Source organism: Xenia sp. Carnegie-2017, unplaced genomic scaffold (assembly GCF_021976095.1).
Source record: "Xenia sp. Carnegie-2017 unplaced genomic scaffold, XeniaSp_v1 HiC_scaffold_2, whole genome shotgun sequence".
In the NCBI taxonomy this organism is placed as follows: Eukaryota; Metazoa; Cnidaria; class Anthozoa; order Malacalcyonacea; family Xeniidae; genus Xenia; species Xenia sp. Carnegie-2017.
The window spans coordinates 3,473,901-3,544,569 of record NW_025813482.1 but is presented as its reverse complement, the minus strand read 5'-3'; the positions used below and the strand labels follow the sequence as shown (position 1 = coordinate 3,544,569).

Below are 70,669 nucleotides of genomic sequence, written 5' to 3'. Positions count from 1 at the left end.
CTTTGCCATCTATTTTTGCTTCTTCTACATTCAACTTCATTGTAACCAATGCATCTGATGTGAATTTGTGGATCACCTGGAATCATACCAAGTATGGATTTGATGAGATGAGACAATAATATGTTTAATTATTTATGCATATTAATGATATAATCATAAGCTACTGTTGAACAAAAATTTCAAGGTAGAAACAAATCTTAGCACATTGTTCAACACACTGCTTTTATCTTGGTTTTGAAGTAGTAACCGGTTTACTATAACAATAAATACTTCATTCACAGAAACGCTAAGTAGTACTTTAAAATTGTTTGCATAAATCCAACTTTCCAATCCCATTATAATTGTCTACACTATATAGTCAGTCAAATTGAGCAGGCAAACAGTTTAATAGTTATTTTTATTATACAACATATATCATAGTTCTCATTAATTTTGCATGGCACTGCATTCAATTTCAACACAACTCTGTTGTAAACTTTCCCTTCATCTTTTCAAAAAAAAAAACATGAACAAATTATGCCCCATTTTTGGGAGGTAAACTCAATTCAAATCAGGAGAGTTTAGCTTGATCATGATACAAGATGGATGCAAAACTCGATAAAATTGACAGCTTCGGCGTCTGGCGAGCGATTAAGTGAAGAACAAACAAGACTGGACCAAAATAACTTTAAATTAAAACTTAGTAGTAGAAACACTCTTCAAGTATCGTGTTAAAACAAAATAGTAAAACTAATACTGTGCTACTTACCGGAGTCAAGAAATGTTCCCTTTTTTGTCGCTATTTCAGCATCCGCAAACCACAAAAGTTGGCAGTTTAATAAATAAAGTTTTAAAAAAGTGTTTATGTTAGGACAATAAATAGTTTTGATATTTTCTATACTCGCAATCGTGGTGGTCAAATCAGGGTGGGCGACAAAAATTTTATTTCATGAGCCCGCGTCTCTCCGCTGACTTTGACCACCAAAATCCGCCATGTTTTTGACAACGCGGCCGCGCGCTAATAATTTATACTAATTTTGTTGACGTTTCCCCTCCAGTTATTATAGAACTCAATGGTAATGGCCCTTGTATTTCGTGCACAAGTTTAACAAAATACACTTGTTTAAAGTGCAAAAAATTTATATGTACAAGGAAAGTTTCCTCGAGATACACGAAATGTTTTTTTGAATCAGAATAAATACTCCAAACTTTCTTCCACCAGCCGGAATTTCTATCTTGTCTTCGACATGATCGATAAGGAGGGCTACGTATGAAGGCTTTTTTTGACCAATTAACGGTAGAAAAACATGGGAAATTTGCAGAAGCTGCCGTCTCGTTTCTAATAGTTTATTTGCTGTAACATGCATCAATATTCGTCTTTTCCTATTAACACGAATCATATTTGAAATGCATAAACTCAACATTTTTCTGTTCGCCATTTTAGGAAATTAGTACAAGAAAATGAATAAACTATGAAAAAGTGGAAGCATAACTATAATAAATGCGACTATTAAATTCGACGTCTGAATCAAACCACGCATAAAACTATTTTAGTCGACTAAAACTCAGATTTGATTCGGCGCATGTAAAATGCGACGTTTGAACCGGGCCTTAGTAAATTGGCGCAAGACGTTGTGACGTATGACATGCAAGTGACGGAAATAACACATTGTGTTTATGCTAAATTGCTAATCTTCTATTGCCATATATGGTCACAAAAAGTTCCAACAGAAAGTTTCTGTTACAATCATTTCTTAAATAGTGAGAAAACAGGTAGTTATGTTGCTAGCGAGAATAAGCCTAGTTCTCGCTAGCAACATAAGCACAAGCAAAAACACAAAGCAAAGAATATTCTCCAGAGACTGGAGGAAATAAAAGAAAAAAGATTTTCTTTTCATTTTGTTTTCTTTAGTGTTAAATGAAAAATAATGCTAACATCACGTCCAACATTCTTATATTCATTGATCAAAGTAAAGCAAAGCTTGAAAAATGCAACATTAACATTTGGTTAGGACAGGAAAAGGCAGGTGATTTTATGTTAAGAAGCTGTTTTAGCCTTTCTGAAGAAACACTACACGCTGTACTCCCTCTTATAACGCTGTATCTTATTGGTATTATTAAAAGCTATTATCACGTTATTACCATGTGGCGGCCAGTTAAAAGTATTATCTGACCAGCAAAAAAAATGTGTTAGCTAACCGTTGCCAGTAGTTTGATTTGATATACATCACCGAGCGGAAAGTCCTACCTTTCGTTTTTCATACTGTGCCTGAGTGTCAATGACTCTCATTCGTACATACTTAGTATCAAATATATCGCTATTTCAGGCAGCAAAAGATGAAAATTGAAAATTTTGAAATATTCGCATGGTCCTATTGAGCAAAAGAAGATCAATTTTAGTATCAAAGCCTCATAAAAAATCAAGAGCTATAGATTCGTGAAATTTATGTATTGAATAGTGCTATTCTATACAATTTTAGTGTAACTATTTAAAGGACTTCAGTCTATAGTTCATATCTTCACACGGTCGACGAAAGGCTTATCCACTGGCCATGATTCTGTTACGTAAAAACAAGCGATGTTTTATCAATTAGCTACAAAACAGAACAAAACATTAATTCATATGTTTTACTTTTTGTCAAAAAGATCAATCATTGTATCAAACTAAAAGTCATGATGATTTAAAAATTAAGAAAGAGGTTTTCACCTTCACACCAAATTTTACACACATATCTAGAGCGAAAGTTATTTCTGTTTCCACCACAGCCACCATAAATGAACTTCTCGCATTTATTAGAAACTGAATTGTAGAAATATCTTTTGAAATATCCTTTGCATTTTCCGGTAGAAGGAGGAAGCGAGCAAAGTACTAAAATAAGACGTAAAGCTACTGAGGTGATAACATGGGAAAACAAATTTGTCAAATTCAACTTAATTGATTGCAAATGAACTGTATTTTTCGTTCAACTCCCTTTTTATGTGCTGGGAGTCTTATTGGAACGCCAACTTCAAATAAGCATGCACAAGTACGTATAAATTGAAAACCTGGTCGACAATATGTCTGTTCTTCTCTAGCGATACATTGAAAACCTTTCTTGCATGTCACTGACGCACATGGATCTGTTTTAATGAGACATGGCAGAAAATTAGACCTCGTTTATTTTAAGAAATATGCTTGTTTTAATCTTTAAAAGAGTATCCTGGTTGATAATTCTAAAATAATTAAATCAAAATTATAAGAAGTTGAATTTTTCAGACCTTTTTTGCATGTACCAGTTTTGATTGTTTTCTTACTTTCACAAGCCGCTATATTCAATAGACAAATATTCCCATACTCTCGGCCATCGTCGCCACAAACTGGCATGAAGTAGAGTGGACAAATTCGTGGACAAACACAAACTCCCAGAACTACAGATGGATCCTTGCTGATTGCATTCACTGCTTGTGTTACATATTTTTTTACACACAGCCCCTTTATCTTCTTCAACGCATTTAAAACCAACTAGACATGACACGGCTGCACAAGAAGTGGGCCGAGCATCTAAAATATAAGCTCGCTTATAATTAACCGATGCCTTCTGTCCTAGGTGGCGCAATGCCAACTTGTACTCGTATGGTACAAGTTGGCATTGCGCCACCTAGGTACTTATTTCAATTCGATGCAGTCAATTATTATGTACAGTTAATTTCCATTCAGATGAAACTAACCCTAAATAAGTGATTTTATGACGCAAATATTTGTAGAAATATAATGTGTACTTTTTGGCTTGATAAAAATGCACAAATTGGATGTGACAAAGCACATCAACATATTTAGGACATACCTGGTATCAACGCGGACGAACTTTTACCAAATGTCTTTTAAATAGAAATACAAATAGAATTCTGTGATCATTAGCTAAAAGAACGTACGCCATAAAATGCCAAAACTAACAACTAATGAGGAATTAAACTGAACTATATAATTATTATATAATTATTTAATAAAGGATTAAAGAAATATGGCGACGGTTTATATAGATCGGTAATAAATAAACTTACAAAAAGAAGGCAAACAGTGCTGAGAATCAATGCCTTCATAATTTAACCGTGATCTTTAGCGAACGTTAACAAATAAGAGAATGATCATTACCATATTTGTGCAATATATATAGACAAGATGATGTGTGCCATTCACGTGTGAGAAATATCGGAACAGGATGCTTTGAGCACCATCGAACGCGTTTCATTAAGTATGTCTTATGTAAATCATTATTCTCACTGTCAAGCAATTAATTGACAAAAAGAATTCAAAAATTTTATGTATGTAAACGTTTTGGAGCGTATATTGAATACCTCACGGGAGTAAGTCAAGAAATGACAACAAAGGAGTGTATTAATTTATTTCATTGTCCTGTCTTACGGAAATTGTTGTTATGGAAAGTTTAGAGAAAAAAATGGAACACTTTACAAAAGTGCTCTTTCTCCATGAATCAGCACATAAAGATTTGTGCTATAACACCAAATTAACATGTCCTGTATTTTCAAATGCGAATGCTTGATGTCATGTATTAAACTTTTTATTAAACTCGCTCTTGTTTTGTCTCGACCTTCGGTCTCGGGCTTGCACTGATCTGCTCTCGAGTTCTCCCAAAGGTCTCCTCGGTTTTCATAAGATCGTGCAAACACAGTAAACATTTTTATTTCTTAAAGTGCAACTCCCGCGAAATTTGACCCCTCTTTTTGAGCTAATCTAATAGAAGTCGCGGCGCTGAATACGAAACTGAAAACAGAATTTTCAAACCGATTTTACATCTCTCCAAAGTTGCGATTTTTGGCACTTCCTGTGCGAATTTTTACATGGCCTTGTGACGTCATAAGATGTACACATACTCATCATGGCCTATAATTTTAATAGGGAAAAAGCGTTTGTGGAGGTAAACATTGTGTTGTTGATGGTCCTAACTTTGTTAGCTGCACCAAGGATACTCATGCAGAAGCAACATCTATGAATAAGTTACCTAAAGAGGAAACAGCAAGAGGGACAGAGCTGTTAGCTCTAATGTGCTGGAGGCTTTAGGTGAATTTTGACTCATCTTACCAAAAGACGTACGTTCGTACAACGGAGAAATCAATTGAAAGACACAAACTGCGCTTCCAGTTACGACTTTACAAATGGCATAAAATCCACAAAGCTGTTAAGCGCAAAGATTGTTAAGTTTTGTAACTAGAAAAACGTTACACAAATACAGAATATCTCTTCAATGATGTCTTTAAGGGTGTGTTCCATGTGCAATAGAGAGTGGTTATGTTACTGCGGGTCATTTTCCTGTCAATGCACGCCATTCTCCTTCATAGTTTTGTAAAACAAATAAGTTGAAACTTGTAAAACAAATTTCTACCATTTATCTGTTTAGTTCTACAGACAGTGGCGTAACTGCTATTTGCTTAGTTTAGGCAAGCCCACGGGACCCCTGGCCTAAGGGTAAGATTGGAAGATTAATATTATACCATAGATTAAGAAAAAAAATTGCACAGCATAAACTTTCGAACTTACGAACAATCTAAAACTGCGAATTCGGACATTCTGTATTAATTTCTATTTAAAGTAACGTTTAAGCGTCGCAACTGATGCGTTCTTTCTTTACAGCTGATGCTATGATACAGAAATTATTATTTGTTCTGCTGGTTTAAGGCTTGTAGACTTGTTTTCGCGAAGCACTCACTGGAGACACTGGAAACCACTGAGTATTTAGTGCTTTCATTTTTCATAATTAAACTTCTCACTTTTGGTCATTTTTGGTGATAAAACTTCTCTAAATTCCTTAGTTGGGGAGCTTATTTTCCTTGAAATTTTCTTGAAATGTCATTGAATGATTTCGTAGAAACACATTTATTAATTCATTCAAAAGACACAAAATTGAAAAAAAAACAAAGAACCACTATTTTAATATCTAACCCTACCTCAACATGAAATATAATTAACCCCCAAAAGCCGAAAATGAAAGTTTTTTAGTGGAACAAAGTTAATTGCTCCGTGACATTTCACAAGAACCATACACGGCCCAGAAATCTGTGGTGTGAACAGTTTTATATTTTGACAAGGGTGGCAACTCTCAACTCTCACACTTCTTAACTTTGCGATTAACGTAACAATATGAAGGAAGATAACAACAAGTTGTATAATATAATGACTTATTGACTATTGACTTTAATGACTATTTAAATAAACATTTTGTTACAATAGTTTCGATGTTGCAAATATACAAAAATAATTTACATTTACCACGGCTAAATTTATTGATGTTGGATGTGCATATATTCATGATCATAGTCACGTTTTAGTTCATTTATCTTGCTCGATATCTGAAAAAAAAAACAGAAAAAAACAGTGTAAATTAAATTCAAGCAAATAATTTGCAGATGTTGCCACTATGCACTTTTTCTACAGCAGAGAAATCAGCATTTAATGTACACATACAACATCTCGAGCTTTTTATTCTTAACTATTGTCAGCGAAACAAAACGCCATGATTATACGCGCCAAAGGATTCCAAGTATAACATAATGGTTAGCCTACATACAGGCTGTAGCTACACTATAAAGAAGAAATTCTACCTTTCTAGCTGCCAAGACGTCATCACAACGGACAAGTGGACTTTCTCCGGGATTACGTGATGGTATTGACAACGTTTTTATTCCTTTCATTTTGCTGACAAGTTGAACATAATGTGTTTTATCTAAATACAAAATTCATCCATTTAATTCAACCGAATGAAAAACACTGTAATGGACAAAATAGGCTATAACACAAGTTTACATTCGTTGCCACACAATTCACGTGTTTATCCATGTACTAATGTGGTTTCAATCAAATGTAATCTGATTTTCTCAATCACAAGACCTCGTTATAAACCATATGTGTAGTTTTTCTATACGTAGACAATACTTCCATTTTCCAAACAGCGATTCCAGCCTCTGGGTACATCAATATATCGTTCATGATTTACTATTGCCTCACTTTTCGATATTTCTTCAATATTTGTAGTAGTCATTACCGTGAAATATGAAAGCTAAGTTATTGATATTCTGTCCTTGCACAAGATTGGCATGTATCTAAAACCTCATTGTTTCATAAATCATACGTTTAACAGTTTATATGATCTTCGTGTATCAGCAAGTTACTATTTCTCTCATAAGTCACCATCTAGGACATAATTTTACCATAATATAGCGGCCATATCATTGAAACTGCACAAAAACTGAACTTCATTTTGAAATAAATGACCAGCAAACAAAATATATCCAGTTTGAATCAAAACGCGTTAATAATATGGAGTCGCCCGAAATAAACCCAATCAGTGAATGTATGAATGCTGCCAATTTATCAACGAATTTCGTTCTTTCGATAATCCAAATTTGTCGAGGAAATCAAGATTCAAGTCTTATTATATCGCGCAGTAACTGTTATGTCCCGGGACGGAGTATTCATATAAACTTGTCATGTGACATCATCTATGACTTGCAAGCATATCGAATTTTCGCTAAGTCGCTTTTAATTTTGTTGTTAAATTCAAATGAGTTGCCTAAAATACTTCTTTTATTTGATTAATGCCATTTAATTGGCAAATTTGAGAGTGCTTTACTGTACCGAATGCTTGTGAAGTTTAACTCCTTTATTTGGCATGAATTAAAACATGAAATCACTGCATGAATTAGTAAAAACTAATTAATCAGAATTATATGTAAATTAAAGATGTGTTAGTAACATTTATTAATAATGCTTAATGTTTATGAAGAACAGTTTAGAAACCGAAACAGCTAACAAAAATGAAATAACTTAGTTTGGTTCACCTTTACATCCTGTTGCAAGCTGGAATATTAAATTGATCATTTTTCCTTACGGGCAAGGGCGGAAATCCAGGGCGACGGAGGGGACATGTCCCCCCAATTTCATGAAAATTGAAGATTTTATCCCCTCCAAGCATGTATTGTACTGTAAAACATTATGAACACTATTACTACATCCCCAGGGTGGATATCCAGTCCACCCCCCCCCTCCTTACCACACACACGCTTTTCAAAACTGACATGCGCCCTCGTTTAGTGGACATCTAGAACGTTTTTACACTGAATGAATCTGAGTTTTTTAAAGTTATAAACGTGCATTAACATAAAAATCGTTTTTCATAAATGATTGTTGTTGGATCATGCAAATGATGCAATCTTGATGTTTCCCTCTTGCTTCTATTGCGCAAAATGTCAAGCTAATTTCATTTGATCTGTTTTTCTAAAAATTGTTTTCATGTATCCAACGTGTGGTAAAAAAACAATTTTGCATGCTTAACTCTGCTTCGTGTATCATGTTGATATAACAAATGAAGAAAGCCTCTATCTTACTTTGTGTTGAAATAGAAAACTGTAAGTGCAACTGAATACCATGCATCTGAAATTTCACCCTTCCCCAGACGGAAATAAAACTCTACGCCTAGTATTAATTAAAGAAATTGAGAGTTATCGTTTTTGATGGCAGAAAGAGACAAAATTAGAAACAATGCAAAAGAGTCAATTATCATTTAAAGATTTACCTGCACACCTAATCAAGCATGAGAGAGATCGATAACATGGATTTTAGCTGTCCAGGTTTTTACTTTACAAAAAGGCGAATCATCAACAAATGTCTTCATAAAGACACGGTTCCCAAGATTGACGTCTCATGGGGATTACGTGAACAACACATAGATTCTCTCCTGTTTTGAGGACGTTTAAAAACATAAATTGATAAGGTTTGGGCTATCAGGTGGAATAGTTACTTTGACGACAGTGAAATGACTGTGAAGTTAGTACAGAAGATGCTGTGATATGCCCCCAATAATTTCTGAATCCAGGTAATCTGTAAGTATGATGTCTTGTATTTGCAAACTATAGTTTTTACTATCGTTGATGCCATTAAAAGCCAATTTTGAACAAAAAGTCATATAATAGAGGTTTGGCACAAATTCTAAAAACAATGTGCAACAGATTTCGAACAAAAAGGATGCCCAGCTGAGCTTCACTTCGGAAGAAAACATTGACCTCGGTCTGAATAATTCTTGATATCATGCTCAACCTCATCCAATAATTGTTAAATAATAGGCTCCTTTTCCTTTTGTAATCGTAATCGACATAATTACACGAGATTTAACAATTTCTCCGTAACTTGTACTAGTTTTATACTGTTATTACCACGTTTACATGCACGTCAGAACTTTTCCCAGTGTATTCTATGAGTATATTCTATTTCAGTGATTATAGGACATTATTATGATCTATAAAAATTCGACATTTACAGCTATGTCTTCAGTTGTATAAATGAAAAATTGAAATTAAACATTGTCATGAAAAACTCCTTCCTGTTAGAGTAAAAATGTACAAATTAATCACCTGAAAAAATTTTCAGACGACCTGTTTTAAAACTTATCTATCATTTGTTTCTAGTTACATGCAAATCATTTAGAAAAAAACAGTTTAATCAATTTCCATGTCTTCCAATTCAGTTTTTTCCCTTTTAACATAAGGGTGGCTGATTTCATCGCACCTGGGAAACATTTTTTTGATAAAATTTTTACCTCCTTCGAAGGACTTAAGTCGTTCAATGATTGCTCCAAACGTATATCCATACTCCATTTTATACGAGCCGTCTATAGGGAAACCTCCAGTATGTATACCAATTACATGACAATTCATATCAAATATGGGTGAGCCACTGGATCCATGAAACATGTTACCAACATCATACGACAAAGTTTCATCATTCTCGGCATGCTTTAGGAGATCATTCACGTTTACCACACCATTGGAATAATGTAAGCCACACTCCTGCCACGATTTTGAAGGTCGTCACGAGATATAATAGAACACAATTCCTCTTGCTTTCTTTGACCATGAGGATGACCAACAATGGAGACTATACCGTTGGACGGCACGTTACATCTAACATACTCACCAAGAGGTTTAACTTCACCTTCCACAGGTCGTTTGAGTTGAAGAAAAGCAAAATCGAACCTTTCGTCCATGTGTACGTTAAATAATGGAAATGGTGTTTCTAACTCATAAGAATTATCATCATCAAGGACGACGACCGTCTTTTTCATAATTAAAGATGACGGAAATCTTGGAATTTGGATCATTTTGAGCAATCTGTATATCTTTAACCACATGATAATTTGTGGCAACAATTCTTCGGCTAACAAGAAAGCAAGTTGCTTGGACAGGAATTTCGACAGAGTTACCATATTTCAAATAACCCACAGAATCATATAATTTACAAATATTCTTAGAGAAATCTACTGGTCGAGCAATAACACTTTTATTGGCAAACTTATCTTGAACAGCCTTTAATTTTGCTTTTGGAATCTTCTTCTGGCGAAAAAGATCAAGAAGTTTATACCTTACCAGAGCTCTTTGACATTTTGACATTTGTGTATACCTTTCTTCTGGGGTTAATTTTTTAGATCTTTTGAAAATTCATAGCATTTCCCATCTTTAAGCATCTTTTCCAAACATCCCACATCCTTAAGCATCTTTTCCACACATGTCACATCCTTTGATGAGTAACTTTTTGTACTGTTGGAATTCATCGATGATTTGGGTGTTACAGAATCTTCAAATTAAAAACTTGATGACTGAGGTTGCTGACTTGTATTGTTATCTGACGAGCCACGTTTCTTTCTGGGCTTGCTTGTAACTCTTATCTTAAGCAACTCATATTTTGATTTGAAGCGGTCTGCGGGCTTCTGATTCATATCTACATTGGAACAGTTTCCAGTTGTCTCAGATAGTTCAAAATAATCAACACCCTTAAAACGACCATCTTCAGTAAATACCTGAACAAATGTCTGATCAGGGTTTGCAACAACACACATGTTAATGTCGCGTCCAACATTCTTATAATCATTCATCACAGTAAACCTGGTCTGACCTTTCTCATGGGCTGAGACTAAAAATAGTGTACATTCCATTGTTTTTGGGATACCTTGAGATCGACTCTGAGCACTTTTACTGATGTCTTCCCACTCAACATTACTGTCAGTCTGGATAAAACCACAGGGTAGAAAAAATGGAATCCAACATTTCTTTTTGTCGTGGCTATCTTTTAATTCTGCCAAGAAGATTGTGTTTGTTTTGTTGGCACCTCTTCCTAATTTTTCCTTTACAGCTTCGAAAATTGGTATATGCTTGTCTACCACCACAGAATCAAATTCAGTGCTTGATCTTTTACTTAAATCAAACCGTACTTTATCAGCTGCCATTGTGATCTTAAGTAAATAGTGAGTTTCATTTATTTTTGTTTAAGCATTCACCAAAAGTTATCAAAACGTTCATAGTTACAAAGTAGCCATTACAAAATAGCATTCCTCACACAATAAATAAACATTTTTAAGACAAAAATTGCATATTGTAATCCTAACCAAGATGTAGAAAGTTAACAGCATATTGCAATGATCAATAAGGAAGAGCATAATCGTCTGACTGTAATTTTGGAATTTGGCAGCCACCTTCGTAAATGCTTGCATATGCCTAATTTAAATTGGCTGTGTTGCTTTGGTATTCCAGCAAATATGAGCAATGCAACTTACCCATGTCAATTTTAAATATTCCAAATGCAATTTGCTCAAGCAAGCCTTACAATCATTTCATACTGTAAGTTTGCCAAAAGTTGATGATAAAAGCGAACAAATTGAATATGGTAGTATCATATATATATTTAGAGTACGCATTTTGTTTTTAGCTAACTTACACTTGTGAAAACCATAAGCAAGGCTCAATTGCTAAAATATTTGATCCGATACAGGCAGCATGATTTTATGTCATAACGTTGACAGTCAAATTTTGATAAATCATAAACATTACACTGATTACACAATTTTAAACTTATTACGAACAAAATAAATAAATGTACGGTACCGGGAATTTCCAATTTGGAATGAAAGGGTTTGGACCTTCAAATGTTCAATGCACAGCTTCGATGCCAGGCACACAAATTAGTGCACAGAAAGTGATGACAAAACACAATTTAAAATATTTGAAAGTGAAACAAGGTTTTGGACCTTTGCTTTCCCTGTTTGTTTTTGGCGCGCTTGAGTCAAGCATGAGTCACGTGACTTTTAATTTGGAAATCGGTGTTTCCACAAATGAATTTCAATATATCTTTTAGTGAACAACATTCTGATTTTTCAAGAAAAATTATGTACATTACCATATTTTAACAATTAGAGGCCTTCCCTTTTCCACTCTCGGGGGCTCTGAAAACTACTCCGGCAAAATTTTGAAATTTTTATACTTCAGCATCTAAAACACCTTTCTCGCATGAAGATTTAAGATTTTATCGTTTCTGGCTCTGCGGTGCGCGGAAACATTGTTGCGAGAGCTACTTTTTCATATGAATTTTATTTTGTTTCTCGTTGCGAATTTGCGATTACTATTGTGCACAGTGCGCAGAAAAATGTTCAACAAAAATACGTTTCAGAATAAGTTCAGGTCTTAAGAATTCTTGCCAACTGAGCTCAGAGGAATAAAAAAGAGAAGATGCTCCATTTCCGATGACTTTGACGCTGGTCACATGGTCACTTTTAAACTTCTATGCCTGTTTTCCTAAATTGAGACTCATATTTCACCATCACGTATGATATTCTATAGATATGTGTACAGTAGTAAAGCCTTGTTCTCGCCAGCAACATAAGCACAAGCAAGAAAACAAAGCAAAGAATATTCTCCAGAGACTGGAAGAAATAAAAGAAAAAAGATTTTCTTTTCATTTTGCTTTCTTTAGTGTTAAATGAAAAATAATGTTAACATCACTTCCAACATTCTTATATTCATTGATCACAGTAAAGCAAAGTTTGAAAAATGCAACATTAACATTTGGTTAGGACACAGCAAAAGGCAGCTGATTTTATGTTAACTTTTCAAAGAAGCTGTTTTAGCCTTTCTGAAGAAGCACTACACGCTGTACTCCCTCTTATAACGCTGTATCTTATTGGTATTATTAAAAGCTATTATCACGTTATTACCATGTGGTGGCCAGTTAAAAGTATTATCTGACAAGAAGGAAAAATGTGTTAGCTAACCGTTGCCAGTAGTTTGATTTGATATACATCACCAAGCGGAAAGTCCTACTTTTCGTTTTTCATACTGTGCCTGAGTGTCAATGACTTTCATTCGTACATACTTTGTATCAAACATATCGCTATTTCAGGCAGCAAAAGATAAAATATTTTGTTAAAAATTTAACTTTTAGAACTTTAGAGCAGTCTCATTCTTCCTGTAAAGAGATTTTAAGAAAAATAAGATGTCCTTCAATTGCATTAAAGTTAAAAGATGTGCAGCAAATTGAAAATTTTGAAATATTCGCACGGTTCTATTGAGCAAAAAAAGATCAATTTTAGTGTCAAAGCCTCATAAAAAATCAAGAGCTATTGATTCGTGAAATTTATGTATTGAATAGTGCTATTCTACACAACTATTTAAAGGACTTCAGTCTATAGTTCATATCTTCACACGGTCGACGAAAGCAATAATGAAAAGGCTTATCCACTGGGCATGATTCTGTTACGTAAAAACAAGCGATGTTTTATCAATTAGCTACAAAACAGAAGAAAACATTAATTCATATGTTTTACTTTTTGTCTAAAAGATCAATCATTGTATCAATCTAAAAGTCATGATGATTTAAAAATTAAGAAAGAGGTTTTCACCTTCACACCAAATTTTACACACATATCTAGAGCGAAAGTTATTTCTGTTTCCACCACAGCCACCATAAATGAACTTCTCGCATTTATTAGAAACTGAATTTTAGAAATATCTTTTGAAATATCCTTTGCATTTTCCGGTAGAAGGAGGAAGCGAGCAAAGTACTAAAATAAGACGTAAAGCTACTGAGGTGATAACATAGGAAAACAAATTTGTCAAATTCAACTTAATTAATTGCAAATGAACTGTATTTTTCGTTCAACTCTCTTTGTATGTACTGGGAGTCTTATTGGAGCGCCAACTTCAAATAAGCATGCACAAGTACGTATAAATTGAAAACCTGGTCGACAATATGTCTGTTCTTCTCTAGCGATACATTGAAAACCTTTCTTGCACGTCACTGACGCACATGGATCTGTTTTAATGAGACATAGCAGAAAATTAGACCTCGTTTATTTTAAGAAATATGCTTGTTTTAACCTTTAAAAGAGTATCCTGATTGATAATTCTAAAATAATTAAATCAAATTATAAGAAGTTGAATTTTTCAGACCTTTTTTGCATGTACCAGTTTTGATTGTTTTCTTACTTTCACAAGCCGCTATATTCAATAGACAAATATTCCCATACTCTCGGCCATCGTCGCCACAAACTGGCATGAAGTAGAGTGGACAAATTCGTGGACAAACACAAACTCCAGAACTACAGATGGATCCTTGCTTGTGTTACATATTTTCTTACACAAAGCCCCTTTATCTTCTTCAACGCATTTAAAACCAACTAGACATGACACGGCTGCACAAGAAGTGGGCCGAACATCTAAAATATAAGCTCGCTTATAATTAACCGATGCTTTCTGTCCTGGGGCCGGTTGCCTGAATAGCGTTATCCATTGGATAGCAACAATTTTCAAACTTGTAAAAAAAGTGTTTTTATTTTTCTTATGACAAAGAAATTTTGTTATCTTCGAAATAATATTGCATTTCAATGATTGCACAGTTATAATCGCATATTTTTTCCTTATAAGAGATTTTTTAAGCGTTGAGAAAAAATTGCTATCCAGTGAATAGCACTATTCGGCCTTCGTGCAACTGGCTCCTGACGATTAACCAATCAAATGCGCATTAGCTAAGTGTATTTGATTCAAACGTCACGCTTCTTATGTGCAAATTACTCTAATGACTTCGGCTCGTGAGAAGTACGCCGTTTAAAACGGACCTACTATAATAACAACATCAGCAAGCAACTTTTAACTCAGAAGTCATAGAATAGTGACAACGCCCGTGCTTCCAACGATTATAAATAACATCTTAGAAAATTTAAAACCAACATTAGCTAACTTTAAAACTCTATACAACTCGTACTCGTATGGTACAAGTTGGCATTGCGACACCTAGGTACTTATTTCAATTCGATGCAGTCAATTATTATGTGCAGTCCATTCAGACGAAACTAACCCTAAATAAGTGATTTTATGACGCAAATATTTGTAGAAATATAATGTGTAGTTTTTGGCTTGATAAAAATGCACAAATTGAATGTGACAAAGCACATCAACATATTTAGGACATACCTGGTATCAACGCGGACGAACTTTTACCAAATGCCTTTTAAATAGAAATACAAATTGAATTCTGTGATCATTAGCTAAAAGAACGTACACCATAAAATGCCAAAACTAACAACTAATGAGGAATTAAACTGAACTATCTAATTATTATACAATTACTTATAAAAGGATTAAAGAAAAATGGCGACGGTTTGTATAGATCGGTAATAAATAAACTTACAAAAAGAAAGCAAACAGTGCTGAGAATCAATGCTTTCATAATTTAACCGTGATCTTTAGCGAACGTTAACAAATAAGAGAATGATCATTACCATATTTGTGCAATATATATAGACAAGATCATGTGTGCCATTCACGTGTGAGAAATATCGGAACAGGATGCTTTGAGCACCATCGAACGCGTTTCATTAAGTACGTCTTATGTAAATCATTAATCTCACTGTCAAGCAATTAATTGACAAAAAGAATTCAAAAATTTTATGTATGTATATGTTTTGGAGCGTATATTGAATACCTCACGGGAGTAAGTCAAGAAATGACAACAAAGGAGTGTATTAATTTATTTCATTGTCCTGTCTTACGGAAATTGTTGCTATGGAAAGTTTAGAGAAAAAAATGGAACACTTTACAAAAGTGCTCTTTCTTCATGAATCAGCTCACAAAGAAAGTCTTTTGCTATAACACCTAATTAACATGTCCTGTATGTATGTTCCTGTATTTTTTTGTCTTTACCGAGACATGGACGGCAGAAGATCGATGATTAGATAAGAGGGAGCTTATACTCGTATTATTCAAATGTTTTAATCTGTAATCCCATTTGATTTCAATAAAAACTTATAAGAGTAGAACATGTCTAATATGAATATTACTCACCCTGCAATGATCGACCACACGCCACACGATGACGTGGGGATTGGGATCCGCATTAAACTGATTGCTAAGTTATACAAAAGCTGAATCTTAGGAAGATTTTATCACGCATATTTAATTTCTGTATAGTTAATATTTTTTGTAACTATTGTGTCTATCTTAGATACAGGACCCTACTTGATGACAGTTTGCATTAATCACTGAGACTTCCTGTTCATTTATTAATTAATATTATAAAATAAATACAATAAAAGCGTGCGCTGATTGGTCTAGAGCTGAGTTTGCATTAGCCATTGCAAAGCACATCTGAGCTCAACCAATCAAATCAATCTAAACAATCAATATTCAAAGAGAATTTGCAAATCGATCATGAATACATTTTAGAGGAAAAATTAAAATGTCTGTCTTTTTTGCATTGTTGTTATTTTATAAAAGAAATAAATGATGTTTTCGTGTTCGCACTGGCTTATGCAAACCTTGGAGACGTTTGTGAGAACTCTCGAGCATATGCAACCCTCGACCTTCGGTCTCTGGCTTGCACTGATCTGCTCTCGAGTTCTCCCAAAGGTCTCCAAGGTTTGCATAAGATCGTGCAAACACAGTAAACATTCTAGTCCCATATAGAACTTGGATTGTGGTTTCAGGATTTCTCTGATCGAGCACCATTTTGACAGTAGAAATCAAGAAGAAAAAAAGATGAAAATTTTCCCGATACTCAGTTATTGCTCGCACCCACTGTATTTTTTGCACAGCGCTGATATACAAATGCTAGTTTCAATCTTTATCTTTCTGCATTTTAAAATGATATAACCGTTGATCATGTTGCTAACATTTTATATTAATACAGGTTTACAAATCAAAAAATGCAATGTACTTTTTACCTCTTTGGTTCATAACTGTTTGATCCGAAACCTATTCCTGTTAACACAATATCCACCATAAACTTTAAAGCCTGGTTCACACGAGTGAAATAAGGATAAGCACAAGCATAGACAAAAGATAAAACAAAGATAAGTAACGAATTATGAGACATAAGCATCGACATAAGCGCAAGCATAAGGAAAAAATTCAAGCATAAGCTAGGAGAAGAACAAAAGAAGAACAAAAAGAAGATTTAAAGAAAATCCCAATGTCTTTGTCTTTATAAACCTCTAGAGCAATAGAAACAAAAGTCTAGACGTTCGTGCTTATTTTACTCGTGTGAATCAGGCTTAAGGGTTTGTTCCATGTGCAATAGACAGTGGTCATGTTACTGCGGGTCATTTTCCTGTCAATGCACGCCATTCTCCTTCATAGTTTTGTAAAACAAATAAGTTGAAACTTGTAAAACAAATTTCTACCATTTATCTGTTTAGTTCAACAGACAGTGGCGTAACTGCTATGTGCTTAGTTTAGGCAAGCCCACGGGACCCCTGGCCTAAGGGGGGGTGGGGGGTGGGGTAAGATTGGAAGATTAATATTATACCATAGATTAAGAAAAGAAAAATTGCACAGCATAAACTTTCGAACTTACGAACAATCTAAAACTGCGAATTCGGACATTCTGTATTAATTTCTATTTAAAGTAACGTTTAAGCGTCGCAACTGATGCGTTCTTTCTTTACAGCTGATGCTATGATACAGAAATTATTATTTGTTCTGCTGGTTGAAGGCTTGTAGACTTGTTTTCGCGAAGCACTCACTGGAAACACTGGAAACCACTGGAAACCACCGAGTATTTAGTGCTTTCATTTTTCATAATTAAACTTCTTTTGGTCATTTTTGGTGATAAAACTTCTCTAAATTCCTTACTTGGGGAGCTTATTTTCCTTGAAATTTTCTTGAAATTTCATTGAATGATTTCGTAGAAACACATTTATTAATTCATTCAAAAGACACAAAATTGAAAAAAAAAACACAAAAAAATACTATTTTAATATCTAACCCTACCTCAGCATGAAATATAATTAACCCCCAAAAGCCGAAAATGAAAGTTTTTTTGTGGAACAAAGTTAATTGCTCCGTGACATTTCACAAGAACCATACACGGCCCAGAAATCTGTGGTGTGAACAGTTTTATATTTTGACAAGGGTGGCAACTCTCAACTCTCACACGTTTTAACTTTGCGAGTAATGTAACAATATGAAGGAAGATAAGAGCAAGTTGTATAATGTAATGACTTATTGACTATTGACTTTAATGACTATTTAAATAAACATTTTGTTACAATAGAATCGATGTTGCAAATATACAAAAATAATTTTACATTTACCACGGCTAAATTTATTGATGTTGGATGTGCATATATTCATGATCATAGTCACGTTTTAGTTCATTTATCTTGCTCGATATCTGAAAAAACACAAAAACAGTGTAAATTAAATTCAAGAAAATAATTCGCAGATGTTGCCACTATGCACTTTTTCTACAGCAGAGAAATCAGCATTTAATGTACACATACAACATCTCGAGCTTTTTATTCTTAACTATTGTCAGCGAAACAAAACGCCATGATTATACGCGCCAAAGGATTCCAAGTATAACATAATGGTTAGCCTACATACAGGCTGTAGCTACACTATAAAGAAGAAATTCTACCTTTCTAGCTGCCAAGACGTCATCACAACGGACAAGTGGACTTTCTCCGGGATTACGTGATGGTATTGACAACGTTTTTATTCCTTTCATTTTGCTGACAAGTTGAACATAATGTGTTTTATCTAAATACAAAATTCATCGATTTAATTCAACCGAATGAAAAACACTGTAATGGATAGAATAGGCTATAACACAAGTTTACATTCGTTGCCACACAATTCACGTGTTTATCCATGTACTAATGTTCTTTCAAACAAATGTAATCTGATTTTCTCAAACACAAGACCTCGTTATAAACCATATCTGTAGTTTTTCTATACGTAAGATTATTTTCAAAGTAACAAAACGACGATAAAAACCAACCAACTCTTGAAAAAATTTGCCACGTAACGAGCCACTTTAATACAACGCGTGGCCGTATGTACGTGCACAAAAATCTTTTTGAAACTCTTGCACCGCAACGCACAATGAGGGCGACAAAGTAACAAAGGGAAGTTCTCTGGTGAGAGTTTAATGCATTATATATGCGGCTGTGAGCGAAAGTTGTTAAATAAACCATTTCTGTGGCAGTGCAGATCTGAAACAATCAACAAACGAAACGGCAAACGCTATCGAAGTAATTCGCCACCTAAAGGGTAATAAAAATCCTGGAATGGCATCATCATCAAATTTGAAAGAGTTGGTTTACCTATCAGTTGCACAAAACGACAACCATAACAAATCATTCAATAGTTCAAAAACAAAAGGCTAGTTTTCCTCAAAGCAAATGATGTGTCAGAGACGAAAAATCCGATACACAATCAGAATACGAAATACTTCAGGGTAGAAAAAGAGACAACATTATATCTACACTGAAATTAAACATGTCGTATTTACCTTTAAAAATATACTGTGCCTTGTACAAAGTTTCATACTTGACGCAAAGTACTAAAGATTCGTGACACGGTCGTCCTTTCAAAAAGTAAACTTTACGATTTGACAACAACGCATTTAGTTTATTCTCAGCATCCGTCTTACGAACTTTCAAACAACATGAAAACCTAAAAATGCAATCATTTAGGTTAATATACCAATGACAAGTTATTTTGAGTAGTTATGAGTAGGGCGGGCTAGTATAAACAAATTTAACGACGCGGTTAGCATTGATAATATGGATAGATCACGATAATAAAACATTGCAAGTGGAAGCACGCTTAAGTGGAATTCACTTATTTTACGATACATTTTACGAATGCATGATAATAAGATAAGATTTTCATCGGAAGTGGAAACACGTTTAGCAACACAAGCATTTGTTCGTTGGGAAAGGTAAAATTGTTTTGTCACCAAAAACAATGTTAAAATTCTACATTCGTATTCTTTCCATTCTTGATAAGAGTCTTTAACACACAGCTATGTACGAGGTTTCAGTATTTTAATTTTTTTGGTGAATGAAAATAACTAAAACAACTTAACAAAGAATAACTGTTTCCGATGAACTAAAGTTATGAATGTTAAACCGGGGGAGACATCGTATTACTATGGTTATTTTATCGTGTTTTATCGCATCAAATGAGCTCAAAAAAAAAATAAAAATAAGCACTAGTCTCGCAATAAAATAGGCGTGATTATGTGCTTACACTTCTCCATGCTCGTTATCACCAATATTCTCCTTCAGCCGTCTGAGAAATTCCTGTCCTTTTATTTGACGCTTAACATTTTTTGGAATGAGTTCCAGTGGAATCCCTAACGTTGCTTCACCGTCACTACTTTCTGTATCCCAATTCATCCCATCAGGTTCATTATTAATTCCAGGTAAAATACTGCTATTCATCCACAGATAATCGTCATCAACGTTAAGAACCTAAAAATCATTCAATTTTAAGATCGTCGTTGAAGTGCTGAATAGTGAATGGTGACATCACATTCAAGAACTTCAGCTGATAACATGGTTGATACAGCGTTGCACTGGCATTGCTGATGTCATCAAGTCATTATGTAATCTCTGAAGTTGAATATTACGTCAAGTCAAGAAGCTCAATTGGTGGAGCATGCTATATTTGTATTGTTAAGGTCATCATATAATTTTCTACACCAATCATATCAACATTCACTGTAGAACTTCTTAAAAACAAAATCGATAAAGACAATAACAACACACCTCACTATCATCCTTAGACGTCGGTGAAACAAACACGTCATTTTCGGAGAGCTGACGTATCATAGCAACATCAAGATCGCTGGGATCAGAATGTCGTCTTTCATTACCGATGTGACTTTCTTTCGCATTTTGAGTAGATGAATTGAAACCAAACAAACCCGACCATGAACCAGCCAGCTATATAAACCACAAAACAATAATAAAAGCGACATGTTAAGGAAGACAGCTCCTCCTGTTGACAGACAATATTTATTTTCACGTTGAAATAAAGAAAAGTACAAAACATATTTCTATTACCATATTGCCGTAAATTGATGATTCTAAGCTAACTTACCTTACTGTATGAACTAGCAACGCCTGTCGTAACTTGTCGAAAGAATGTAACAAATTCTCCAGTCTCACGTAAAGTTTTAAATCCAGACATTATATCCTGCTTTAGACGAGATATATTACCAAGAAGATGCATAGAACCAAGAACACGAGCAGACTGACTACCAAATTCCTATGGAAAAATAGCAGTGTGAAGACCCGTTCAAACGATTTTTTCAGATCCTAAAAAACGGATCTTGTGAACATATATAAAGTGAGCTTCCGATAGTCGGATCTGTCAATCTAAAAATCGGAATGGATATAGAACTTGCTCTATTTTCATCCGACATGATCAAACGAAGCCGACTAGTCGAGTTACATATATTTGAAAAAGACTTGGAAACAGGAACAAAAACACGGATCCGACAAATCGGATCGTGTGAACGGGCCTTGAGATAATCATGGTTACGTATCATTGAAGAAAGTTTTCTCCGAGTAGAAATATATGTATTATTTTACAACAATAGCATCAGAAATTTTGTTATTTTAATTGTTGTGAAGCAAAGCACAAATATCAATGAAGGATAAGAAGTGAACACACAAATGTTCCTAAATCAACCTGAATCGACCTGAATCTTACATTTAAATTTGAAGCTATAAAAAATTGATTTAAATGTTCAAATCCCATGTAAATTACTTTGAGATGATATAAAATACAGAGCAATAACAACAGAATTCTTCAACACATGAGCGAAGAACAGGCAATCAGAATGAAGACTCCATCTGGTATCTACACTGATTCTATTGCAATAATTACAAATTTCACGCTCAAAACCTAAAAAACTGAATGCCATAATATTTTCTAAACTTTGACAAAAAATAAACCGTATTTAGTCAAATATGTGAGTATACTATTAAAAAGATTTTAAGGAAAGATATTTCGTATCAGATTTCTATCAATAAGAGTGACGTTTTATCATAACACAATCATCGTCAAACTACAAGTCATTTACACAGCTGAATCTCTGGACATTAGGGAATCTCTCACACAAAAAAGTTCTTAACCCCCCCCCCTACCACAACAACACCTACGAATGCTCTGTTTCATTTGAAGACTTTCTTATCTATCAACTTCTACAACTAAGACGACTTTCTGATTGACGAAAATATTCCTAATCGAATTTGAAACGCTCACTCGATATTCACTAAAGTTTAAAACCTATCAAACTTTCCTAAACATATTTTATTCCAGTAATGTCGTACCCTCCTCCTGTTCTATGGATGACTCCTGTCAACTGTTATTCGTTATAAATTATAATACGCATCCCTCCCTGGCAAATCAATGGCTGCAATTCCGCCGTTTCCGCGTCACCGTGTATATTAATTGTAATATTTTTATCAAAATTAAAGCAAAGATTCAACATACCTTTAGGTAGTGATTCTTTATATCATAAGATATATACTTATAGGATCCGTATTGTATATCTTTTCGAATGAATGCGTCTAAAAACCAAAAAAATGTTTAAAAACATTTGTTTGCTATTTGGAAGCACGCGGATGGACATTGCATCAACACATATCACGTGCGAATTTCACACGACACTCAAGAAAGTTCGGTTACTGCAAAACATAGAGAACTAAAAAAGAAATTGTCATGTATGCAGAGTTTAACCAAGAGGTTTATATTTTTGAGGCAGTGTTAAATGAAAAGCAATCAATGTGTGAGCTTACCAAATTGAAGGCATGCGTTTTCAATTTTCGGAGGTAGCTGATGAGGAATTCCCAGGTTATTTTTGATAATTTTAAGATCGACAGGAAGATCAGTCGCTGGTAGTAAAGTTAAAATTACTTCAACATCGCGTAACTCAAAATGATCAAAATGAAATCTTTTTGTTGAAGCACGCGACACACTTTTCTTCCTATCTTCTCCGCTGTTAATGGAAGAAATTTAAATTAGTTGACACTACTTAAGACGCTAACTTCCGTGGTAACAGACAAATAGCAGAGTTTAATAACTTCTGCATTGTGATGGCCGGCCAATGGCAGAATTCAATAACTTCTGCATTGTGATAGCCGACCAATGGCAGAGTTTAATATGGCTTCGCCTATTATAGTCTACAATAACCATTAACTAAACAGTGACTGTGTTTCCTCTCATAAATGATTTACTTGAATAGTTTTTGAGAAACCTCCTAACATAAAATTTTCTGTATGCATCAGGGATAACTGTTTGGGAATGAAATCCAGTGATCATAAATTGTGTCTTTATAACATTTATGGCAAATCTATAATCATTGAACGATTGATGATTTCAAAGATCACATTTATCACACGTTGACACCTGATGAGCAATCTGTCAAAATGCATCGTGTCTTTTAGCTTTAAAAACAGTTCTTTTAGAATTGTTTGGTTAGTGTTCTGGTTTTAAACAGTTCTTTTAGAATTATCGAGTTAGTTTTCTGGTTTTAAACAGTTCTTTTAGAATTATTGAGTTGGTGTTCTGGTTTTAAACAGTTCTTTTAGAATTATTGAGTTGGTGTTCTGGTTTTAAACAGTTCTTTTAGAATTATTGAGTTGGTGTTCTGGTTTTAAACAGTTCTTTTAGAATTATTGAGTTAGTGTTCTGGTTTTAAACAGTTCTTTTAGAATTATTGAGTTAGTGTTCTGGTTTTAAACAGTTCTTTTAGAATTATTGAGTTAGTGTTCTGGTTTTAAACAGTTCTTTTAAGAACAATTACGTTATTAGAACGATCATTTTTAAAAGTTATACGGGTAAAAAGAGATACATTTGCATTTATTTATGATGCGAGGTATATTACAGCAAAGATATCCTATGACAAAATCATATGTTTTATGTAACGAGTTCGGTCCTCACAGAAATGTTTAGAAATTTATTGAAATCTCAATAGTCGAAGCTTTATTCCTCAAAAACTACTCGAATAAAAAAAATAGTTGTAGAACATTAACTAACGATTTACGCTCTATTGGAAAAAGTAAAAGCTGGTGATAAAGGCATTTTAACAAGGACGTCAAAGGAGCTAAGGTAAATATTCGTTATATGCAAAAGCTCGTGGAATTTGCAACAGTACCAAGAATAATTAAGATAAAAGCGTGAGCATACATAAAGTATAAGTAGACAATTCCTAAACACCAGTGATAAAAATAATATTTTATGTATTATTTTAAGATTTTATAGCTACCTTCCCAAAAATACTTTTGGTATTTTTTTATGAAGGCCAAAGTCCTTTAAAACAGCTAAAAGAAGAGTCTCTCCAACCAAGACCGTAGTATCACAGCTTCCAAAAGAAAATTTCTGCAAAAAAATACATGGTGAATAATGATGGAACTAATTTTTGAAGTATGATGGATAACTGCATTTCGATGAATTTCTCTAATTTACTCAACAAAATCCCATCGTACTCAATAACTAAGTTATTGTGAAGCAAAGTGTTTGGCGCGTTTTAACTTGGTTCAGGTTATAATTCCATGTACTATCAAACCTTGTCGATCCTCCGTATATTGGTTCGAGATGAGATTAGAGATCTATTGCGCGTATTTAGAGAAAAAGGATTTATTACCTACAGGATCGCAACCATTTATTTTGAAAAAATCATTTCAAAATCATTGAAGTTCACCACATTGAATAGTGATCCGCCGACATTGAACGGTAACATTACAAACATGAGCCCGCAATGCACTGAGGTTGACAATTGACGATTATACTTACCTCGAAGGATAATTTATCAGCAGATGTTGAAATTTTCTCCAAAATGGAAATTGCCAAAGATGGTTTTTCCTCCGTCTCTCGAGTAGGATGAAAAAATGGAATGTTTTCAAAGCAGTTGTAACCCTTAAAGAAGAGAGGTTTAGATAAAGTGTTAGTCAAAAAATCTTACTTGAAAGGATTTAGAGCAATCTAAATGAACACAGGAATGAACAGTATATAGATAGTTTAATTGTCAAGGCCCTTTTTTTGGTGTGCACATATATACCACAGATTTTCTTAGTAAACAATCCTTGCTAAGTTGTCGATACAAATTCTTTAACAAAAGTAATTTTGCACTCCAACGAAAACTAAACTACAGATCCAAGGATAGTGCAATGTTTCAAAGATAAGAGGACAAACTCTAAAACTAAACGAACAACGACCAAGAACCAGGAATAATAGATTATTTTTGTATTGAATATATCAGTGTTAAGGCTTACGTAGTTAGAGATAAGTAATAAAACGCTTGCGTAAATGCGTTTTGTTGTCCAGGTGTTCATACAACACTTGTAACTAGTTTCATGAAAATTGTTAAGGCATTAAAATCAAAATTCTATATTGAATTTTCTTAAAACAAAATCACGTGATGTATACGCGAAGTGAACTATACGAAGTAAATACACAATATAATAAGTTACAGACCACAACGTACCTTCAAGTCTTCGATCTTAAAATCAATGCTCCTAGTTTTCTCATTTTGTGAGATTGAGAACTAAAACATAAAAACACAAGAACAGACATATCAAAACTAGAGACAAAGTTGAAAACTCCCGGCCTCGCACATTTCAAAAACATGCCCCCAAAAGGCAAACTTGCTGCGGAGAGTTTTAAAATAGAAGGCATCCATGTTAGAAAAAGGTAGAGTCAGCAAATGTTTAAATAAAGAATAAGAATCGAGAAAACATATTTACCTCAGGATAAATAATAACAACTTGTAGTAGATCTCGATCAAAGGCATTTTTTAATTCAATTGTTATCTCACAAATACTTGCGGTGATCTGCAAATAATAATGAAAGGATAAAATATATTTCAAAAATGTGCACAGTAAAAACAGTGGGGGGTCGAAGGTACCTGAAAATAAATAATAGCTACTCAATTTTAAATTCAAATTACACTCAAAAAAGCTATTGGTTTTTAATTTCTAAATAATATAATTTTGCCAACGAATTTGCCTCTAAAGTACTTAGAAATGTAAATACACGCTGAAATGTGCTTCAGTCATTTATTTAGAGGTAGTCTAAATCCGTCTCTGAGTTTGACCATAGCATGTTGTGCAGTTGTGTAAATGCTTCATCAAAATTGAGCTAGCAGATCCAGCATTTGTGAAAATAAATTATAAGTGCTTAATTTTATATTCAAAATACATTAAGAACTTAACTATTGGTCACGAATTTCTAAAGAATAAAATTTCACCAATCCAGTTGCCATTAAGGTAATGGTAAATGTAAATTTGTTTTGACGTACCCTAGATCCGTAGCAGTAATCAACCAATTTCTACATTACGTTATTTATATATAACTAGAAAATACGATCACATTCCCGTAAATTCAGAGTCGTCAACGTCATAGCGGTGAAAGTATTTCGTCCAATAGTAAATACATAATTAACATGATAACCTCCTTGTATAACACTACGTATTTTTTACCCTAAGAAATACTCTTAACAATTTATTACAAAGATTTCATACATCATATGCATTTTTCTTGGCAGTTTGAGGACGATCTGTGTCAATTTCATCTTGGTCAAACGAAGTTTCAGTTGACGAGGAATCAAGGAAACTGTTCGAATCATCATCTGACAACTCCCAGGAATTTCTTCTATTGCAATATAATTCATAAGCCTACAGTAAAAAAGGCTCTGGTATTAACATTTACTTTAAATAAAATCAAGCAATCTTATAATGAAGATTAAAGCCCAGCTTATTGTAATTAAATGAATGGCCACTATAGAAAAGAAAGATAAAGAAAGAATTTTATAAAAGTTTCGTTGCAACGCACGAAATATTCAGAATAATAAAATCAGATTACAAATATGAGAATGTATGAAGGCATTTGCAATGTGTGAGTAAACTTTGGCGAACTAATAGTTCGAGTTTGGAAGTAGATGGAGAAGAAGATACCTGGCTTGATTATTTCAAATTTTAAAACTGATCCCAAATAGAATCTTCCATTCCTCCGTCACTGTTCTACACATTCTGTGATTCGTTAATCTCTCCCCTTTTTCTACTTAATTTATTCATACATTATAAATACTGTCATTTATTTATGTTTCTAACCCAAAACGGATATTCAATATAATCATAATAAGCTGGGCTTTAATGTTCATAATAAGAATATGTTTCCCGCCTGGAAAATCTAAATCCACTGTCATAACATTGAACAAATAAAATTAAACAAAAAAAGAAATTATGCACATGTTACCTCAATAAAATTTTCAATAGTATGTACATATTTGGGTTTGATTTCAACAAGAATTCCCTCGTTAAAACGACCATTCCAATTACTAGTCTTCCTTGATATTTCTTCACCCTGTGCAAGAACGATTGTAAATAAACCATACATAAAATGTAATAGCTTATGTTTTGCAAATCCAGAGAATATTCGCAACAACATAAAATATCCAAAAGCGGCCAATAAAACTATGTTTGCATAAACAAAAGACTATCGTGGTTTAAGAAGTTCTTTTATAAAGGAAATTTCACATCAAGTAGTTCACATTTCTTACAAAACTGGAGTATGATATTTCTTTTTTGCATCACATAATTACATGTTAACATGAACTTCATTTCACGGTAAAATAATTAAGGTGTTTTTGCAGATTCTAACCATCATTCTGGAAATTGTCGATGAGCTGAACATGGTTTTCATCTCTTTTTCCCAGGGTTTAATTATTCTGTTAGAAACCATTATATATGTAGAGCTAGTATGAGTATGACATTTACCTCTATTTTTAAGACACAAGGATTGATCAATCCATCTGACTTTATTTTTGACCCAATAGCATATTCCTTCTCTCTCCCAATTAACACATCAACAAACGTCAATTCAAAGGGAACACTGATACTCCATTGAATCTAAATGATAAAATCCAAAGTAGAAATCTTGAAGTTATTAACATTAAATTACTATTATTTTAATTAAAAGATGATTAATTCAATTCAGTTTGAAGAGCTGAAAATGTAACACAGAGCTATAAATCTGAGCTTGCAGGAATCAAATGAGAGAATTGTTTGTCTAATCAAACACAAGTTGTATAAACTGGGTCCAAATGACATAGTTTACATTATGTCAGGATATGTTTGTCCCCTTAGATGCAAGTTGAAATTGGTCGATACCAAACCATACATCAGATTTTCGTTCATACAATCAAGTTCTTCGTCTTTCCATAAATGAAAACAAAATTTTATATGTTTGGTACAGTAAATAAACAAGGACTTCAGTAGCCGATTGTATGTATTGAGTTTTTTGTAAATCATTCACTATAGGTTGGTTAAATGTATAAATTGATTTGCATAATCGAACGCTTTACGCTGGATACTTCTATTCAATAAATTTTATATTTAAATATGAATTTTAAATAATTCTCTCATATACTTACTGTTTTATCGTATGGCGAACCAACACCAATAAAGGCCAGCGTTAGTTCAAAGTGTTTTGAACAATCAGGTGAAAATATCTTTACAGAAAAACTTTCGGCTTCATTGGTAACCTAAAGAGAGAAGTAAAGAATCTGCTAGACATATTTATACTACAAAAAACCACCATAATACCAATTCATGTTCATAATTTATTGGTTTCAAGCGCATCAAACCTCAAATTTCTCTTTCAATTCAACGTCCTCTTCGTTAACTAAAAAAGAAAAAGGAGTTAACAGCATAAAATCATAAATGTTATAACATTAAAGCGAACAAGCATCCAAACTAGAGCGTATACGATAGTATCCATGTGCTAACGCTCTCATTAAGATGTTTTTAAGATTTGTTTAGGCATATTTATTGCAGCTGTATGGCACGCACTTCTTACGAAAAGGCAAAATCTTTTTATTAAATACTTCAGTCTTGGCTGAAATAGTAAGAAACTAAGTCCGTTTTGATTGTTTAAATTGGGTAATGCAAACATTTTCTTCAAGTTTCTATTAGCACGCAAGAATGAAATTATATAAATTGAGAGTAACAATATACAAGGCGTTTATTAAACTATAACATGTACAATTAAACCAATTGTGATATTTCTGCCACTGTCCTTGACTTAGTGATGTCCCAGGTTTGAGGACCACATTTATGCCATGAATTTCGTACCTAACATTCTATTTGTTTTCCTTTCACGTTTTAAACTGGCTATACCGGTCACAATTTACTTTTAATTTATATAATTTATCAAGCGTGTATACAATGTAATTGAACAAAATTGTAACTGGACAAAATAGAGGGCGTTGACGGTTAAATCTATAAAAAAATATAGCTATGGCTTTTTGGGCATGTACTTTAGCTAGATTTAACAAAGATTTCATACCTTCATAGTCTTTTTCTTGGTTTTTCTTTCTTGCAACAGAATTTCTCAAATATTCATCTATATATCTTGTCATTAAATTCTTAAAACACCCTAACGCTACTGGGGTTATGCTAATTTCTGTATGTTTAAGACGACAATGAGAACTTTTTAATTTTCCATGCTCAAACTTGTATACTAAAATCAAGCCTTCACTTCGCCCAACCTTAAAGGAATGATTAATGACAAGTTAGAACCTTAGTAGTTCAGTACATTAAACAAGTAGCTACTTTCATGTTAGTTATAGTCAATAACTGAATGTCAATTAATGAAATGAGAAAACTCACTTTCTGCGCATTGATAAAATCAGCATTTCCATTAATAGTGGACGAGAAATTAGCTGAAGCATCATGAAAGAAAAGCACAACTTTTGCCACATTTGAATTATATTGTATAAGAGCATCGCCTCTTAGTGTCTTAAAGAATAAAAAAATCTTAAAGTTATATTACTTCTACGTATATTGTGCAGCCCATATACATGCATTAAAACTTTAAAATTCATGTTAGGTCGCTATTATAGCTAAGTTTTCCCCCTCGGTTTTACAAAGAGTAATGTTTATCTACATAACCTCCATCTCATTTTTCATTTTGATTTCTCAAAACTTGAATCTAATTTTATCACTTGGACACGCGTAACAAGAATAATAATTGGTGGCTAGGATTGAGGTGGGAAATGAAGAAAATGGCGAGTTCAAAAACAGGGTTAAACACCAAACACAAAGGTCTTAACTCAAACGTGGAAATTAAAATTAACAATATAGCAAAATGACTTTGACTTACAGAGAACTCAAACAAGGCGTCATCATCGTCTACGTTACCATGAACTGTGATACTGAGGTTTTTCAAAAAAAACCACAATGATGTTTTGTCCGTGAATTTATTGTCGAAGTCCTTTTCCCGACCTACGTTCAACTAAAACAAAATATAATTTCTAATACTGATCCATTCTTTCCATCGAGAAAACTTTCATAGAAATTATCTGTTTGTCATGGAAAACAACCAAGACCTTGATCTTTGTTTGTCAGAAAGTCGGTTGCGATGATAATGACTACATTTTTTAGTAACCCCAAACTAGTTAAATCTTCTCAATCAAATAGTCGTGACAAAACCTGGGGATTACTGCAGTTTAGAAGACACCTTAGACGCTGACCCAAACGCAATAATCCTAACCAAAAATGAGCCCGCGCTCACATATAAACACTTCGGATATCCACTAAACTGCAGTCCAGGCAAAACCTGCTATTTCGGACACACTACATTGCACATCAAGGGCTACGTAGGTGCAATTTACAAATCTGCAATAAATCATTATGAAAGCCACGAGAAACTCTCCGAAGCCTACATTTAAACTATAAATATGTTCATGATTTTGTGGACAATTACCAGTTCTGTTGGAGGATCAAAATAATAAAGATTTATGCCCAAAGAAACACAAGCTTTAATGATGGCATCATCCTTCACACTCTTTCCCTGCAAGTTAAAGATAGTTAATCAATTTTAGATTACAAACAAAACCTATTATAGCTGAGCTCATTAACTAAGACATTCTGGAATAAAAATGATGGCTGGTCAAAGGACAGTAACCATCCAAAATTTCTTGTTAACCGGGCACCGCTCCATACACATTTATATGTAGACCCTTCCATATGGCAGCCCAGAAATCTGTTTGCTTTTCTTTTACTTTTTACAATTGATTTATGTAAACATTTTCCTTGATTTTTCTTGATTTATAGTTGAGGACATTTCCCGCAAAGATCGTCAATAAATCATATTATACAGTGATGGTTTAGAATGGCTTTTGTCGACGAGGGTACTTTAGTTTGGATTAGATTTTTGGGGGCTACTTGTTGGTTTACCATCTCAGACTTTCTCTTGTTAAATTCTATTAACTTATTATCATAGGAGATTTTTGAAAGTGTGCTACGTTAAATGCCAGTGATTTTGCTCGATTGTTTGGTAAACTGAATTAATATTTTTTGGGAAAATTGGCCTCCCTCCCACAATCCATCCATCCAAGGCTGGGAGCCTTACACAATCTTCCACTTTAAATCCAATCCTGATATTGTAATGTAGAGAATAACAAATACATGAAGATTATTGCGCACATGACCCAAAGCCATGAATTGAAGTATTAAATCTTAAACTGGGAAAACACAATCTGGGAATTGGTAAAACCAGTCAAAATCATGTCATTTAAATGTACAAATATTTTGTTTGAATTCCTCTTTATACTATTTCCTCTCTAACATTTGATCACACCTCATCTCATGAAAATAGTTGACTTTAAAGTAGAAAATTTTCTATTCCTTAAAGAAACTAACCTCATCATTCGGGACAATTTTTAGATTAACAGATTCAAATGTAATGCCTTTGGCAGTGGACTGAAGTTGAAGTCTGTAAATGAGAAGAATTTAATAACTAACAGCAAGTGAAAAGAAGAAACAGTGAGTTGAAAATGTTAATAAAAGATAAAAACATAAATAGGTTAGGAAGAATACATGAAAACAGCTTCTCATCAAAATATATATATGTTATTTACTTGACTGTGAGGTCTGCACATAAAAATAGTTTCATGAGGTCTCAAAATTGGGTCGAGGCCAAAGACTGCGGGACACTTTTGAGGCTGTGTGAAAATATCTTTAAAGTATGGACGAACCACTTAAACAATAATGAACATTTTTACTTTTTAATTTTTTTATTATGAAGAAATTTGCCTTGTAAAATGGCCAATGTGGCTTGGTGTTGAATCGAAAGTTGGATTGTTTTCAAAAAATTTCACTTTGTCTGGATACTAAAATTCACTATCGCTATGATAACTATCATCTGAATACACCTTGCTTTCTAATGGAGTTTGATTTTTATTCATATGTTTTATAATCATTTGCTAACAGATTAAGTTTAGACATACCTAAACTCATGCCACAAGAACTCGAGAACTATTTCATCTATTTTCTATAAAAAGAATTTGAAAAGTCAAAATTAAATCAAGCCAAACTACTGGCAAAAAAATTGTGATGAATCAAGGAAATTGAGCAATCATCACCATCTTCTTAACTTACCACAACAAAATCTGCACTGACATACACTTTAACCCACGCAAACAGAAAAACCCAAAATCTTCTACTGTTATATTAGCATTTTCATCCGGGAGTGTTTTCTTCAATATAAGAGCCAATATCCATGACAAGAGTCTGTAACATAGATTTATCAACTTAATTAATCATGTATATATTTAATCAATACTTCGTTTGAGAAATAAAAAAATGAGCAACACAGTGACAATGCATGCAGCCATTATTTTTAAAGAAATATAGTCTTCTGATATTTCCAAGTTTAGCATAACTGCAGAATTAATGACATATTGAAATGATGCTAAATTGCTATCTTACCAACTATTATAGCCTGCAAAGATTTCAGTAAGGTTTTAACCTAAATACTCTAGTATTCTTCTATAGAATTTTTTCTCATTTAAGTATGACTGCGCAGTAATATATGCATTAACCTGATCTATGACCAAAGAGAGTCATCAAAGTCACTGCATTAATCAAAAGTTCGCGGTATTTATATAAACATTTTATACAATTACAAAATATTTAATTTCAGCCTTACACAATTCAAACTTACACGTTAAAAATGCTCTTATGTGATATTAAAATGAGCCAAAATAGAGCAAATAATATGAACAGCCCAATAAACGTTATCATAGTTCCATAGGCAGAACCGAGTTCACCTTCGTCAGCATTTATGGTTAGTGAACTTCGTACTCCTCTTTCGTTGCTTGTTATGTTCACAGGTTATGTTACATTTGTGCTGTTGTGTATGCAGCGTTAATTTTTGTTAAATAATTAACAATTATTAACAAACTGGCTGAGCCCGTCTTGTGTCTTGTGACAATAATTTATCAACTTCATGTATTAATAAGCAACTTTGCGTAGTTGGGAGAATATACCTATCAGCTTGGGAGAATTTAGCATTCATGCTTGAAATTAGACATTGAAGACATTGAAGCGGAGAACTAAATTAATTCAAAAATGATCAAAGAAACGATCGAAACATGGAATATCCAAAAATCTAGGCATGATGGAGGTTTGGATTAAGGATTGTGCCATGGATTATCAAACTAAATATCAAGTGATAGAAGATTAAGATCGTGAAACGATCATGTTAAAAATTAAAAGATATAGGCGTGGATGATCGAGTTGATTATTACTATAATATATTATAGTACGGAAGTATAGAAGATCAACACGGTTTCGATCAGTTCAGAGATAGAAGCTTAACATAAAGTTCGAGGCATGATAGATCAAACGTAAAGGTGACGTGGTCACTTTCATCAAACGAAATCATAAAAGAAAATTAAAAATAAATGAATTTTGATTATTTTGTTTCATCTTATTTATTTTCTTACTAATTTTGGGAAATAAAATATACCTAAGACTTTTATTCATATGACGTCACAAAAATGACGTGATAATGACATTAATCTATCCTCAAATTTAAGCTGAAACTAGGCAGCCATGCTTCCCACACAGTTTATTCTTCAGCAAAATACGATGTTTGACTTGAGTATGATTCACCATTTAATATGTTAGTCATTACGGGGTGTACTCTCAAGTTTGCATAATGCTAACTTTTTTTCACGAATCAGGTTTTCTTACTTCCCATGGTCCTAAAAAAACAATAAAAAACATGATTACTAGAAACCTAACACATAAACAATTTTCAGAAAGATTCCCGCTGCAAGGTCTTCGAGAATTACTAAATAACTTTTAATTTTCTAATTCATATTAAACTGACATTGTCTCCAATTATATCTACATTATTTAGTAGTTGATCTTCTAATTTATGTTAATTTAAAAAAGTTGTTGGGAAAACCGTTCATTATTCTTACCAGGATTACCAGGTGATGAACCGGATCGTCGTCTATTTTTCTTTAGAGCAGCTGCTAGTTCAGCTTCTTTTCCTGTTGGTTTTAATGGCGATCTATGATTTGCTTCAGAGCTTTGAAGGGAGTACTCTTCATTGGACATAAAGTTCAACCGATCGACACTGGTTGTACGAGGAGTTACGTCACAACCACGCCCCTCACCGTTAATTGGTGAAGAGTTGGTGGGAACTCCAACAGGAAGATGCTCTCCATTTCTGTAATATCAATGATATACAATCAATCATGAGTAGTAACAGTTTTAAATCTAATCATATCCATCATGACCACATATGGACAAAGAAAGTTATGAAATATTGTTAAGTTGATCGTTAAATTCAGACGAAATGTTTGAGCCAGTTTATTTTACGTCAAAATGGCGTAGATATGCAATAACATAAATTGCTATTTATTTATGCATGATTTCTATAGTTACGGTTGCGTAAAGAATCAACTTATGCTCCATAACCTTTGCAAATTGCAATCATAACTTATGAGTGTCTGGCAATTTTCAAAAGTGTACTGTGGCTGGTAATTTGGAGTTTCTTCAAAAACAACAACAAAGTCTTCTAAAGTCTTCTACGTAATCAAAACAATTAATTTTTTCATAACTAGAGTGGGACAATTTTCTCTGCTCCGAATAAAATGCGCTACCTTCAGATGTTACAACGGTTAAACAAGACGATGCCGTTAAACTTAATCAACCAGTTCATTTCCACTAACTCATTTAATTTCAAGACATTACTAACCCTGAACCTATCTTTGGATGTGTTGCCAATGTTTCTTTACTAACAGCACTACGAATTCGTTTACTATACGTTACTACTGGCTCATTTGTCGTCCTGCTTCCACCACGTATAACAGGCATTGCAACTTGTGATGAAACTTCATCAATGGTTTTTGAGCCTGCTCCTGCTATCACTTTACCGACACCCACAACAGCACTGGCTATGGTGTTCGCACCAGTCCGTAAAGAAGAGCTGGAAGGCTGATGACCAGCGCGGATAGGTTTTGCTGCAATAAAATATCGAAAACTATGTCAGGGAACCTTTAACATCGGAAATCCTATGCTTTAAGTAAACTTGAAAAATTGCCCAATTTATACCACTATTATCCCCCAGTATCTATTGTTATCATGCATACGTAGTAGTGTGTACCTATATGGGCTTGAGCACCTTTTCTTGCCGCTACTGTGAAAAGAAAAAAGAATTGAAAGAAGATAAAAAACAACACCATGTGCAGAAAATAAGACAATTGTGCGCCAAAAAAACAAATATTCAGACAAACTTTTTCATGGCAATCAATAACAAGTTAAATGTGTTAATATTAATATAGACAAATAAATATTCAACTTTCTCATGTTCGACGAGCTTTTTATTGAATATTGTGTTGAAACAAAGGAATTGTACCTTGTTTATTTCTCATTGTTTCTTTCATTTTTTCCATTTCTTTTTGATACCTTTTCGAAAATGAAAAGAGGTCAATGAAAATTATCTTTTAAATAAAACAAATATACTTTCTAAGCATCCTTTCTTCATGACTTATGTTTGTTTTTATATACAACATAAGCAAAAATGTAACCTTGCACGGTCTTTTTGAGCTCCTTCCTTTGCTTCTTTCAGAGCCTGCTCTAAAGCTTTCACTCTTTCCTGTGTTGCACGTAGACGTTTCTCCAATTTAGGTAGTTCACATCTCAATTCTCCATTATCGCGGACCAACTAAACAAAAACATAACAAAAAAAATGGTTAAAAATGGTGTTTAAATCATTAGATTTTAATTCATATTGACACATGTGAAAATCATCACAGTTTAGTGAAACAGTTGAACCTCGGTATTTACAAGCTAATGAACCCTAGGCAAAAGATAGAAGCAAACAATAAATATTAACTATAGAATAACATAATGGACTCCACTAACCTTAATCAATAAACATATTAGTAAATTTTCTCTATCTCTTGGTGAAAAGTATCAAGTCTTGTGATATAAACTATGCATTACCTGTTTGTGAACCTTAGTCAGTTGATCCAAATTATTTTCTAAAAAAGCAATCTTTTGCTTTTGAGCATGGCTACTGCTGTCATCCTCAGTGTCACCTTCGCTACTATGAGGCTAAGAGTAAACAGATATGTTGTACTTGTCAACAATATATGAACGTCATTCAGTGTTAAGTATTTGGTAACAAATAAAATTTTGTTGAAGAGTATACAATGATATTATCTACATATGATCGCATATCAATCGATAATTCATAATGTACCTTTAACCGTGATTGCAAATCTTTTACAAACAGTTGTCGTAACCGATGCAGAGATGCTAATTCTTTGGCCTGGAAAAAGTCAGTTATTGGTAATGCAATGGTGAATACGAACGTACATGCATTAAAATTTATTGCAAATACATTAAATTCGAGTGTTTTCTTTAAAGAATTAAATTGTGATCAAGAAGTAAAAGGCGAGGGAAGCGAATTCTAATGATGAATATTAAATCCAAGCAAAGTGCTTTTAAAAATCCAAAAATATACAAAAATGGCTCTTTTAAAACCACTCTGCGGGGCTTTCATGTTTATCATAACTATTAGAACACAAAGAGATCCATTTGCAATTTAAGTTGTTTCTTTCGTTAGAAATGACAATATGTGCAGTGAAATGCGCTCTAAGCTACCGATCCTACACAAGAAGAGTATTTGCATAAAAGCATCGATTTTTTTAACATAACATAACATACCACTGTTTCCTCCAATCCTCTTAAATCAGCCTTAGCTTGCTCTTTCTTGTCAGATTCAACACTAAAACAGAATGCGATATTTCAATATAAAATGACAATTTTTCAATGTACAATATACTTTGAACGAAGTGAAAACCAAAATCCAAAGAAGAAAAATGCGACAAATAAAGAAATCAGTTCACTTACTTCAATTCACTGATCTTCTTCGTCTTATCCTGTAAATCTTTCTTTAACCTCTCATTTTCAATCTATATATTAATAATAAAACTATGTCAAGGTTTTAGCGATTGTTTCAAAATTTAGACATGATACTTTACCCGTAATTGCTCCTCGGCCAATGCTTGTTTCTGATTGGCTCTAAAGATAAAACATTAAATAAGAAAGTGCAAAGGGTAATATTCGCCAAATTGAGAGTTTTGTCTTGTGTACTAACTCTTTTAATTCAGCAATGAGCGCTTCGTTTTCTTGAATTTCATCACGTAATTTAGCCATTTGTTTCTGTTGCACCTCACGGTGAACTTCCATTTCTTTTTCCAGAGCAACCTTAACAAATAAAACTTTACATAAAAATAGACAAACGGTAAAAAAATATCTCATAATAATTCATACAGTTTGAAACTTTGAGCACACACAAGATGGCGTTCTAAGAGTCAGAGATCGTCCGCAAACGTAAAACAAAGAATCCTTGAACTAAATATACAACTGGAAGGCTAACTTTAGATAAACATGCTTATGTTTGCATGAAGCCAAATTTTATCCTTCAGACACGCGTGTCTGGGATCAAATCCCGCATTTTAGTTTATCGTCGTATATGAACTTTCCTTTAGCCGCACATGGAAAGACTGGAACTAGTTAAATTGTTGGCTTCAAGTTTTGGCGGGAAGTCGCCTTCCAGCTACATGTATATACAGTTCAATGGAAAGAATGCAAAGGTGTCCTACTTTGTTACATAAAGTACATCGTAGACATTACTAAGAAATATACCTTCATTTCAGATGCAGATTCAACTAAGCCAGCATGCTCTTGTTCTTTATCTTTTAGAGCCAAAGCTTGAACGTTAGCTAAAATGTGAAGTGAATTGTCTACTTGAGAACAAAAAGACCTAAAATATGGTCCTTTAAAGAGCAGAAAAACAGAAGTAAAGGGAATGAGCTGGTTAAAGTCAATATGTGTGAGGCAAGAAATATATAAAAAATGCATTGTCTGTTCCACACCAAACGCATACTTATTTTATGCTACGTACGTATCATACCTTCAGCTCTGACTTCACTCATTTCTTCATTGAGAGAATCAACAGCTTCCTCCAATACTCGTTTCTTTGCCTCCATTTCCTTCATGGTTGCGTTCAATGTTTTCATTTTGGCTTCATGCTGTAAAATTATGATTTTAAAAATAGTCGACAATATGTAATTGAGAAATTGAACAGCACAAGCATAAAATGTATGGAAACATTTCATACCTGGGATACAAGAAGCTGAGACGCTTGTAGTTCTTTACTTGACTTTTCAAGATCATTCTTCAATTGTTCTTCGGAATTTCCCATTGTATGCAATCGCTGAATTGAATGCCAAAAATACAATAAAGGGTACATTTCAAAACTACTACACATGCAAATTTCTATGACAGGTAACTACAAGGGAAGGTAACTATATTCTGTTACTACAAAAACGTCGCCATCAAACAATCGTAGTTGCATACTTTTCTCCTAGAGTATTGTAATGATGCGCAATATTTGTGAAACTTACCGAAACCAACGATTTTATTTCAGTTTTTATTTTACTGATATACAATCTTGCAACGGTAAAATCTTCATCTAACTTTCCCGATACATCCATAATCGGTTTCTAAAACAATACCGTAATTGAATTCACAGAACAACAATGCCCAATAACGTTATCCGCCTCGTTTCCTTAAAAGATATATCAAGCAGCCTATGTCACAATTTGCGAAGGAAAGAAAAAATCGGTCCTGCTCGTGTATATATATATATATAGAAATAAAACAATATGGAGACAAGCACGCATCACGGAGTGTCATTCACCTTGATTTCAGCAGCATTGCCACCAATAACTGTTCCAATGTCACCCTAGCGAAACAATCGTGTGCTCATAACATTGATGGAAAATAAAATCAATATTGCGATGAAAATGAAATTTTTATGGCAAATGAAATATCAAGAGAAAGCAATATTACCAGGTCGTTTAATAAACTATTCATCATTTCTGCTAATCGTCGTCTCAAAACACTATTGATGTCTTTTGTTTCTTCATAACTCTTACTGACTTGATCCAGTAGTTTCTGCAATGAGATATATAAGGACAACTTTAACAATACGAATGTCGTGCAAACACAATAACAGAAACAAGTAAAGGAAAATTAAAGTAATACCTGTTTAGATGTGAGGTCTTCAAGAAGTTTATCGTTTTCCTTGTTCTTCGTATCAACTTCTTGTAATTTCTGATCATAATTCATGGCAAGTTCTTCAAGAGCTTGCAGGACTTCCTTCACTTCATCTTTGGATTTCTCGTTCTCTTTTTGAAGCAACGAAATTTGTGATTGAAGAGAATCCGAGTCGAACCGCGTCGTTGTCATTTTCTGCATAAAACAAGAAGATCTCAAAGTTTTGCTATACGTAGGCAAAGAAAAACCATTGAAACAGATAGCAAAGTAAAGACTAAACATGACAATTTCTCATAGCCAGAAGTTAGTCGCCGTTTTCGACACAACACCCTCAGTCCTCTTAGAATAAATCTCGGGGTTTCTGTAGCAATACCTTCATAACCCACATGTTGTCAAAAAAATGTCACAATTCTGAGCACATTTCAACATTGAGAAAAACATTGCCTGTTGGACTACATTTGTCCTTCGTCATATTGTCATGAAAAATAACTTTTTTAACAAATTATTTGAAGTCACACACTATTTTTAGCGTTTGATACATTCGCTGAAATTTATATGACAAGAGATATAGTGTCAATGTAATAAGCATGAAAAATTTGGAAATTAGAAAACCATTAAATTCAGTTACCTCTTCCTGGTCTTGAAGTTGATCTTTAAGTCTTGATATCTCTGCAGCTTGCGTTTGAATTTCATCATCCTATTTAATGAATGAATTTAAATAACATGTCTTTTAACATGTCTTTTAGGATGTAGGTTTTTCTGACATGAAAATTTGTCTAAAGAAGAAATCTCCTTAAGATGGTTATCTCTCTAAGATGGATATCTTCATAAGATGACATCTCTAGAAGATAGAAATCTCTCTGAGATCGACACCATTCTATAAGATGAACAACTCCCCGAGATGGATAGCAATCACTTTATTACAGAGTATTGTGAATAAAAGCCAAGGGTGAATAACAGCCAAGACACTCACTTTTTCATCAAGTTGTACAAATAACTTCACTCTTTCGTCATCGAATTTCTTTCTCTCGTCATTAGACAATGAAACAGAAAGAGGCGACCCAACACCTGAGGCGGGAGAGCCAATCAACGATGAATTATCAAAGATACCCGATTGACGGTTTTGATCTTTGGAAGTAGCTTGCTCATCAGTTGGAACAGAATCACCTGTGACAAGATTTTATTTTATTACAACTCTTCTTCGGATGTGTTATTAATGTACATTGTTAATGCAACTAAAATAACACTAATACGATTTTTAAAATATATACAGTAAAAAAAAAATTCCATCTCGCAAATCTTTGAGGTTTTTTATCATTTAAAATACATTGTTGAACTAATTATAAAAAAGAAAGGATGTTGAAAAATAGCAAGACAGTGAAACTGTAAACACAGCAGTCTAAACATCTTAAACAAAGATGAAAAAACTTAGCATCGATCAAAAATATTCGATCAGTTTACTGCAACTCTCACCGCTCCTCCATCGTTGAAGCTCAGATTCAAAACGATGCAAGGTGGACTTCAGTTTAGTATTTCTTTCTTTTTCTTTTTCAAATCTTCGCTTCCATTCTTCAGCGGTAAGTTCCTCGTTCACTACCACAGTATTTTTGATTGTTTTAGCTCTATCAAAAATGTACGAAAAATATTTTAATAAAAACACATCAGAGCACAAAGACCTGCACCATAGCACGGAAAATCACATGCGAATAGAACTTAAATAACGACATGAGAGGAATTCTTGAACTGTACAAGGCAGTACGATTGCTGTAACAGTCCAACGAAAAGATTAATATGCTGATTCAAAGCATTGGTGTTTCATTTTGCAATTGCGTGGAATGGAAATAAATAAAAATTGAAACTTTAGCAAACAAAATAAAATCGTCGACTTTATTTGTCACCCTAAAATCTAAATTTTTAATTATCATTTTCACGTAATACCTCTGACCAAACATTAACGTGGATCTTGTTTCAAATTCGTTAAACGTTGATGGGGAGCAACAAATTATGATTGTAGTGCGAGAATTTCCTCCTGAAACAAAATAAAGTAGAAAAGATCACATATGTATAGCTACAACGATTTTAGTTTTTAATTGTGCTTCCAACCTAAACTTTCTTGAAGGATTCTTGTCATTTTACTGTCTCTGTAAGGAACGTGGCTTTTCTAAACGTTACATCATTAGCCATTATTAGAATATGTGAAGAAAAATGTAAACAATGTAATATAATAATAAGTTGACTAAACTTATTGCGAGTAATGTTTTTAGTTCAACACCGAAATCATGTTTTTATTTCTCAACTTAATAAGCATATCATTTAAATCAACATCTGTAAACCTTCCACTTACTATCCTCCTAACTGTCATTTGGGTTGACATCTCGCTCGAATTCAGTTGTCGCTGGCAAGTTGACGAGGGAAGAGTGGAGAAGGAACAAAATATACTTTAGTTCAAGTAGACCTTTAAACTGGCTATACCGGTCACAAGCCAGGGACTCCGTGATTCGCTTGGACGTTTGCTGTTCATTATGGCAGTCAGAAGGACAGTGAGTGGAAGGTTTACAGATATTGATTTAAATGACATGCTTATTAAGTTGAGAATTGAAAAACATGATTTAGGTGTTGAACTAAAACATTACTTGCAATAAGTTTAATCAACTTATTATTATTATGATATTTTTGAATAGCGAGTGCGGCATTACAAATGAACTATTTCTTTTAAAGATTACGAATAAAGGCAGCAGTACTTTTACCAAGCTCCAGCAATATTAAAAAGAGACATTAATTTTCGTACTATTTCTCGCGTTTCTTTCTCCAACGGATTGTTAAATGTCCCCCATTCCCCTCAAGTGTCACCTTTGATTCCAATAAAAAATGAAAATGACTACTTACCGTGCCTTCAGCAAGAGCAGAGATGACGTTTCCAAGGGCAGATAAAGATTTATTGATATTCTTGGCTTCTTCGAGAACATCGCCTTCAGCACCAGTTTTACTGACCTAAAAAAACACAATTGTATGGGCAGTGGTTTTACTAAGATTCTTCATAGCAAGCACTTTTAAAAAAAACAGCCATCCGCGTCCAAAAATTCACAAAAAATCAAACTTCATATTTCATACCTATTTTGATAGTAATAGTAACAATGAGTAGTCTTTAAGTTTAGCTGGGCGCTTGACAGAACTGAGTTTCTACGTTTTTGACAGTGCTATAAATGACTGTTTTGATAATGAATAGCCGTTTTTAAGGTGTTTGTTAGATTGAACGTAAAGTAATCGGCCAACTTCTGTTTATGCATTGGTTTATTGTGGGTTTTTTTTGCAAATAGGCGAGTTATAGATACAAGTGGAGTATATTTGTTAATTCATTGCTATTGCTGCATACTGTATCTTCGAACAATAATTTGTAAATACCTTACAAGAAATCAAATAATACGTAGTTCATTTACGAAATAAAAGATTTTTACTGTGTTTGCACGGGCTTATGAAAACCGAGGAGACCTTTGGGAGAACTTGAGAGCAGATCAGTGCAAACTGCTCCCTAGTCAATGGTAAACTCATTTCTCCATTGAAGGCAAGATCTTTGCGAAAGTATTTCAAATCAACCAATTAATGGAGTAAAAATATCATCTTTGTGGTGATTTTGAATCCCCTCTCATTGAGTGTGAGCGAGCTATTATAATACAAGTGTATGTACATCTTTACAAAATTAGTAAGATACCACACCTTTTCTGAGCCAGCTAAATCAACCAAGTATAGCTTCCCACTCAACTTCTTGTTGGTTTCTGTATTCTCTTGTTTGATGTGCAACAAAAATATACTGTGACTTCTTGAGCTATGTTCATTCATATCTAGACAAAATCAATGTTACATTTATTGTAATTTTCAAACAAATAACAAGCATTGGTTTGTTCATTTTAAAACAAAATACATAAGACTAGATAAGAACAATAAAATGCATTTTACAACCAGCTTGCTTAAATAAAAAATAAAATGTAAAATATGGAAGCATCCATAGATGTTGACATCACACAATTGAAAAATAGCAATCAGAATAAGCCAATCATGCAACATTTTTCACAGATGGAAAATCTTTTCGAGGAAACTTTAACTTTAGGCCTTAGCAAGGGGATATCAGCAAAAGATAGCAAAATGATGGAAGACAAAACCAAAAGGATAAAATTTAGATGCAACAATGATCGTTGAAAAAGCCAATTCGATTCTTTGCATACAAAATTTACAGGAGGTAAATTGAATATAAGCTATGTAGCTTTTGGTTTTGTTTGTAGCAATGTGAAAAGTGATTATTCGATGGTCGGTTAAGGACACATACTTGTGACAGCAACATGTCTGTTTGCTTTTCCTTCTTCCATGACATCCATTACTTCTTCTGGACTTGAAACAAAGCGTTCTGTAGCACCCTACAATAAGAGTGTAGTAACATACAATATAACAACACAATACAACAAATGAATACCATAAAACTACATCCATGAATTAGTAATAATTTATTAACCACTCTTAAATTTGTCATTTACCTTGACATAAGGAACCCTGTTTTTGTCCTCATGAACTGCAAGGCTTGTTTTTGAAACTAAAAATGATTGTTATTCTATTAAAATTGCAAAGTGTCAATATTTTAATAAAAAACTGCTGAGTGGCTCAAAATGTTTACCATCAAGAAGATCACGTATCTTGTCCAAATAAATTTCAAAATATGACACCTGCAAATAGGCATTTAATGTTGGGAAGATTGCAAAAAAAATGAACTATAAACAACAATAAGTACAAAAGAACTTGAGAAAAACGTCACCTTGATGTGAAATTCTAAGTTTTCATCCATGTCATAGATATAATTAAAAATGTCATCAACAATTCTAGGAATGATACCCTGTAACTCCTCATCTCCAAGAACACCCTAAAATAAGATAAAATCAAAACTAGTGGAGGTTTTCATACAAAGAAACTGTTAGCAACTGAACTATAAAAGTATAGCCCATTGGGGCAATATTGCTAACATTACATAAAAGGTATACCTCCATAGTGTGTGTTTTTCCACTGGATGTTTGCCCATAGGCAAAAATTGTGCCATTGTAACCTCCCAAAACATCTGGGAAATATATGACAAATGAGGATTTTTTATTTTCATTAAATTTAGATAAATAGTCAAAATAGATTAAACATCCATGAACAAAATTTTCAACTCACACAAGCAAAAAGAAAATAAGAATCTCATGAAATGAAATGAAATTAAAATCAATGTAATTACACCAAAATTCTAATAAAATATCAGATTGTTTGCAAGCATACAAATCGCATACAAATAAGGTGTGTTTTATTGGCAAACCAACAGCAAGATATTGATAATTTTAAGGGTAAAATTGCAAAGTATTGTTTTTCAAGCAGTTTAGCAAAATCATAATGTATAATTTACTAAATGTACCAATTCATATTCACTTTTATAACACTTCCTGGCCTTTAAGTATAACAAAATAATGTATACAATACATTAGCAAAAATTTTGATTATTTGTGTTATAAGTTTTTGAAGAATTATTTCAAAAGAACAAAAAAGAAAGCATTTAATTACTCGTGGTCATCCATGACTGTCTTTTACGAATAAATAATTTAGTATAACAAAGGAAAACTGGTCGAAGAGCCTTTGTACAAGAGCAACACAGGAACACAATTAATTTATATAATTTTAAAAATATCCTTTAAAGTTGTACAAAAAATTAAAAATGTTAAACGTGGCACGAACGTACGTATAAGAATAAAACTCGGTATAAGGTCCAAAACTTATGAACGAATACGTGAACCACTTTAATCTCACACTAAATTTCAATAACCTCACACAACAAGACAATCAAACAAAATACAATTCACAGTACAAACAATTTATGCAAACTCGAAACACTTCAAAAGATATATGATATGTCATTTTGCAAGTAGCGCCGTTGACCTAAGCATGCCATTAGTAATTCCATACAAACTGACTGATCGAAAAATATTCGTAAAAATTCTGTTTTACATCAAAGCAAAGCCAGTCGTAAATATACGTAAGAACAGTATGAAAATTTATTTGAAGTATTTTCTAACCGATGTTGAAACACATTAGAAGGACCTTAATATCCTGGCTATGCCGGCCAAAACAAACCTTTGACAATGGGCTTTGCTGAAATCATATAGACTTCTTCTTGTGTAGCTGTAGGTCGGAGGACATGATCAAAAGTATAAACACGATTCTGTAAAAATAAAATGCCGCTCAGTGGGTTGTAAACAACACAGAAAATCACGTCAAAATCACTAAATAGAATTTGTCATACCCCAAATACCGTCGTGTCATTACTCTTTGAAGGATATTTTGTCATTAAAGATCCACCACTGTTTACTTCTGATTGAGACTGCGGCCGAAACCGACATACAACTTTAATGTTGCATTCACTACTGTCACCCTCCATATTATTGCTCACAAAACCTCCAAACAGCCGTGAAGAACAACAGACATCTATTTCAAAGGCAGATGAATGCCACGAGTTCGCCACAAATGTTTTACCGAGAGAATGTATAACACGTCAAGTTTTCATCGTAATTTTTCTTTGTTTTTTATTGCACATATTTGGACAGACTAGCACACAGACGTTCAGAGAGCAAAACCAAATAAATGAAAACTTCACACGAAGTCTTCGCCATAAAGATGCAGGAGTTTACATTCTATGTGATGACGTCACGAAGAACGTTAGTCACGACGTGTTGTGGTTGTAGGACTAGAAACGAGGAAAGAAAGTTATTGGAACCCGGTGATTACATGCCCGGCAGTCGTGCACAGTGTTGGTGCTCAGAGGTCGTGCAGTATTAGGGATGCGAATGGTAAAATTTTATTAAAATAACGTCAATATACAAGAAAGTTGCTTATTCACTCATATAAATACCCACAAATGAAAATGCGACTTTTTTGTGCGATAGAATTGGTCGCTGTCCTTCAAGTCACTGACTTGTTTCACCCTTTCACCTCAGTCAAGAGAGAATCTCTTATGAATCCAACCAAAAGGTTAATAAAAGACTGAGGGTGAAAGTCCTTCTTACAGATGACACTGTATCTACTTCTCATGTATGTACGTTTAACGTCGTTGTCTATGAGAAATTTTGAGATGAGTTCGAATTGAGATTGAAAATACTTAAGCATTGTTCTCAAACATGTTCTAATAACAGCAGTGGCGTATCCCTTGTCAATTTCAGATTATTAGCATCATTTGAGAAAATCTATTGTTAGGTAAATGAATACCAATTATTAAATAGCATGACTAGCACAAATTTCGCGGGCTGACTTCACTACAAAATAACAGCACAAATCAACCAGCGAACAGGCTCATGCTGTCAAACATTCTTGAGTTCTTGTACAGACAAACAATATGGTAGGAATGAAGATTATTGCACAAGCATTTTGGATCAATTTGTATAAATTTTTTACATAGAAATTGTCATATCAAAGAAGTCTGTAATCTGTTGCAATACCGTATAATATGGAAAATGAATCCGCCATAAAATATTTAAAATGTTTAAACAGTACTCTATAGTGTCCCTCATTATAACAGCTTTCAGTAAAATTATTTAGTTTTAGGTTCATGACAGCAGGAACTACGGAGATGCGATGTTTTTAGGAGAAGGAGTGAGGAGAGACATCACAAATTTGTTTGTTGCAATAGCAAGTAAACCATTTCAACTCCCACCACCAAATAAAGATATCCTAAGGTCTCTGAACAGGAAAGTATAAAGGTGAAAAATGTAATACTCGGCAGTAAATATTCTATATAAATATTCTCATATTTTGACAAACAAATTTCCTAAAGTGCCCTGGTTGGCCACATGTTTTTTGTTCCAAAAAACAGATGTAAACTTGGTTCATAAAATTGCTCAGTCGAAAAAATAAACTTGTGAAAAAGTCGCATTTGGATCCAATCCTATAGTGAAAACTGGATTAAAGTTTGATATCAGTGCACGTCTTTCCTCTTCTTCAGATGGAAATTTGTGTGTGCTGCGTTTTGCCTCGTTGACGAAGAAATCAGAAACATAATGACTCATTTTGATAGCTGTGGAGGAATGTGGGATGGTTTTATGTGAATTCCATTCAAACGGAGGCTTTTCTGGATGCCATTGAAATCCATAGAACGGATATTTTCTACCTTCAAGTGTGGAAACGATTTCGTGACCGTCTATGATATTAGATGTAACAATTCGGTAAAATTCATTCAGTACTACGCTTGCATGGAAATAATCAGCTGGAAGACTGTATTCATGAAAATGGCCAGCAACTTCCGTCATGTTGGCATCTTTAGCCAGATATTTCGGTAGATGGCGAAAAATTTTGGTATCATAATAATTTTTTGGAAGATTTAGCGGTGCTGTGATATTTGTCGTGTTCGTAGGTATTCGAGGATCCACACGAGCGCCATTTATAATAGTGGCTAATAGCTGATGACCAAGGCACATGCCAATTATTGGGAAATATTCTCCACGATCGTAGGCTTCCCGAGCAAATTCAAATATATATTTCGCTGTTCTTGCATATTTTGAAGTAAATAAGTTTACCTTTCCACCCGGAAAAACAGCGCCATTGATTGATTCAAATAATCTACGTAATTCAGTTTTGGTAAAATTATTAAAAATTGGTACAACTCGAGCTCCCGACGATTCGACGAACTTAACATAAGAGGCAGGAATGTAATTGTTACCCATTTCATCAAGAGGGAAAAATCTTTGGGTCGACTGAGTCAAGACTCCAATGATCGGTCTTTCATTAAGCACAGCATGATGTAATTGCCGTTTCCCGTGTCTAGTACCTCCTAGCTTTACATTGAGAAATATCAGGAATATTAACATAACAAGATTTTTTGTAATAAGACATTTTGGAAGAAACATTTTTGTGCAATAGTCAATGATAGCGTCACGATCACCGCATCATTTAACGAGTTTCGTTTTGTTTTTGTAATTGGTTGTCTGAAGCAGGTATGAGCTTGTGGTTGCATTCATCATCGATAACTTATAGGGGTGGATGAAAAAGTACTCCTCCCCTACCCCGATAAAATTACTGTTACAGGTTCGTAGTTCGTCATTCTTAAAGAACTTTTATTGAAACGGAGGCTTACTTTTGAGTTTTAACGAATAAATGAGACAAAAATGAATTGTTGACAATCGTCAAACACAAGTGAGAGTAACGACTGCGGCAAAAGACAATTGTTTTTATGCACGTATTCACGTATTGTTAATCAAAATGCAGGTTGTTGGCAAAATTCCTTAGATTTTATAACAGCTTTTTAACGAGCACAAACTTAAAGTTGCATGTATATAATTCAAATGGTTTTCGAGAGAACTCTATAACTAGCACAAAGACTCAATTATTGTATTATTTCAGCAAATAAAATGTTTTGCATAAGCTTTCGTTTCCAAACACACGGACTAAAATAAACCAGCAATGTCTAGTCAACATGTAATTTTCATAGGGTCAGCATTTTTTTGTTTACATGGGCAGATAATCGTATTACAGAGTCTTTTTCCAATATATGGGAAATCACAGCAAAACACATTCTGATACTGATTTCTGACTTTTTGTAAATCGACAGTCGCAATAACCTTAAAAAACTTATTCAATCTCTCACACACTCTAAGTCAGTCAGAGTACGACGCTGAAATTTCCCACTGATCAATGGCAAAGTTATTTCTCCATTTGGCAAACCTTCCTCCAGCTGTGCTAAAAGAATTTTCACCAACTTGTGTAGACATTTCATTCTAGGTTTTTTTTTTCTGAAGCAATGTTTTAACATGTCACTGACACTTCTGCAACCCACTTCATTAGCAACTCGCTTCGGATGTAGTCTTCATTGACTCAGCAATGCAAACACCGTTCCTCGACATTTGTGATTATAGTTTATCAGCCGAAGAGGTGCGATGGCTCAATGAAGAGGAACAAATAAAACATATATCAATGTAATAGTTGTCTAGTATGCTTTTCAAAAATGTATGATAGTAAGTTTTTATTAGTAGCTTTTCCTCAGAAATTGACTCGTGGAAAAAAGTGGCTATGTTTCTCTCTTGCCGCCATTTTGTTTTGTTCTCATTAATTATCCATATCATGTCCACATTCTTCTCGTCCAGTAAATAACTCTTTGCTCACTAAGTGGTATTTGAATGAATGTAATTTTATGGAAATAGAATGTAAAGTGATTACAAGCTAAAACTTCTAGTTTACTTCCAACGAAACTTCTACATTTCATGATTTTTTTTCATGGTCTAGCAGTAACATCAAGGTAAATGATTCTCTGTCAACGACTTTTCGTAAGAATTATAGAATATCGTCTTAATAGCTATTTGCTGATTATTTTGGTTAATAAAAGCATCGTGTATAATATAGTTTACTCTATAAAATATTTTACTTACCAATTTTTCAACATTTTTGGGAATACTTTCAGTCATTTCCTGCATGATCGCTGACCACTTATTGAATTTTTATTAAAGCTTCGTTTTGATAGCCTCTAGCTATTTTTCATCTGGTATTTCTAATTTTTAGGCCTTTTTTCATTTAATTGGACACTTCCCTGAGTTCCTGTAGAGAAGTCAAAGGTAAAACTGAGATCGTTTTATGAGACTTGGTCTGTATAAAATACGTCTCGTGCATGCGCATGATTAATACTTCAATATAAATTTCGAGTTGTTATGTTTATCTTCTGCTTCTAGTCACTACACAGGGTTTAATTGCTACCAATTAAAGTAGATCAGCTTCATCACTGAACAGTTCTTTATGGAAATTAATAAAAATATAATGCATTAAGCTTTTCCCCTTGTACTTTATGTCTTGCAAAATAATATGTGCGCATAACTTTCTTAGCTTTGTCATAATTAATATGATAAAAAACTTTTACATGTCATTTACAAGTGGCATATTTAAATGACGGGTTACCAAAAATAATGGTCTGTTTTGTAAAGTAGAGAAATGTACTAGACCAGAACTGCTAGTTGCTAAACTTTTTCCTGTATAATACTGCGAAAACAAGCGTTGGTGTACATTTTTGATGATTTTGCATACCAATTCCACGTTATTTTTCATTGATATGACATATACATTAATCAGTGGTATTTATTTTTAGTGTTCGTCAATATGACATAAATTAATCAATATAGTATTCCTTTTAACGTCTCCACTTTTTATTCAGAATCAAGAAAGTAAATTTGAACAAAACTTGAATTTGAAAAAACGGGCAACATAAAAGATGGATTGTAGTTGTAAATTAATTCATGTGTTTCTTCCTTCAAAGATGGGAATTTGTGTTTGCTATACTTTGCCTCACTGACAAAGAAATTTGAAATATACTGACTTAATTGAATAGCTGTTGAGGTGTGCGGGATGGATTCTTGAAGATTCCACTCAAACTGAATCTTTTCGGGATGAAATTGCATCGAATAAATGGGATAATTTTTTGCTTCCATTACGGATACATATTCTAGACCGTCAACATCAACATCAGTCGCAACAATTCTGTAAAATTCGCGCAACCGTTTGCTTTCTCTCATGAATCTTGTGGATAAACTGTACATATGATAATGATAAGTTGAAAATGTTTTCATTGCCTCTTTAGCGAGCTTTTTTGGTAGCTCACGAAAAATTTTCGTTTGATGATAATTTCTTTGAAGTTTCAGTGGTTTTGTTAAGTTTAAAGTGTTTGTGCGTGAGCGGATGTCTGCAGAATGCCCATATACTATTGCTGCAAGCATCTGATGACCAAGACATATGCCCATTATTGGAAAATAGCCTCCTTTGTCATAGGTTTTCACAGCAAACTCAAATATTTCCTTTGATTTATTTAAATAAAGTGAGCTGGTAAAGTTTGCTGTCCCTCCTGGAAGAATAACACCGTTAATCGATTCCAATAATTTAAGCGTCTTATTATATGGACGGTCCACAAAGATTGGAACCACGCGAGCTCCAGCTGATTCAATAAACTTAACATAAGAAGCCGATATAAAATTGATTCCCATAAATGCAAATGGCCATCCATCCGATGTGTGAGTTAGTATTCCAATGATGGGTCTGTTGGTATGTATTTTCCTAGTCTGAATTTCCACATGATTAACAATAATAAATACTGTTATGAGTAAAAAAAGATTTAACACTTTAGTGTGACGAGCCATGTTTAGTAATGGATTACAAAAACAAAATGATTGAATACAATGTTAAAAAGGAAATTTATATTGCGTCAGCGTGATTGTGTTGGCCTGAAAAAGCAAACAACGTTTTGAAAACGCGGGTTGTAGACAAGTGGTCCGATTGTTAAAGGGTTATGTTTGTTTTAAACTCGTGCTTGATTTTAAAATAATTAAAAATCTTAAAAATGAAAGACACTTTATCTTACTCCTCTTGCTTTAAGTCATTTGGAAACATGTCAATACAAACTACTGATTGAGAGGCAATTGTTAAAGAGTGGACTCTTGAAAAAAATTTGGCTAGTTTTTTTTCTTGCTCGAATGGCACATAAATAATTTGAGTCTGTATTTTTGACGCATTTAGACGTTCATTTATTTGAAGAAATGAAGCAGGTTTCAAGTAAATTTATAAAGTAAATCATAAGCTACCATCTGTTCCAGCATATCAACAAAAAAGACTGCACTTGCAGATTCTATATTAATTTGGAAAACTAAAATGGTGTTACAAGATGTTACAAAAACTTGAAGAGTGTTATATTATATCTATATAGATTAGGTTCAATGCATTCACAGTAAAAAAGAAATGGGCCATTTTAGCCCCATGAGGTCGTTTTGGCTTTTGATATTGCTAGCCGTTTTGGCTAACAATGAGGGCTAAAACAGACAAAAGAGCCGTTTTGGCACCACGACAGTTGTTTTTGCTCTCCAATTGGTGCCAAAATAGAAATATACGGCCAATTTGGCACCATGAGGTCGTTTTGGCTTTTGAATTTGCCAGCCATATTGGCAAACAGACAAGAGGGGCCGTTTTGGCTCCATGAGGATTATTTTTGCTCTACAACTGATGCCAAATTGGTTCGAGACCAACTTGATGACTGCATCGAATCGGGTGACTCAATACAAATATGGCGGCTAACTATTTCACGATGCACGCGCGTTTCGATTGCTGTTTTCACTATGATAACGGCCGTAGATGACTATGATATTGCAGGAAAAATAATATTCTATCATCATTAAAAGTAAAGAGTTTTTAAAGACGACCATTTGCTTTGTTTGTAATGGTTTTGAAAGTGATTCAATTGTCGTAGGAGTGAGCGGCAGAAAACAAATTATGTCAGGTATTGTCTAGTACGAATGTATTTTTTGCATTTTAGCAGTTTTAATTGCTTTTAAACAAACTAAATCACATATTATGACAAATATCTGATATTTTAGTTCTCAAAAAATTTTTGTAAGATTTTTTGTTGTACCCATTTGAGATTATTTAGCTGTTTTTTTTTTCAATATAAAGAGTTAGTGAACTTAGAAGTATCACATAAATTCAAGATGTACTTAGCTATATATTTTCTAAATGAACAACAAAATATTTATTTCTTTTATATATACACCTTGTTATCTAAGTCTTTACTCATGAATCTTGTTGTTTGCTGTAACTCAGCTTCAATACTGAATATTGCCCCTATACTAATTCTGAACAAAGAAAAACACATATGTAAAAACATATGCTTCAATCATTCTGGTCAACAAAAGCCTATTTTTAGTTGAAAATACTTCAAAATGTAAACCTGCGACTCCAGTTATCATATTTCTCACATTTACAAGAAAATATGCCTTAGGGAACCTTAAGAAATGCACTGTTTTCATTAAAAATGGAATTTGTTCTTTGCTTTATGATGAAGTAATGGCACTTTTGAGCAATTTGATCGGCAATACTTTACAATGTGATGATATTTGCTATGAACATGCACACTTCATATTTTAAATCAGTAAATATTGGTATTAATTGTAATTGTGAATATCACATTTAGGCAAAACATGTGTCTGGTTATGTGAACAGACAGGATTCAGAAAGTGAAGTGGGAGATAGTACTGCAATGATCTTTGTGGGTAAAACTGAATTTCAGGATGTACTGTTCTGTTTAGAACATAGGTACGGTAATGCTCACAAAACTCTTTTGTGTACAAGATTTCAGCAGCAAAATACACCCTTTCAATTGATGAGTTTAAAACATGGATTGATTTAATCTCAGCAAAAACAGGCAGAAAATTGTTGAAGCCCACATGGATAATTGCCCCAATTTTGTAGAGTGTTCCAAGGAATTTTACCCAGGAAGTCCTATAAAAGATAGTACATACTTTAAAATTTTCATTTAATGATTTAAACACCTCTGAATTGTCCACGTTATTGGAAAAGAATGGAGTGGATAATGAAGTCATTGAAAAATTTCAAGGTAGTTGTTGTATATATTTATATGTCAGCAAGACGCTTTTTATGAAAACCTAGAAGAAGACATTGCTAAAATTTTGATATGATGTTGAAAGTTTCTCCCAAGTTAGACATAACAGTTATCTTTGAAATATTTTAGGACATTTCTCATATATATAATGCTTTTATTCATTGACACCGACGAAGACAGCTTGTTTTGCGTACGAGACCTACGTTGTTTACTCAAAAAAAATGCCGATCGAGGTTTAATGATGTAAAAACAATACACTGTTTCATGAGATATCAATCAAGAAATTCTTTTATTACCAATTCTAAAAGAAAAAAAACTATATTTATAACGCAGATAAAGGAAATAGTTATTTTCCCAAAAATAATATATAAAAAAAAACAATATAAAAACTTTCCACATATTTCACTGGTATATTTTGTAAAAACTACCGCCTTTTTCGTAGTCAAGGTCAGTCAGACGTTGACAATGGTCGCACGTTGACAAAAGGTCGCATGCGCTTTCACGTGACTTACAAACGTAATATTTTAATAGAAAGGATGAGCAATGATGTGTTGACTTGTTAGGGCCTGTGTATATGGAGCCGAGTTACCCGGCTGAGCGAGTTACTCGCCGAGCCGGGTAACTCGGCCCTTATATAAAATGAATGCATTTCCCGGTCAATCATTTATATGACACATCCGAGTAACTCGCTCAGCCGGGTAACTCGGCTCCATATAAACATACCCTTACTCATTCGGAAAAGCTTTGAAAAAAATCGGCTATAATAATAGCAAACTTACCGTATGTAAAAACACTCAAGCTTAAAGCAAGAGCTTGGAAAGATTGTTTGATAATGAAAGTGGGTTTTTCACTACAAACTTGCAACTAAGCTTTGCAAAATCAAATTACGATAACAAATATACGTACCTTCTCAGCTGCAGAGATTGATGGAGAACTCTTTCCAACATTGACTAGAGAAGAGTTTAGTGACATGTTTAAGAATCTTAGACAAAAGCGTGCTGCTATTGCAGTTTGGTCGAAACTTTCTGGCATGGTACGTACGTGAGCACTTAATAGATCAAACTCTTTCTAAAAACTTTTCAGAATGTTATGTTTATACCAGCAAACGTTTAGTGTTTTTTAGAACTGTTTAAACTTGTCATGCTTATTTTTAAGGTGTTTGATTCTAATGGAAATCCCATGCCCCAAAAGAAAAAAAGCTCTGCTTCATCTACTTCTGCCTCATGTACTACTTCCCAAGAATTGCTTGAAGTCATTATTTCAGACTCTCCGATTCAAAAAATTGATCTATAACCGATTCAAAAAATTGCAAAGAAAGAGATATAACACGCCTGTTACCAATGTCTCGCAAACTAAAGGCAAAACAGCAAAGAAAAGGAACAGTCACTGTTGGACGAACGTTCCCGAGCCGTGCGAAAGTGAAGATCTTACAGCAGTTGTATCAAAAATAAAAAAGGAGTGGCAGTCAGCTAAAAAGGATCATGAATTCAGGAGTTGATGGCTGCATGCTATTCTTCAGAGATCGCTTGTCTTGGAAGACGTCAGAAGAATAGTGAAAGTTGTTGAAATGTTCCCTCCTTTAACAAATCTGCTATACGTTAGTAGCTAGTAGTATTTTCATCCCATAAAATACGTACATAAGTTTAGCAAAGCTTATAGGTAACTGCTGTATATTATATTACTACAGATCAAGGCTGAATTTGCAGAAGTTATGGGGAATAAAGACGTAGCTACACAGGTAAAGGAAAACTTCAAAAAAGTCTGGCGTCACAGGCTGTTGGCATATGCTGAGAAAAACGGTGGTAAACATTCAGAAGACTTGAAAAAAATGCACAATGCTATTGACAGTGGTATCCTTGAAGAAGGTATTTCAGCTGATAATCAACTTCATACACATCAGAAATTCTCTTGAAGGAAATAAAACCAAGAAGGATCAGAAGTTGTTTCTTGATAAACTTTTGTGTAGCAGTGTGTGCTATTTTTTAGGCGAATGTGCTGGTAGAGCAGCTATCAAAATCGCTCAAATTGTCTTCAAGCAGCCAAACAGCAGGATGACGCCTCATGTTAAAGAAGCTGTTATCAAAGTTGTTAAGGTAAAACTGGCACTGTATCTTTACTATAAAATGAGTATTACCATACTACTTCATTTTTGTTTCTCACATAACAAAAAGTGACTTGTGAACCTTAATGAAAGTAGATGTGAACCCTAATGAAAGTAGAAAGTACTTAAGACTTTATTGTGCAGTCTCAAGCTAGTTCTCTAAATTTTCTGCTGTCTTTTTATCGTAGAATGGCGCTTTCCTTGATGAAAAAATAAGAACCCAAATTCAACCTTGTATTTTGGTAGTGGATGACCTTTATCAAAGTGACACTATATATGTGGTGGCAGAAGGAATAGTTTTGTGCCATGTAACGACCAAAAAGATTGGCGATGCTCTGGTTGCTTTGTTGGCCACGTACTATATGTACAATATAAAATACATTGAAGGCATGAATGTCTATAGCTTTCTTGACATGGCATTATTGGGAATTATCCCAGAGAAGTGTCCATCTTCTGTGAAAAGTTTAGTTGGAGTGTTATCAAATGTGTTCAACTAATCATGAATGCATATGGCTATATAGATTATGTTTTATTTCAATTCTTTTTTGTGAAGTTTAATTTGAGTGAGATAAAAATATGTGCATGTAAAGTATATTAATGAAGGTGTTAAGCACTTATGTGCTTACGTATATTATACGAGTCTTGTTTATTGTAAGCTTTCAGTAATTTCATTTCTTTCCATGGCAAGGGGCTGCTTCTTAGCCATTGCCGATTTGATGAGATAATGGGGCTAAATTGGCTATTCTGTCTAGAGCTGAATTTCACACAAAATAAATTTATGCGTTTACTTTACAAGATAATAAGGATTAAATGTTTTGGCGTTTTTACCTTCGGGTTAGGGATTCTACGCACTTTCTCCAAAGTCAAAGCTTGGAGCTCCCAATTTAGATTTTAGAACCACACATTTTTTAAAAAGAATTGCACATTATGGAAAACGGGAGGCCTTAAAATGACCTTTGGTTTAGCCTCTCTTATTCATGTCAATTCAGAAAGTAAATTTGGACTGCACTCGAACTTTCGTTAAGGGGCAACATAAACGTTGGACTGTAGTTATATATCAAAGCATCATTTTCTTCCTCCATGGATGGGAATTTGTGTTTGCTATACTTTGCCTCGTTCACAAAGAAATTTGAAATATATTGACTTAATTGAATAGCTGCGGACGAGTGCGGGACGTATTCGTCTGAGTTCCATTCAAACTGAAACTTTTCTGGGTGCCATTGCATTGAATAAAACGGATATACCTTTGCTTCCATTGTGGATATGAATTCTTCTCCATACATATTGACATTGGAGGTTACGATTCTGAAAAATGTGCTGAAATTTGCGGTATTTTGGAATAATTCAACCGGAAGACTGTATTCACGAAAATGGCCGGAGAGAATTATCTTTTTCGAATCTTTTGCCAGCTTTTTTGGTAGTTTACTAAACATTTTAGTTTGACGATAATGGCGTGGAATGTTTAATGGTTCTGTAATGTTTGGTCCGTTTGTGGGCAATCGAAGATCTTTATTTACGATATCAAACATTGTGGCAAACATTTGATGACCAAGACCTATTCCCATTATTGGAAAATAACCTCCATTATCGTATGTCTCCACGGCAAAATCAAATATGTCTCTTGCTACCAGCGCATATAATGATTCAGTTAAATTGGAAACTTCCCCAGGCAGTAAAGCACCATTGATTGATTTGCATAAATTGTGAGTCTGATTTCTTGTGCGGTTATGAAAGATCGGAACCACACGAGCTCCAGCTGATTCCAGAAACTTCACATAGGAAGCGTATATGAAAGTATGTCCCAGATATTTGATAGGCGTTAGGTACGTTGTTTGAGTCAATATTCCAATGATGGGTCTGTTGGTTCGAATCTTCCTTTTATGACTTTCCACATTATTGACAATAGTAAATGCAGTCATAAGTAAAAAAAAAAGAAATACTTCGGTGTGACTGGCCATGTTTTCTCGAAAAGGTTCAGGGAAATATCCCACAAACACAATATCGAGCGAAGTTGTGCTTGATAAAGTTTATCTGGAATTTTAATTTGTTTTTATTGATAAAATTTAATTTTCAATTTAGATTAAGCACAAGCAATTAAAAATGCAGGTTACAAACAAGTGGCCGCATTCATGCAATTTGTCATTGTCCAAAATCTAAATTAGATGCTCATTGGTTTCTTTTGCCTAATTATTGTTGTTATTACACTAATATTTTTGTAATAAAGTAAATGGTTTGAACCCGGGAGTATCGTTACATGTTTGTGGATGTAGATCGTCCGGGTTGGTATAGTCCTGAGAAGGACTCAACAACAACAAAAACAGTCCTTCTCAGGACTATACTAACCTGGACGATCTACATCTACAAACATGTAACTTTTATTTTTGTTTACTGTGTTTGCACAGACTTATGCAATTGACAAACAACAATGAAGTCAATTGCATAAGTCTGTGCAAACACAGTAAACATGTTTTATTTGCTAATTGAGTCATAAAACAAATAATTTCATATAATAATGCTAAGAATTTAAGCAATTTCATTGGTCGAGAGCAATGATTTTTAAGTGCGGAATTGACGTCACAGAAACTTTTTGTCTATAAATTACAAGCAAACCGCAAAACTACTTGAATATATACCTGAATTTATCCTTGAATGGGTAAATGTAGACATTTAAACATTTGAAAAGACTAAGTTGAAGCGGTTGACGTATTTGAGCAAAAAGAAAAGCAAAAGGTTTTCAAACCTTGATTTGTAGTTCGTCCTTGATCAGCCATTGCTTGTTTATTCTATCAGCCAATCACATTTTAGCACGTGACTTAAGCTACCTAATAAAATAATAGCATTTCTTCAATCCAATTAATAATGCACGCGTGATATTTGCGAAATCTTGACTTTTTCAATTTTCTAAGTGTTGGGGAAATAAAAACAATTTGTTTGCAAAAAATTATAGGATTTTTAAGTTTTATTATATAAAACAATAATATTACATTTATCCGTTGTCTGTTCAGTTATATATATATACACCGGTAAAACATCATTTTTGGTCTCGGCGGCTCGTGGCCGCATTTCTTTGCTATTATATTAAATGACGTCGAGAGTTGCTACTGTAGGCTTTATTTTAGATTCTGGTATCAATGACAATCCGCATAACTACAGATGAGGCGATTTAAAAAAGGCTTGGACAAATCTACTACTTTCTTCCAGACCATGCACCATAAGAGCTGTAGCTCCAGTCATTGGTAAAATATTTGCTAGTTTTCCTGGGGTAGAGTACGGTCCTTTATATCATAGAATTTTAGAGCTAGCTAAAAGTCATGCATTAAAACTTTCAAAAGGTGATTTTTGTTCACCTACATTTCTGCCGTATTGAGTCACTAAAAAATTAAAATAATGGATCAATAACATTGAAACTGCCTATAAAAAACTATCACATGATACTCTAAAGCATCAAATCACAACTGACGCTTCCTCATATGGCTGGGGTACAGAATATAAGGGAGATTCAACAGGGAGGACATGGACTACACTAGAGGCTAATAATCACATTAATTATTTAGAGATACTCTCTGTTTTGCTTGGTCTATAGGCTTGGTCTATAGGCTTGAAATAAAAGGAATGTGCATATTCGAATACGTTGTGATAATACAACGGCAGTCAGCATTCTAAAACATGTGGCAACGAGTCATTCCCAAATATGTAATGATATAGTTAAGAAAATTTGGTAATGGTGCATCTGCTGGGGCATTTGGATTAATTGCGCTTACAATCCAGGTAAAAAAATCTTTTGGCAAGTTTTGAGTCATGAGAGAGAAGAAATTAGAGAGAAGCGGAATGGATGCTTGAGCAATCAGTGCTCTTAAGAGTGCTAACGGATCTCGATTTTAAACCGGAAATTGATTTGATTGCGTCCCGGGTGAACACACAGTTTCGAAAATACGTGTCTTTCCAGCCTGACTTGGGTGCAATCGCTACTGATGCTTTCACACTAAATTGGTCTGAGTTAAAACTTTATGCCTTTCCTCCTTTCAGTGTAATAGCAACGGTTTTAGCAAAGATCTAATCATATGGAGGGTTTGTGTGTGTTGCTGGATTGTCATGCAGTAATGCAGTAAAAGATTAAATTTATAAAGCACAATTTTGTGGGTAGTTTTAGAGTTGCAAATTATGTGTTAATTTGTTATTCATTTTTAACAGCATTGACAAACAATATAAAAACAGCCACTAACCTTTAGGCCAAGATTTTGTTTCCTTGTGTATTTGGCTGAACATACAAAATGCTCGCGTAATATCTACTCCAAATTTTCCTGTTGAAAAGTTAACAGCCATGTGGTTTCCAAATGACGCCATTGAACTTTCACCTTCATCTTTCATATCCTGGTACCTCCATCCCTCGCGCCATCCACTTTTCACATCACCAGGGCATCCTTGTTGTAGCCTTAGGTAGACCAAAATTCCCTGTTGGCCATTGGTCTTCTGTAAAACAAAAACAATTCCAATGATTTCATTTTCTTTCCAATAATGATGATGTCATGGATCGAAGTGAGTGAGTAAAAATTGTCGATTTATAATTAAAATATTTTGTTTTTCACACGAAACAGTTTTGAATTATACGTAATGCAAGTTACAAAAAGTTATATGTCTGCAAATAAAGAAAGAAACGGTTTAAACAATTGTATATATTAACCGTAAAAACGACAAACGTTAAAAAAACCTAGCTCATTTTGTGATAGACGATAAAGTTGACGATAGAGCGTGCGTGTTTAAAGACAGAGCAACAATTGCCATTTTCGACCAACGGCAAATCGTATTTCCATTTTATAGAGGCATAAAGGCACAATGTATATATTTAAGCTCATCACTTGATACAAATTGAGGCTTTCAGCTATTTTCGTCGCGTAAACTCATTAAATGTCATGAAGTAAAATGTTCGACGTGCAGCTGTTCTTCATCAACGTTATACCAGTCATAAGAATATAGTCGAATATAGAAGAAATCTAAAATGATAAATTACGTTACCAGCGTTAGTAAAGTTCCCAAATGTTAGAAGCACCAAGATGAAATATCTACGACTAGATATCACAAATCCCTTACAAGAAACAAGCTATATTACAACTGAGGAAGACATTTGGGACTTGCATGAGAACGTATATGGTAATCCACAAATGACGAAAGTTTATAATTGACAAAAACAGTCACATAAGAGAATAGTGATCAGTTGAAGACATAATGCCTGGTTCACACGAGTAAAATAAGCACGAACGTCGAGAGTTTTGTTTCTATTGCTCTAGAGGTTTATAAAGACAAAGACATTGGGATTTTCTTTAAATCTTCTGTTTGTTCTTCTTTTGTTCTTCTCCTAGCTTATGCTTGAATTTTTTCCTTATGCTTGCGCTTATGACGATGGTTATGTCACATGCTTCGTTACTTATCTTTGTTTTATCTTTTGTCTACGCTTGTTCTTATCCTTATTTCACTCGCGTGAACCAGGCTTAAACTTATTGTTGATAAAGCACGGGATTAGTTTATTCAATTAACACGGACCATAACGCATAACTATATAAGTACAATAATGAAAGACAATTCTTTACAATTAAAATTTTAAAACTTAATAGGAATGAACACAATGAGTGTAACTCAAAACTTTAAAACTTTCAACTTCATCTTTCACCACCTTCAATTCAGTGGTGCAGGAAACATTGATTTTTTGGGAGGCAAACTCACCTAAAAATGGCTTTAACATTTTGCGGTTAATTACTTTTTTACAACTGAGTAAATTGAACGTTAGTTAGACCATATTTATCTAGCCTGCAATACCTTTCTAAAGCAATGTCACTTTCTATAGAAATCAGCATGATATAGTAGAAGATATGATTATGAATATGATTTCTCCTGATTTAACGTTAGATTTACGCCAGTAGTTTTTTAATTGTACAGGAACAACTCCTTTTGCAAAGAATAATCGTTTCCTGCGACGATGCGATTGGAAATCATCTTTTGAGTAACACCATTGATTGCTGCTAAAGTAACTAGTAATTAGCATACACGCCAGTAACACTCGTTGTTATACTAATTCTTATTCAAATGATAAACTTAGAATTGTAAAAATTTTTCCCTGCGCCCCTCTTCGCTTTTAAATTTCTAAAGAATATAATTTTACCAATGGATTAGCCTCTAAGGTGTTTAGAAATGTAAATATACGCCAAAATGTGCTGCAGAGTTGAGAATGATGTGATTTCATATGATTTCTCAAGCTGTCATATTGTTGGTTTACCGCCAATGCTCAGCAGAGTGTGAAATCAACAGAAATTTTTTTCACGGTATAAGCTTTTTGCAAAAGCAGCAGAATAAGGACGATATTTAGTGGAAAAGAATATATGTTAATTAAATGCTGTGTTGAGCATCGGCAGTTTGATGTAGACCTCCATTATGGCTGCTTTAACGTCACATGTAGCTTGCATCTTGAATCATTTTCAACTCTGGTGAATGGTTTACTGTTTGCCAATTGGGTCAGCTAGTATACCCAGAATATTTACTAAAACTCTGACGCCCAACTTGGCTACACTTGGCTACATAAAAAGGGCCACATTTCAGTAGCAGACACACAATCATATAGATGATTGCTATCTACAAAGCCCGACATACGAGCTATGTTTCGTGAATGTCATAGACAAAATTGTGTTATTTGATAGCCTTGGGTGAGTTACGATCCTCATAAATGAATGCTCATAACAACTCAGTGACGTCATACTGAAATGTAATTTATTTGTTAAGTAGATGAACTAATGTCATCATTATCATTTTGCTATAATAGTTTGGATGTGTAGTTATCATGGCAGGAAAAAGCAAGAGACAAATGCATTTTCTCTTTTATATATTATCACAAAACCAATATACTGTAGTAAAACAAAACAATACATGATTTAGACAGTTCATATAACTCTTTTTTATCCATATATAACTTATGCGGAAAAAACATCAAAAGTAAAATACAAAAACAGGAACTTCTCACAATCATCCCGAAATAATGTGAAAATATGCTATTGACGATTTTAAAAGTTCAAATCAGAAAATTAAACCTGATTAAACCTAACATTATGTACTACTTTCAACCCTCAACTAAAAGAGCTGATTAAATCAGTTCTTGACCAGTACTAAACATAAACTATTCTTCTTTTTTGCACAATACATAGGTCATTCCAACGTAGGCTTTAGTGCTTCCGGTAACAACATGCATGGAGACTTGTAACAGTTGATAAGACATGTTCACAATGGTTTTATGGCAAGTAGCTTGGAAACTTATTGTTTGTATTAGCAGTTGTAAAATGTACCGTTAGAAGAAAATATTGGAAAACGTATGAAAATTCCAATCATGATCTATGAGTATTCTTTGTGTCATGTAGTTAGAGTGGGAGCAAATATTGATACTTTAATAAGTTCTGTCATTTGATTGTTAATGCTATATTTCCTGCCCACGCAGTCCTTTATGATTTCTTAGAAAAATTGTAGAGCCCTGAGTTCTTCAGGATCATAATTAACGAGATTAACTTGATTAGACCAAGCAGGATGCCTAGCACCATCCATTTCAGAAGCCAATTGGTTATCAGCTTCTAATGTGTGATTTTCACCACCTATAACTGCATGACATTCAGGGCATTTACCTCTTTCCATTGCGCCACCACAATCTCCAATAGCATATATATGACCATTGGGACACTTGAACCAGTGGCCTTTTGTTAAGCCCATCGCTTTAACAATTTCGGCTTTTTCTTCAGCGGTAATTGCACCAAGTTGGAGATCCTGACTAATTTGATCGAGATCACGGATAGCTGATTCTCTGATATCATTATTAATTTTACGGGGGGAGAGGAATAACGACGAGATTGCATCAAGCTTTAATTGTTGTTCATAAGACACTGTCTTGTTATACTTCTTTATATCCTCTTGGAGTACTTTCAACTTACACGCCAACGCTGTTCGCTGGATTTCTTGTTGTACATCTGCGATCAGCTGCGACGTTAATTTATCGCACTTTAACACCAATGTTTCTAGTTCCATAATCTGCGACTGAAGAGGTATCTTTTCCTGTAAGCGCGATATGAACCTTGCTTTGATTTCATAAATAGGTCGAAGAAGCTGTATTTTATAAGAGATCACGTCCAATTTCTGATTGCTGTCGACATTGTTTATTTCAGTCTCAATTTCAAAGAAAACTGAAGATGTTGCATCGATCAAGTTTTTTCTAAATGGAATTAATGGTCTCCTACTTCGACGGTTGCGGTTTTGATCTAATGGATGTAAAGGGTCGGGATATTTAGAACTAATTTCTGACAGTTGTGCTTTCAACTCTTTCTTTCTTTGCTCTATGTTGGCACCGTTCTCTCTGACTTTACTTTTGATAGTTTCAATATCTTGCAAAACCTTTTTAATAAGATTTCCATAACGAAAGCTCTTTCTTATTGGAGTTTTACACTTGGGGCAAGCCTTGAGTTGTATGCCTGAGCTCTCTTCTTCGGCAAGGGACATCCATTGATCGAGAGCAGTGACCTCAAAAACGTGGTGACAGTCCAAAAGCTCAATAAATCTTGCACCGTGCCTGTCTTCAGTGCCAAAGAAAATTTTCGAAGCTCGTCTTTGTCACAAATGCGACATAGCCGTGGGCATTTTTCACCACATAATCCAACGCATCTGTGATTGCATGGCAACTTTTTACGACATTTTACATTACATGGCATGCGATCACAAATTTCCGAACATTTTTTAGTACACTTTTTATGCTTACATTGCCACGTGCATGGTTCTTGACATGGTGCACACGGTTCTCCACATTTCTTTCCGCATGCGCTATGAATACAACGATTTTCGCATTTCCGTTGACAAGGTGGACAATCATTTGTACATGGTTCGTCACATGGATGAGAGCAAATCAGCGTACGACCACATGGATGCTTACAGACAATGTGAATACGACCCTGCTTACAATCATGGCAATTACCTTGACACTTGTGCCCACACTCCAACAAAGTGTCACAAGGTTCAAAGCATTTACATTCTTCAATAGGAAGCCAGCATTCAAATGATTTTTTATGCCCACAAAATAAAATTCTGTCAACAATTTCTTTGCATTTCCTTTTTGAGCATATTTCGCCACAAGTAGCTTGACATGAATGACCACATTCCAAGATTCTTTCACACGGTTTGGGGCAGTTGAATAAAGAAGGATCTTGACCGCATTGCATTTTTACTTCATGCCCACATTTCGGGAGTTTTTTAGTAACTATCTCTCTGCAAGGACCACAGGGTTCTCCATGATGACATTTTCTACGGCACTGATGTTGAGGACACACCTCCTTTTTGCACAATTTTTTACAATCATACTCTTTATGTTCGCGATCAGCTGGATGACACACCATCTCACACTTGTGCCCACAGTCAAGACGGTAATCACAGGGAAGAGTACACCCACCTTGAGGTACCTTTTTAAAATCTTGAGCGCTCCTCATTCCAAATTTTGTATTTTTATGATTTTGACAGTAAACTGGCAAAGCTGCTCCAATGGCTCCCTGGACTTCGAGATCTTTCATAATTTTGTGCCATAAATTGCTCTTTTCAGCTAACATTGAGATGTTTCCAATACAATAGAATCCTTTGCGTGCACGAGATAGGGCGACACAAATGCGGTTGGAAATACCAAGGAATCCAATTTTCTTTTCTTCATTGCTACGGACAAGGGACAACAAAATTATATCATTTTCTTCCCCTTGAAAGTTATCGACAGTACACAAACGAACACCCTCAAATTTTGTTTTGGGCATAAGACGTTTGAGATGCAGCAATTGCCCAGTATAAGTTGTAAGAACAGTAATAGTTGATGGACCGTAACCCTGTTGTAGCAAATACTGACATAAAGCAACAATGAAATTTGCCTCATGATCGTTTGAGTGACTTTTAAGTTCGTCATTTGACTGTTCCGCTTCTTGGTGATTAATAAAGAAGATATTCTTGGAAATTCCCATGACATCGTCAAACCGTTCCACACTTGAATGATTTTTTAGATCCTGATAAATGAATTTCATTAAACGAGCGATCTCGGGACGCATGCGGTGTTGTGTGTCTAGTGTATGACATTTCATTCCGTTTCTTACCATACGCTCAAACAAAGATACTTCAAGATTGTACTGCTTCGCAAGCGTAAAGACACACGGGTTAGGTTTCAGTTGTTTGTGATCTCCAATCAAAATCAAGTGTTCCACTCCTTCTGACAAGGCAGTAACAATATGGGCTTCTAAAACCTCGGCAGCTTCTTCTACAATTACAATTTTGGGTCTGATCATTTGCAAAACGTTTCTATACTTAGCTGCTCCAGTTGTAGTCATTCCAATTACAGTGGCTTTCCGTAACGTATCTTCTTCTTGTCCATGTTTAATTTCTTTGAATTTTCTGCACGCAGTTTCATACTCTTGATAAAGTTCTTCTAATTTCCTGTTATGCATTTCATGGTAAAGATTGGACCAATGTTGGTAATATTGAAGACGTGTGTTTAAATCTAATTCCCATAGACTGAGATCTCTCATCTCTTGCCAATGGCCGTTTCCTTGTTTCTCTTCAAATGCATTAGATCTTGCTTGAACATTAACGAGGTTAAGTTGATCTTGAGTCATATGTATTTTTATGTCATCCTCGTACTGTTGCACTGGAGCAAATTCATCATTAAGGATGCGTTCATTCTGCAATCTTTCTGCATCTTTCTCCACATCTAAAGTAATTATTTCTGCATCCTTTTCCACATCTACAGTAATTATTTCTGCATCTTTTTCCACATCTACAGTAATTATTTCATCAGTATCCTCATCCTCCTTCTCCTCATTACTATCTTCATCAGTATCCTCGTCCTCCTTGTCGTCATTACTATCTTCATCAGTATCCTCATCATCCTCCTCCTCATTACTATCTTCATCATCGTCGTCGTCAGTCAAATCATTTTCTCTCTTATTGAAGACGTGATTTTCAAAAATTTTCTCGTTCATGTTCTGAGAGTCACTAGCACAGAATGGCAAGTGTTGCATATTAAGCCAGGCATCAAGAACGGTAGTTCCATAAAATTCTGCGAAATACACATAAGGCAATAATTGGTTAGCTTCGCGTTCATCAATGACTGTAATCAAGTCTTCAAACTTAAGTTTTCTCTCGTTAGCTTTCTGAATACAGTTTTTTCTTTCTTTGATACTACGTTCAGTCATATCAAGCTCGTTACTGGCTAAATGCCAAGCAGCAGTTCGTCTAGCTTTATTGGACAAGTTAAAAGGTTTTAACAAATCACTGTTGCTTCTACCACCAACACGAACAACATCGTTTTGGTTAAATTGAAGAATACCTGAAAAAGTTTAACAACATATTACTATTACTTTATCTAAAGATAAGGGAATTTAGGAAAAATATTTAAAAATTGTACAAGGGGTATTTCATTTATAACTTAAACGAAAAAGAGAATGTAATATACTTTAAATGCCATCGTTTTGTATACTAAAGGTTCAGATTATATCATCAAAGTAACAGAAATCTAAGCAACTGCATGGCTGGATCCAAAATATTATTCGTGGAGGGCAGCGTCAATTTGGCAGTAAATGTCAAAATTCAATAACATTTCCAATAACGAGCTTCAAAATTATTTTTATTCAAGCTCATAATGGTGCACACTCGTGCAGTGCTTTCTAGATCCGTCAATGAAGAAATATTGGGCAGACATGTGCACCCAATTTGACCGGTGTGCAATTACAGACAAAACCTCGGGTAAATTTAGAGAAAGATTGGGGCAACTCTAAAAATGTGGGCATCTTGCAAAATTTGGAGCAATTTGTTGTTTTAGTAGGGCATTATCGATAACAATCTGCTCTTCCTCAAATTTTTTTGGCCAGTATGCGTATGTATTATCCTTTATTATAAAAAACTGACGTTAGGTAACGAATTAAAATGATATAGATGCTTAAGATAACTGATATTAAATTCTACAGCTCTTTCCTGACACTTGCAATTACCTTCAAGAAACTGATCTAAGGCGTGGTTTGTATAACAAACAACAAGCATTGGTCCGGCGCTCATTTGGTTCGTACGCCAGTAATCCTGATTTTGTAACAAAGCTTGCACGATCTTGAGACCAACATACGTCTTTCCAGTGCCTGGTGGACCTTGAATGACTACAAACTCTTCAGTTAGAGCAGCTTGAATTGCATTCATTTGCGATTGGTTCAAAGAAACACTGTCGGCTCTTGGCCAACTTTCGGGTTCCAAAATTTGCACGGATCGTGCATCCATTGAACGTAAAACGCCTTGAAGATTATATCTATAAAATAAATAATGCGTATTGAAACGATAAGACCAACACTTTTTCACAAGCAATTTACAAAGAAAATATAAATTTTGCAAAAAAACACAACCCCAAGTATATGAGCAAAATAATAAATACAAATGTGTAAAACCGTCATTTCGAACGACGGTTCATCGAGTTTGTTCCTGATCCATGTATCTTGCAAGACATTCGGATTTGGACATGGATTATGAACAATTTTTATCGCATCAATATTGTGAAATATCAGACTTCAAAGCTCATGTATTTCAAAGTTTGAAAGTTCAAAGCAAAGAAGCTTAAAGCAAATTTCGAACGTTTATCAGCAATCTTCGAAATATTTCAACCAGCTTCAGAACAACATGGCAAAAACTAGTAGATAGGGGAAATTAAATACAAAGCTCAGTAAAGCTGAGCCCCCCAATATGTTTGATAATGGAAATGTATCGAGTGTTATCATTTTAGAACAAACCTTGGGCTAATTGGCAATACGTCATTATCTGCTACTGCAAACTCAGGGTGAATTGGTGGTGCCATTTCATGGACAGTAATGTATTTTGGTGGATTAACAATTGTTTTGCATTGGACAAGATAACGACCTAAAGGCATTTTTTCGTCAGAAATTTCCTGTAGTCCTTCGAGGTTATGGCAATAGGCCTCGTAATAGCCAGGTGATTCAACCATTTCATAAATTTCACCAGATTTAAAATCAGGTAAATCACCAAGAAAACGGACTTGCATAAAACCATCTTTTAGTTCCTGTGATGTTCGTTCGCTTACCGTCGCAAAAACGAGTGTTTTAAATTTATCTCTTGAAAGACAAAGAAATGTTCCAAAGATTAATCGCCTTGAGTTTTCCCACTTCACTCTTTGGAATCGGCGAACATCAAAGCGGATAAGGTGCACAATTCCAGAGACAGTACAAACTGTATCGACAACTTCTACATTCCTGTAAACCCGCAGATTCTGATTTCGCTCATTTCTATGAACCTCTTTTGCAATTTCGTCGACACCTTCGCGAAGTGGTCCGATAAAATCCTCTCTTAGCAATCGGAACTGTACGTCAAGATAGTGAGCCACGTTTTTATATGTGCCATCTATGATATTTTTTCGAAGGAAAACGGTTTTATCTTTATCGAAATCTTGAGCAATAGGATAAACAGGAATCTTACGAAAATCATCTGGTGGTTTCTCTTCCTCATTATCTTTCACCTTAGAGCGAGGCTTTGATTTCCTTTCGATAATACTCTGCCTAGAGCTAACAAGATCCTATAAAAATGCAATATTTGGAGTATGACAAAGGTCATGGACGTATAGAAAGATTGATATTTGCAGTGGCTCATATTTACATATAAATGTTATGATACGTAGAACAAGATGGTTTTCAAAGGAAATTAATCTGGAATATCATGCTAACATGAATATTTATCCCCACCAACTAACTCTATAGCTATGTCCTTCAAAAGAAAATAGAAAATTTTCAATCCTCTATGAAGGAGTGAACTTGTGCAAATATTTTAAGATCTAAAAAAAATTTGACAGTGGAACTCAATTAAATGTTGAAAGTTGTAAAATAATCGATTTTCCTTGAATTTTAGCACCTATTATTTACAAACCTGCACTAGAGCTTTTGCATCCGAACTTAACATGAGCGTCAATGATGCAACGACCAGGGAATCAATGGGAATGTCACTGTAATTATCAGGGAATCTTCGCAAAATTTCATCGAAAAACTGTATGATATTCTTGACATTTTTTTCCACATTTCTTTTAGTGTGAAGCGTCATTATGTAGCGTGAAAGGGGCACACGTAAAAATACAGTATTTGGAAACAATGCCATGATTTTCATTAAATTTTCTTTCATGTGAGTATCGTAAATCTATAAGGTGAGGAAATATATTAACGTATAACATATCTTTCAAAAGCATCGATTCCTATTGCCTGTTGCATTTTTAAAACGCGTTTTATCGTTTATTAGAATAGGTGCCGACTAGCAGGGCCTGTGGTTTCTTTTAAGCGAGGTGCCCTTCAATACCCCCATCCCCGAAATAATCCCCCCATTTAAAAGTGATTGTTTAAGGACAAAACATCAATTTGTCATAGCAAATTCCTCCCGACAGCAAGCAGAACAAAGTTTTTCAGTCTTTTCTGCGTCATACTCATACCTCACCTTAATTGAATAATGATCACAACTTATGTTTAGAGAATGACTGTTCTTCTGAACAGTTTTCGATCATTACGCTCAAAAAAATACGGAGCGCAATGATTGTTCTGGGAAATACTGATTCCA

The 70,669-nt window shown here is 34.2% G+C and overlaps 9 protein-coding genes and 2 long non-coding RNA genes across 12 annotated transcripts in view; 1 reads left to right on the top strand and 10 right to left on the bottom strand.

Annotated features, from left to right (window-relative positions):
• Positions 1-8,808, bottom strand: part of LOC124439967 — a 21,682-nt gene extending 12,874 nt beyond the window's left edge. The window contains exons 1-2 of the long non-coding RNA XR_006946514.1: positions 8,555-8,808; positions 5,520-5,522 (exon numbers count right to left, since the gene is read on the bottom strand). This is a non-coding gene — a long non-coding RNA (uncharacterized LOC124439967). The remainder of the gene's footprint in view (positions 1-5,519; positions 5,523-8,554) is intronic.
• The window catches only part of LOC124439962 (serine protease FAM111A-like), a 25,177-nt gene extending 12,025 nt beyond the window's left edge, over positions 1-13,152 (bottom strand). Inside the window, exons 1-2 of one of the 2 annotated variants that reach the window (XM_046990272.1) lie at positions 13,068-13,152; positions 11,905-12,591 (exon numbers count right to left, since the gene is read on the bottom strand). The gene's annotated coding sequence lies outside the window, so the exon portion shown is untranslated. Of the gene's footprint in view, positions 1-11,904; positions 12,733-13,067 lie in introns of those variants that run through there. The other variant, XM_046990271.1, reaches the window with a different exon arrangement.
• Positions 2,414-3,376, bottom strand: LOC124439963 (early lactation protein-like). Its single transcript, XM_046990274.1, has 4 exons — positions 3,238-3,376; positions 3,025-3,099; positions 2,687-2,848; positions 2,414-2,573 (listed from the first exon to the last, which is right to left on the bottom strand). The coding sequence occupies exons 1-4, from the start codon at positions 3,341-3,343 to the stop codon at positions 2,566-2,568; spliced, it is 351 nt and encodes a 116-aa protein (XP_046846230.1). The 5' UTR covers positions 3,344-3,376; the 3' UTR covers positions 2,414-2,565.
• A 263-nt stretch (positions 13,153-13,415) lies between the features above and the next one.
• LOC124439965 lies at positions 13,416-15,537 on the bottom strand. The gene is made up of 6 exons (XR_006946512.1): positions 15,482-15,537; positions 15,265-15,298; positions 14,245-14,510; positions 14,033-14,107; positions 13,695-13,856; positions 13,416-13,581 (listed from the first exon to the last, which is right to left on the bottom strand). It is a non-coding gene; the product is annotated as an uncharacterized LOC124439965 (long non-coding RNA).
• Positions 15,538-18,277: 2,740 nt separating this feature from the next.
• Positions 18,278-32,419, bottom strand: LOC124440376. The gene is made up of 23 exons (XM_046990763.1): positions 32,381-32,419; positions 31,794-31,866; positions 30,856-30,942; positions 30,253-30,384; positions 29,760-29,888; positions 29,437-29,638; positions 28,736-28,773; positions 28,523-28,633; positions 27,867-27,998; positions 27,346-27,453; positions 26,613-26,765; positions 25,836-25,922; positions 25,577-25,636; positions 24,886-25,008; positions 24,359-24,471; positions 22,890-23,089; positions 22,585-22,661; positions 21,184-21,351; positions 20,850-21,026; positions 20,329-20,552; positions 19,586-19,749; positions 18,710-18,831; positions 18,278-18,463 (listed from the first exon to the last, which is right to left on the bottom strand). The coding sequence occupies exons 6-23, from the start codon at positions 29,507-29,509 to the stop codon at positions 18,395-18,397; spliced, it is 2,199 nt and encodes a 732-aa protein (XP_046846719.1). The 5' UTR covers positions 29,510-29,638; positions 29,760-29,888; positions 30,253-30,384; positions 30,856-30,942; positions 31,794-31,866; positions 32,381-32,419; the 3' UTR covers positions 18,278-18,394.
• Positions 32,420-33,849: 1,430 nt separating this feature from the next.
• LOC124439821 (kinesin heavy chain-like) lies at positions 33,850-46,368 on the bottom strand. The gene is made up of 33 exons (XM_046990079.1): positions 45,835-46,368; positions 45,666-45,753; positions 44,546-44,619; positions 44,323-44,427; positions 44,185-44,233; positions 44,048-44,103; positions 43,843-43,930; positions 43,236-43,360; positions 42,408-42,512; positions 41,625-41,682; positions 41,460-41,550; positions 40,995-41,143; positions 40,495-40,688; positions 40,150-40,218; positions 39,510-39,716; positions 39,315-39,419; positions 39,163-39,207; positions 38,867-38,965; positions 38,581-38,676; positions 38,374-38,491; positions 38,106-38,182; positions 37,555-37,664; positions 37,439-37,478; positions 37,308-37,369; positions 37,122-37,182; positions 36,655-36,723; positions 36,396-36,506; positions 35,978-36,114; positions 35,806-35,855; positions 35,554-35,586; positions 35,146-35,410; positions 34,364-34,614; positions 33,850-34,141 (listed from the first exon to the last, which is right to left on the bottom strand). Exons 1-33 carry the CDS (start codon positions 45,967-45,969, stop codon positions 34,110-34,112), a joined length of 3,354 nt encoding a protein of 1,117 aa, XP_046846035.1. The 5' UTR covers positions 45,970-46,368; the 3' UTR covers positions 33,850-34,109.
• On the top strand, positions 41,324-56,841 carry LOC124439825. The gene is made up of 8 exons (XM_046990083.1): positions 41,324-41,333; positions 52,566-52,821; positions 53,512-53,934; positions 54,855-54,973; positions 55,096-55,537; positions 55,628-55,805; positions 55,927-56,033; positions 56,230-56,841. The coding sequence occupies exons 5-8, from the start codon at positions 55,508-55,510 to the stop codon at positions 56,536-56,538; spliced, it is 624 nt and encodes a 207-aa protein (XP_046846039.1). The 5' UTR covers positions 41,324-41,333; positions 52,566-52,821; positions 53,512-53,934; positions 54,855-54,973; positions 55,096-55,507; the 3' UTR covers positions 56,539-56,841.
• Positions 46,951-48,466, bottom strand: LOC124439822 (gamma-glutamyl hydrolase-like). Its single transcript, XM_046990080.1, has one exon. The coding sequence runs from the start codon at positions 48,425-48,427 to the stop codon at positions 47,423-47,425; it is 1,005 nt and encodes a 334-aa protein (XP_046846036.1). The 5' UTR covers positions 48,428-48,466; the 3' UTR covers positions 46,951-47,422.
• On the bottom strand, positions 50,434-51,697 carry LOC124439823 (gamma-glutamyl hydrolase-like). Its single transcript, XM_046990081.1, has one exon. It carries the CDS (start codon positions 51,689-51,691, stop codon positions 50,708-50,710), a length of 984 nt encoding a protein of 327 aa, XP_046846037.1. The 5' UTR covers positions 51,692-51,697; the 3' UTR covers positions 50,434-50,707.
• Positions 56,556-58,085, bottom strand: LOC124439824 (gamma-glutamyl hydrolase-like). Its single transcript, XM_046990082.1, has one exon. It carries the CDS (start codon positions 57,997-57,999, stop codon positions 57,022-57,024), a length of 978 nt encoding a protein of 325 aa, XP_046846038.1. The 5' UTR covers positions 58,000-58,085; the 3' UTR covers positions 56,556-57,021.
• Positions 58,086-62,892: 4,807 nt separating this feature from the next.
• Positions 62,893-69,134, bottom strand: LOC124440142 (NFX1-type zinc finger-containing protein 1-like). The gene is given in 4 exon segments (XM_046990471.1): positions 62,893-64,659; positions 64,662-67,409; positions 68,071-68,375; positions 68,851-69,134. Coding segments are annotated over 4 exon segments (4,452 nt in total). The 5' UTR covers positions 69,120-69,134; the 3' UTR covers positions 62,893-63,529.
• Positions 69,135-70,669: the final 1,535 nt, after the last annotated feature.

What these genes read in the sequence shown, in the direction of transcription:
- LOC124439821 (XM_046990079.1), bottom strand. Translation starts at nt 45,969, where the DNA reads ATGGAGGGTGACAGTAGTGAATGCAACATTAAAGTTGTATGTCGGTTT. An exon ending in AACTTCAAGACCAGGAAGAG is followed by an intron (nt 39,717 to 40,149) that starts GTAACTGAATTT and finishes TGTTTTATGCAG; the next exon opens with AAAATGACAACGACGCGGTT. An exon ending in GCTCAAAAAGACCGTGCAAG is followed by an intron (nt 35,856 to 35,977) that starts GTTACATTTTTG and finishes ATTTTCGAAAAG; the next exon opens with GTATCAAAAAGAAATGGAAA.
- LOC124439824 (XM_046990082.1), bottom strand. Translation starts at nt 57,999, where the DNA reads ATGGCCAGTCACACCGAAGTATTTCTTTTTTTTTTACTTATGACTGCA.
- LOC124439823 (XM_046990081.1), bottom strand. Translation starts at nt 51,691, where the DNA reads ATGGCTCGTCACACTAAAGTGTTAAATCTTTTTTTACTCATAACAGTA.
- LOC124439822 (XM_046990080.1), bottom strand. Translation starts at nt 48,427, where the DNA reads ATGTTTCTTCCAAAATGTCTTATTACAAAAAATCTTGTTATGTTAATA.
- LOC124439825 (XM_046990083.1), top strand. Translation starts at nt 55,508, where the DNA reads ATGTTCCCTCCTTTAACAAATCTGCTATAC. An exon ending in CTTTAACAAATCTGCTATAC is followed by an intron (nt 55,538 to 55,627) that starts GTTAGTAGCTAG and finishes ATATTACTACAG; the next exon opens with ATCAAGGCTGAATTTGCAGA. An exon ending in CAGTGGTATCCTTGAAGAAG is followed by an intron (nt 55,806 to 55,926) that starts GTATTTCAGCTG and finishes GCTATTTTTTAG; the next exon opens with GCGAATGTGCTGGTAGAGCA.
- LOC124439963 (XM_046990274.1), bottom strand. Translation starts at nt 3,343, where the DNA reads ATGCCAGTTTGTGGCGACGATGGCCGAGAGTATGGGAATATTTGTCTA. An exon ending in AACTGGTACATGCAAAAAAG is followed by an intron (nt 3,100 to 3,237) that starts GTCTGAAAAATT and finishes TCATTAAAACAG; the next exon opens with ATCCATGTGCGTCAGTGACA. An exon ending in ACAGACATATTGTCGACCAG is followed by an intron (nt 2,849 to 3,024) that starts GTTTTCAATTTA and finishes GTCTTATTTTAG; the next exon opens with TACTTTGCTCGCTTCCTCCT.
- LOC124440376 (XM_046990763.1), bottom strand. Translation starts at nt 29,509, where the DNA reads ATGACAAGATATATAGATGAATATTTGAGAAATTCTGTTGCAAGAAAG. An exon ending in TTGTTATTATTTATCCTGAG is followed by an intron (nt 25,637 to 25,835) that starts GTAAATATGTTT and finishes TTTATGTTTTAG; the next exon opens with TTCTCAATCTCACAAAATGA. An exon ending in GATAACGAGCATGGAGAAGT is followed by an intron (nt 19,750 to 20,328) that starts GTAAGCACATAA and finishes TTGCATTTTTAG; the next exon opens with GTTTTCATGTTGTTTGAAAG.